General features: G+C 39.6%; 2 protein-coding genes across 4 annotated transcripts; one reads left to right on the top strand and one right to left on the bottom strand.

Annotated features, from left to right (window-relative positions):
- The first annotated feature begins 36,666 nt into the window (after positions 1-36,666).
- Positions 36,667-37,651, top strand: LOC145125053 (Small nuclear ribonucleoprotein family protein). 3 transcript variants are annotated; one of them, XM_079060546.1, is made up of 2 exons: positions 36,667-36,872; positions 37,175-37,651. In XM_079060546.1, exon 2 carries the CDS (start codon positions 37,176-37,178, stop codon positions 37,518-37,520), a length of 345 nt encoding a protein of 114 aa, XP_078916672.1. In that variant the 5' UTR covers positions 36,667-36,872; position 37,175; the 3' UTR covers positions 37,521-37,651. The 3 variants fall into 3 exon arrangements, with proteins under 3 accessions (XP_078916672.1, XP_078916671.1, XP_078916670.1); XM_079060545.1 differs by having other exon boundaries at positions 37,151-37,651; XM_079060544.1 differs by having other exon boundaries at positions 36,672-36,872; positions 37,164-37,651.
- Positions 37,652-37,696: 45 nt separating this feature from the next.
- LOC145125052 (protease Do-like 5, chloroplastic) lies at positions 37,697-39,692 on the bottom strand. The gene is made up of 8 exons (XM_079060543.1): positions 39,386-39,692; positions 38,839-38,985; positions 38,649-38,711; positions 38,467-38,556; positions 38,267-38,389; positions 38,090-38,177; positions 37,932-38,006; positions 37,697-37,841 (listed from the first exon to the last, which is right to left on the bottom strand). The coding sequence occupies exons 1-8, from the start codon at positions 39,644-39,646 to the stop codon at positions 37,735-37,737; spliced, it is 954 nt and encodes a 317-aa protein (XP_078916669.1). The 5' UTR covers positions 39,647-39,692; the 3' UTR covers positions 37,697-37,734.
- Between the last annotated feature and the right edge of the window lie 32,397 nt (positions 39,693-72,089).

Below are 72,089 nucleotides of genomic sequence, written 5' to 3'. Positions count from 1 at the left end.
ATATATATATATATATCAAGTGGGTCACTTTGTTCAATAATTTCATACTTTTGTACATCCTTACTATATATGTAGACATTTGCCTGAGTAGAATATATAACATTACATGTTTTTTGTTAATAAAGGTTCTGGGCAAACCACAAGGGTAATATCTATCTCTTTGATCAATGTGGTAAGTACTAAACAAATTCATTTGAGGTTATCTACTTTATAGATGTGTGTGCAATTATGGTTAATAATTAAATATCTCTATTTTTTTGTAGATGACTTTGTGCAGAAAAATTTGTTGGAAGCTGGAGATCAGCTAAATCTTTACCAAGATGAACTAAAAAATCTTGTAAGGTTTATTATTCTGCATGTGTTTACATGTTTATATTTTTTATTAAGATATATTCTAATTATAATTGCAAAAGTAGAAAAGGTTATATTCCATACGCATATGACCTATTTATTAACTCTATAGGAACACTATTTTAACATCATTTATTGTTAACAACTTTCTTGTTGGAGGTGATCAGCCTACTTATTAATTATGTTTTAACACTAATAGAACATAACTATTTTATGATCAAAACCTAGATTTAGTTACCGATAATTGTTTCGTAGTTGTATTAATTACAATTCTAATATATTTACTTTTTATGCGTCAATTCATAGTATTTTACCATTAAGAAGAAAGAAAAACACACACCAGGACCTTGTAACAGCTACATCTCAATGACATCAAAGACAACCGAAGAGGAAGACTCCTCTTTGCGGATACTTATGGAAGAACTCGAGCATAAAGAAGAGGAGGAACCTAACACACTCAATAGTTTATACAACACTAGTGGTTTTTTCCCTTAGAGAATTTACCTTTCTCATTGAATTTTTTTAATTGATTATTACAACATCAATAACACTTCTCATCTAGGAGGTGGGGGTGAAAAAATTACATGGATTATCTTAATATTTTTTATGCATTGTTACCTTTTGAATTTTGAGTGCTTATATGTTAGAACAAACTTCAAAAGATTGTAGATAAATGTTAAATATGAAGTGACGCAACATGGATATTTGTTCTCTAAGGCCATCGATCCATGGTGTTCCAGTTTATGGAGGAAGAAATTACCAATCCACAAAGTTTTTTTTTTGGAAGAAAACTACTTTTAGATATGCCTCAAACCATAACGGGTATCTTTGTAGTATTTTCACGCTTCTCCACTACATGTCACTTTTCATACATTTGGTTGTATGTTATCCATATCCATGTGATCATACTAGACATAATAAACTATTATTCAAATCCAAATCATGAATATTTTATTACATTTGCTCCGACATAATAAAGGGTATCTTTGATATGTTCCTATTTATATCACTACCACTTACAACAGTTGATATATTGCTTAACATGAATATAGTTTTTCCATTCGTTATATGTAATCATATCTTACTTACCATCCATATCTCCAATATTCCCATTCAGATTGTCATATCACCTCTTCATTCTATATAGTCTTCTTATACATCATCTAAATATATACCCTCAAATAATTCCGTACTTCTATCCTATAATCATTCAGTCTCTTCATATCCAACACTTTTAAATCCACCATTTTCTCCTCTTTAGCTATAAACATCCCTGACAACTCCATTACAACCATGCCATCATATGATTACCCACAAAAAGGATAATGCTCGACATTCCAAACAATTTTCTAATCATATTAATCTTCAAACATTTCAAGCTATTCCTGACACTAACCGTCCATAAATAATCAAGATAAAAAAACATGTCTGGTGTGATGTTTGTAGTATGAAGTTTCTGATAGGTTTTATACAAACAATCCTATGTGTGCATGCAACCCTAATTGGATCTATGTTTTCACTATAAGACATACAACTATATGAACACAAAATAAACCCTAGCATGTTTCTATAATTTTCGAAAATCATATAGAAGTGTAGTAGACATACCTTTGTTGTTATATTGTAATAACAACTAGTTTCCTTGATCTCTTGAACTCTTGAAAGCAAGCACCACAATTGTAGTGCCTCTAATGGCTCACAAACACCTTGAAGCAAGAAGGCAATTAAGAGAGAGAGGGAGGATACTAATTTTCGGCCCTAGGGTTTCTCTTGGAATCAAGTGGCCGAAAATTGAAGCATAGGGCATCTATTTATACTGTAGGGTGCTAGGGTTTCAGTCTAAACCCTAATGGATAGCTTAGCCACCAAGCAGCCCAAGGAACCTTCTGGAATGAGGCCCTTGGACGAAAATATGATGATCCCTCATCATAATTTCGTTCCTCCTTATCCCATTAGGTTTCCCAGCCCAAAACTCAACTATCACACATTTGACAGTTTATACCCTTTTATTTAATTAATCTCTTTTAGTCACCAAATTAATTCCTAATTAATTTATGACTAATACTAATTAAATAAATATGATTTCTCCTTTAATATATCATTCTTATAACATATTAATAAACCATAATATCTTCTCTCTCATATCAAATTACCTTGTCAAGTTGCTTTGGTGAAGGCAACCCAAAAGGACCATGCACACTCGGATCAAGTACATACCAAATATAGTTACGGACTTAGACACTAATCCAACAGTCTCCCACTTGGATAAGTCTAGTAACTATATCTCACATATGACTTCCGTATCCGATTAGCAATCGTAGCTTTCAATAGCCGCTGTCAACTCTGACCAATAATCTGTCCTTCAGATAAGGGATCGTATAATCCTCTGTTCTAGATATCATGCTAACAATACTTATTGTTCAGCATTTTGTTTCTCGATCTCTGATTTGTTCGACATAGAACTCAGTTGAACACATCAACTTCGTCCTGACCGGGCCCGGCACATAAGTCAAACCAAATCATCAAGTGGCCAAGATATCGCTTTTATTATCATAGAATAAAAGGAACAGAAAACGTCGACTTATATGCTTTTATCATTTACTAGCTAAGCCATACACAATAATGCGTTTTATAACATCAAGTTACTGATGCGTTTTCGCATTATCAATGTATAATCAACTAGCAAATAATAACCATATCTCTAGGTTTAAAGATTATATGATATTATCATCTTGCGATCACTTGTGATAACATTCATGAAGCGATGCCAGCAAGTGCGGGTCTATTCCAATGCTCAATACAAATTTCATAAGCACTCATAAACTTTGCAGCAAACCTTTGCTATGTCTAAAACTTTTCAGACAATCTACAAACAAATTTATGACAATCTTCCTTCATATCTACTTCCAATATATGAGCGATTGTGGACTGTTCGAATAATCTTATTATTCAGGAAGTCAAAACATGCAAAATTGAAACAATAGATAAATAATCAACACAAGATAGAAACTTTCTTATAAATAACACACCTTTATTTAATCATCAAATGTTGAATATAAGATCATCCATTACAAGTTTCCTACCTATCTAATCTAAACTAATATCGTCCTTTAGCCCCACGCTCCTAGCGTGCTGCAAATGCTTAACCCTACTAAGTCCCTTCGTAAGGGGATCTGCTGGGTTATCTTCCGACGATACCCTCTTCACAACAAGGAGTCCCTCTTCTACCCGATGTCTAATAAAATGGTATTTCCCGTCAATATGTCGAGATTTGCCATGATCCCTTGGTTCCTTGGTTAAGGCAACTGCTCCTTCATTATCACAGAAAATTTCCATGGGCTCCTTTATGGATGGCACAACTCCAAGGTCTCCAATGAAGTTCTTCAACCATATAGCCTCCTTTGACGCCTCGCTTGCCGCAATGTACTCTGATTCGCACGTTGAATCAGCTACGGTTTCTTGCTTGGAACTTTTCCAAGTCACTGCTCCTCCATTCAGGGTAAAGACCCAGCCCGACTGTGATCGGTAATTATCCCGATCTGTCTGGAAACTAGCGCCACTGTACCCTCGCACCCTTAAGTCATCACTCCCACCGAGGACTAGAAACCATTCCTTGGTCCTTCGTAGGTACTTAAGAATATTCTTGACAGCAATCCAATGTGCCCTACCAGGGTTCCCTTGATATCTGCTGACCATGCTCAAAGCGAAAGCCACATCAGGGCGAGTACAGGTCATAGCGTACATAATCGAGCCAACTGCGGAAGCGTAAGGTACTCGGCTCATATCAGCTATCTCTGCCTCTGTACTCGGGCTCTGAGTCTTACTCAGTTTGGTATTGCATTGGATTGGTAACTCCCATTTCTTGGAATTTTCCATACTAAAACGTTTTAGTACCTTTTCCAAGTATGTATCCTGACTGAGTCCTATCAGTCTCTTGCTTCTGTCTCTTACTATCCTTATTCCCAGAATATATGCAGCCTCTCCGAGGTCCTTCATAGCGAAACACTTCCCAAGCCAGGACTTGACCTCCTGCAATGTTGGGATGTCGTTTCCTATGAGTAGTATGTCATCGACATACAATACGAGGAAGCTCACTATACTCCCACTGGCCTTGACATATACACATGACTCATCTTCATTTCGTAGAAAACCAAACTCTTTGACCTTCTCGTCAAAACAAAGATTCCATCTGCGAGATGCTTGCTTTAATCCATAAATGGATTTCTCAAGCTTGCACACTCTATTTGGATGCTTCGCATTGACAAAACCCTCTGGCTGATTCATGTAAACATCCTCAGCCAGCTTCCCATTTAGGAAATCGGTTTTTACGTCCATCTGCCATATTTCATAATCATGAAACGCAGCTATTGCAAGCATTACCCTAATAGACTTTATTTTCGCAACTGGTGAGAAGGTCTCATCATAGTCAACTCCAGGAGTTTGAGTAAAGCCCTTCGCGACCAATCGCGCTTTATAAGTGTGCACTTTCCCATCCATGTCTGTCTTCTTCTTGAAGATCCATTTGCACCCGACTGTCTTACGACCTGGTACATTATCAACCAAATTCCAAACTTGGTTGTCATACATGGACTGAATCTCGCTATCCATTGCCTCTTTCCATTTAGCAGACTCTGGGCCTGCCATGGATTCCTTGTAGCTGTTAGGTTCGTCCAGATTTACTAGTGTACTATCACTAATAAACGTATCCCCGTCAGTAGTAATATGGAAACCATAAAACTGGGGTGGAACAATAACTCTACTTGAACGTCTAAGAGGTAAGGATTGGTCAATTGGTTCAACAGGAGTTTCCTCCTCATCTTGAACGCCAGTGTCAGAGGTTCCTTCTTCTCCTGACTCTTGAAGCTCTTCAAGGTCAATCTGACTCCCACTGTCTCCTTGGCTTATGAGTTCTCTTTCTCTGAAAACCCCTCTCCTAGCAACAAAGACAACATTGTCATTTGGTCTATAGAATAGATAACCAAAAGACTTCTGTGGATAGCCAATGAAGTAACACTTCTCACTACGAGGTTCTAGCTTGTCGTGAGTCTCTCGTCTTACGAAAGCTTCGCAACCCCAAACCTTGATATGTGCTAGCGAGGGAGCTTTCCCTGTCCACATCTCGTGAGGTGTTTTGGTAACCTTCTTTGTGGGAACTAAGTTAAGGATATGGGCGGCAGTCTCCAAGGCATACCCCCAGAATGAGATTGGTAACAAAGCACGACTCATCATAGAGCGAACCATGTCCAACAAGGTTCGATTACGTCTCTCAGCCACACCATTCAATTGTGGCGTTCTAGGAGGCGTCAATTGTGAAACTATTCCACACTCTTTCAGATAGTCGTGAAACTCAAGACTTAGGTACTCTCCCCCTCGATCAGATCGAAGCATCTTGATTTTCCTGCCCAACTGATTCTCCACTTCATTCTTGAACTCTTTGAACTTTTCAAAGGTTTCTGACTTCTGCTTGATTAAGTAGATATATCCATATCTGCTATAATCATCTGTAAAAGTCACGTAGAAGCGACAAGCGTCCCTTATGGTGGATCTAAAGGGTCCACATACATCTGTATGTATGAGATCCAATACACCCTCACCCCTTTCACATGTGCCAGTAAAGGGTGACTTGGTCATCTTCCCAAGCAAACAAGACTCACACACGTCATCGTCCCTAAGGTCGAATGACTCCAATACTCCATCCTTTTGGAGTTGGGCTATGCGTTTCTTGTTAACATGGCCAAGGCGACAATGCCACAAGCATGCTTTGTCCAAACTTGTGGACGAATCAATATTCAAAACATCATTTTCTAAATTGTTAATAGCTAACACAGATTCATAAATCCCATTACAAGGTAATGCATTGAAATAAAAGACACCATTCAAATAAGCATTAATAGAACCATTACTATTATCAAATGAATATCTGAAACCTTGTTTAAAAAAACCATGAAAAGAAATGATGTTCCTTGCCATATCTGGCGAATAGCAACAATTATTTAAATCTAGTCCTAACCCATTACTCAACACTAAGGAATAAACTCCGATCTTGGTTACTGGTGAAGACTTCCTGTTTCCCATGATCAAGCTTATCCTTCCATGCTCCACTTCCCTACTTCTTTTTAGGCCCTGCATATCAGAACAAATGTGGTAACCACACTCTGTATCAAGAACCCATGAAGTAGCAAAAGATGAGTTATTAGATTTAATTAAATACATACCTGCAAAGGTGGGCTTTATTTTCCCATCCTTAATATCTTGCAGATATTTAGGGCAGCTTCGTTTCCAGTGGCCCTTCTGGTGGCAATAGAAGCACTCTGCTTCCTTGGGGTCAGAAGAGGGCTTAATAGAACCTGCTTTGGTCCCACTAGAAGAGGAACCATCTTGGGTCTTACCCTTATGGTGGCTCTTGGAAGGAGCCTTCCTCTTCTTTCCCTTTCCTTGGCCAATTGCCAACACAGGAGCAGCTACAGTAGAGGATGATGCAATAGATTTGTCCTTGAGGTTGCTCTCAGCCGTCCTCAGGAGCCCTTGAAGCTTACTTAGGGTGACCTCTTCCTTATTCATGTGGTAGGTCATTCTGAACTGGTTGTAGCAGGAAGGCAAGGAGTGGAGGATGATGTCGATAGCCAAATCCTCATCAAACTTAACATTAAGTTTGAGAAGTCGATCAACATATCTTTGCATTCTTTGCAAATGAGCAGTTAGGGATTCTCCACTCCCCATCTTAGCGGTGATCATGTTGGTGATGATCTCATAGTGCTCTTGCCCCGCGCTCTGGTGGTACCTGTCCAGCAAATCTTGGTGCATCTCGTATGGATACATGTCCTCGTAGGACTTTTGGAGTTCGAGGTTCATGGTGGCCAACATAATGCAATGAACTTTTGTTGCATCACGCTCATGGGCCTCAAAGGCGGCCATCTCTTCAGGAGTAGCTTCTTCTGGGTTGATCTTTTCTAGCTTCTCGTCGAGGACATATTCTTTGTCCTCGTAACGAGTTATCATGCGAATGTATCTCATCCACTCGTTGAAGTTCGAGCCATCAAATGTCACTTTCTGACATAGGTTCATCAACGAGAATGACCCAGAAGTGTTGTTGTTCGCGTTTGCGTTTGACATCTGAAATAGAAAGGAACAAAGTTTGATTAGAACGAATCCCCAATTAAACACCCAAATGAGAAATTAGGGCTAGGATCCAACAACATTATTTACAACTTAGAAAAGGGATGCCGTAATCTAAAAGTAAATAATTTGAAGGTAAGTGAATGACGATTCACTAATTTTCACCATGAAAAACGAAAGAGGTTAAGTTTTAAATGTATTTGAAAATTCCTAGATTTCTTTTGAGATTCATTGAACATTTCAATGGCATGTTTAAATCTCGATATGCACTTCAAATTTGCGACTGGGATGCCGAGGATCGCAAACAAGTTTGTGAATAACCATGCGAATCATCGTGGTGCACTCAATGTTTTCATCACCTAATCAATGTGCTGGTTAGCCACGCACGCTCCATTGATCTATGATAAGACATCGAGCCACCCTTTGTCACCAATGTCAATCCCAAATTAGTGTGCTGGTTAACCACGCATGCTCCACTAACGTTTGACAGGGGTACAAAGTGTAATTCCATGGAATAGCATCATTTTCACATTTTACCCTAAAGTAACTAAGAGTGGGAATTTGTAAAACAATGTAGTTACTTTAATATTTCCATCATACTTATAATGAGGAGTTAAGTGCCCTATCCTATCCGTTCGGCTAACGACCCTCCACCAGTCAAGCAAGCGGTAGATGTGAGTGTACATCCATTAAGCGTCATTTTATAGGCAGCAACCTTATACCCACCTTATAGACTGGCTTCGTGAATGAGGCCTACTAGCGATAAGACTAGCTTATTCTTATACATATATATAATAATTAATCTTATAATATCATAATTGTATAAGGGTGTATTTTAAAACATTTCAAAATACTAGTGTCTTAATTGTATTTAAAATTTTCGAAAATTAGACCATTTAATTTAAAATTTTAAACACCAAAAATCTTTGATTTAATAATTATCAAAATTAAACAATTAATTTAAAATATTAAATCATGAAGGATTACCATGAAATTAAACTATTAATTTACCAAATCCTTTAAATCCCCTAGATTGTGAAATATATGGAAAGGATAATACAAGATCTTCAATTATCTAGTTTAAACAATTATATTGATAATCACAAAGATAGCAATATCCAAATCCCTAAAATCTTGGGATCTTGTCTTGGGGGGCAAGGGATTTTCGAAATCCCTAGGGTTTCATAACCCTAATTTCGAAAATAGGAGGCTAGGCAAAAGGGTTTTAAGAACCCTATCAAAATCGCCAACTAGGGTTTTGCAACCCTAATTTGCGAAAATCACCAAGCCTTAGGGTTTACTTGCCATAAACCCTAATTTGTCAAATTCATAATATGTATCAAATCCAATTGAAAACAAAAAAACCAAAGGCTCTGATACCACTGATAGGTTTTATACAAACAATCCTATGTGTGCATGCAACCCTAATTGGATCTATGTTTTCACTATAAGACATACAACTATATGAACACAAAATAAACCCTAGCATGTTTCTATAGTTTTCGAAAATCATATAGAAGTGTAGTAGACATACCTTTGTTGTTATATTGTAATAACAACTAGTTTCCTTGATCTCTTGAACTCTTGAAAGCAAGCACCACAATTGTAGTGCCTCTAATGGCTCACAAACACCTTGAAGCAAGAAGGCAATTAAGAGAGAGAGGGAGGATACTAATTTTCGGCCCTAGGGTTTCTCTTGGAATCAAGTGGCCAAAAATTGAAGCATAGGGCATCTATTTATACTGTAGGGTGCTAGGGTTTCAGTCTAAACCCTAATGGATAGCTTAGCCACCAAGCAGCCCAAGGAACCTTCTGGAATGAGGCCCTTGGACGAAAATATGATGATCCCTCATCATAATTTTGTTCCTCCTTATCCCATTAGGTTTCTCAGCCCAAAACTCAACTATCACACATTTGACAGTTTATACCCTTTTATTTAATTAATCTCTTTTAGTCACCAAATTAATTCCTAATTAACTTATGACTAATACTAATTAAATAAATATGATTTCTCCTTTAATATATCATTCTTATAACATATTAATAAACCATAATATCTTCTCTCTCATATCAAATTACCTTGTCAAGTTGGTTTGGTGAAGGCAACCCAAAAGGACCATGCACACTCGGATCAAGTACATACCAAATATAGTTACGGACTTAGACACTAATCCAACAGTTTCTGCATTTCATTCCAATCAAATTTGGATTTTATTTTTGACACCCTCACATACAAATATGTTGGTTGTAGGTGTGTTTGTAAAATCAAACGCAATACCAATGATAACATTATTCTAATACAAATAATGACTTTTTACCGAGACATTTGGCTTAGTTACTAAATATACCAGGATGATTTGGCTTATCATTTCATTTGCTTATTTGCTCAGGGATATCAGTCAATTTGTAGTGGATAATATCCTCTATATTTCATTTTATGTGATTCAATTTACATGCCTAAACCATAGGTGTGGTTCCAAGTTGATGCTAATAATATGTTATAAAAAAGATAAATATGATAAAGACTGTTAATAATGATAGTTAACAAGTAAAAACAAGTTTAAGACCTTTAATAAGGTTGTATATGGTACGAACAAAGCTTAGAATACACATGCATTAAATTTTGGAAAAAAAGTATAGACGCATATGTAAAAATAAAGAAATGAAGGATATATCGGTTACCCCATATGAATAGCTATGAACATCAGGATTAGGGACACTATATTCGATAGTTTATTATTCTAAAGTGTAGCTAAGATCACAAGGAAAACAGGGGAAAAAAGAATCAAGTTCTTTGGACATAAAATGAAGAAGTTATAAGTGTTTGAAGATGCATGGTTAACATGAAATTGAACAAGGTTTTCTTGTGATATTTGGGTATATATTTCAAGAATATGTTGCCCGAGTTCATTATATCGTCTTGGTATACACGTAAGAGCTTTTAGGGACCACATTATTACTCCTTGTAGGCAACATATATATATATATATATATATATACACACACACTTTGGGTGCCATTTCTCTTTAAACTAATGTGTGATATAAGGTGAATTTATTGATGCTCCAAGCTTAATTTTAATGCCAAAAATCAATTGGAAGAAAAAAAGCATGATTAATTTTTCATCTTGCATATAGATAATCATATTTGGTGCAAGGAAAACAATTTTGGTTATGAGCACATCAAGATGGAAGCTTTAATTTCTAATATTTTGTTGGAGGAAATCAAGAACCTTAATAAAAGTGTTCTACTCGTTTTATTATCAAATTAATTGACAAATAGTATCAAAAATATATGAAATTGAAAAACCTTAAGTAGGTGTTCTACTTGTTTAATTATCAGATTAGTTGACAAATAGTGTCATAAATATGCATTATGTGAAGTATTGTTTAACGACTTTGCAAGATAGCTTTAAGTGTTGAATGAAAATAATTATGAAAATGATATTTGAAAAATGGAACTTAAACTTAAATTATGACTTAGAATTAGAGTCATGTAAAGGCTCTAGAAAAAAAAGATCCTTCCGATAAGGATAAACTAAGATCTTTCTGATAATGATAAGTTAAAATCTTTCCAAAAAGGATAAGAAAAGAGACATCTAATAGAGAACATGATTATCTGGTGTTGAGTTCATGCATTGCACTGCATGTACATATTAACATAAAGAGTAAATTACGGTCTTGGTCCCTATGGTTTGCATAAAATAACAGTTGTAGTCCTAGTATTGGAAAAATAACACAAATGATCCCTATTAAGGGTTTTGATAACAAATATAGTCCACCATCTTAACCCATTTGTTTTCCACAGTTAAAGGCATGTTGAATGATTTTTTTTTGTGGTATCGAAAATCACCAGCATTGTCTCCAACCACCACCACCACCAACCACCATAACACCATTATCACTATTGCCAATCACCACCACACCACCTACCACTCCACTTTGATCTATATAACAACACAACAACTGATTCAAACATCCTTCAATCTAATATAATTATCATAAGAAATGTATCAATTCAGATTATGTATGAAACTAGATACTCATGGTATAAACACAAACCAATACACCATTATTCGATGGCGTAACCTCTCGTTTGAGATAACTCTCGTTGATGTAATTATGATAACTCCATTACACATCTATGACAACATGCATGGTTATCATGTTATCTTTCCCACCCAATATCCCAGACCTAACTCTTCTTAACTCATATATATTCCCACCAACTCCTAAAATCAATCCTAAATGAACACACATAGTTCCTAAATAGGTACTAGCCTCCTAATGAAGTAATTTAAGATATTATGTTTTAATTGTTTTGAGTTTTGATTCAGAGACAAGATATTGGACAAACTAATTCATATTGTATTGGTTTTTTCATTATATTCTTCAACCATGTGGATTAGTACAACCAAAAGGACCGATTTTTCACAAGCATTCTAAGAATGAAGGAACATAAATATGAAATCACATATATATTGGCTAAATTAACATTCTATGCAAAAGAGTTTTCCAAAAGCTTCATATATCCATCATCTGGGGTGCTTCAGTCAACACAAACATATTCCATCATTTATTCATAAGTGGTGATTGTATGCAACATGGTCTCCATAACTATCAACGGGGTTCTCATGAGTTCCACATCTAACCTATAAGAATCGATGGAGAGGATTTTTAAAATGGAAGGGGGGCTAGATGTGAGTTCCTTCATATCGAAGTCAGATTGGAGTTTTTATACAATTCCATTGTAGTGGCTTTTGTTTGACATTATTTGTCAATGAGGTTTTGTAGGACGGATTTGAGTTCCTTAGTATTCATGGTTTAGTTGTAGTGAGGATGATGGGTATTTAAAAGAGAAGGTTCAAATGTGTGTGTTATGTGGTTAGGGGGTTGGTTTATATACAGGTGGTGTGTGCATTAGGTAGACAAAAGGATGGTGAAGGGGAAAAGATCGGAAGTCAGGAAGGTGAAGAGATCGGAGACGGGTAGGTTTAAACAACATGTTTCAGTTTTGGTCCCTAATGTTATTAGGTTATACTAAATTTGTTCCAACAAAAAAATAAGAAAAGAACAAAAAGAACAAGGGAATTATCATCATTTGATATACACTTAATGGAAACTTGCTAAACATAACGGTCCTAGGTTCCATCGGTGATACCAAAAACCTCCACAGGGACCACACATAATTAAATGTCAATACTAGGACTATAACTGTTATTTTGTGCGAACCATAAGAACCAATACTGTAATTTACTCTAACATAAAAATATGATCTTGAACCTAAAGTTCTTTGAAAGTTTGATAAACGAATTAAAAGTTTTTAGAAAATGATAATAAAGATTTTATGTTTAGAACATATATCTCACAATACTTTATGTATTTCTCTTTTAAATGTCATGCACTCTAGTTCATGTCATTGGACTCTAATTTGGATGACATAAGACTTACTTTTAGGAGATACTTTATAAAAAACACTATACTAATATTTTGAATTTTAATTGTTGTAAGAACTTCAAATGCTTTCCTATACCAAAAAATTTTTGTTGGGACCAATATTTGTAAAAGACTAAGACATGATTTCACATAATGTCTCTTTTCATGATTAGGCGATGTATAAAAGAAGGGTGTTATCTTAGTAAACCCTAAAATGTTATGAGAGATACTTCTAGCATAATAACTGCTTTTTAAATTTATCTCGAGTATTTTGTGTTTATCGTTCTTTGTGTTCTTGTCTTCTTGAGTAATGACAATGATACATTAAAGTTAAGATTTTGATTTTAATGTTTTAATGATTTGATGTAGTTATTTTATATAATATTACTACTTATAAAAATCACATGCATGATTTTTGTAACAAATCATTAAAGATCGTTCATTAGGATGAATGCATTGTTCTTGTTAGTTTGGAATGTCATTAGATGTTGGAATCTCGCTAAATGTATGCATACGACTTTGAGGCTATGTTTGTAATAGGTAAGGTTTATTTCTCTTGTATTTTTTTTTATATTAAAATGCTAATACAAAGAAAATAGAATGACACAAACTCTAGAGAAATATGGTCTGAAAATCTATTTGGGAAGGAAACCCAAAGCCTTAGTTGTCTTGACAAAATAGCCTTGATAACCTTGACCTATGGCTACCATCAACCCACCTAAAATGAATGATCATAGTAGACCTTACCCTTTTTGACCTCTGATCACTAGGAAAGACCATGTGGAAGCAGTCTAACAAAGACTCTCTCAGTTTCGATACATCTTATTGTAGTGACATATATCTTTCTGTAACATAAACCAAAAGGGCAACGATGGCCTGGAGATTTTCTAATTAGATTTTTTCAGCAAAAACATTTCTCCAACTATCTTTTGGGTCAATTTTATTTGTTATGAGTTAAGAATTATTTTTTCCTAGATTTATTCATGATGACCTATAGATTACTTCCTAAGATTGATCTTATGTAACTTATTTATGTACTTATTTATGTTTTATTTATTAGTTGTGTGCTATGAACTTTTTCATTTTAAAATAATTTATTTAATTTATTAGTTTAGATATGTTATTGTTTGTAAAAATATCAGTTTAATGTTATGGTTTTAAATATAATATTAAAAGGAAAAATAAATCAAATATCAACTCAATATAAAACAAAATCCAATATTATTATTTAAATAGTTAAAAAAAATTAAATGTAAAACATGAACCGTAATGTCAAACTAACTTATAAGGTTATATAAACAAATATTTTTTTATATTTATGAGAAGTTTAAAAAAAATAGTTTTAAAAATAACCAACAGTAACAATATATAAAATTAACGTGAAATTAAAGTTATATTGTTACTAAAAAAATAGAAGGAAACGTTTGATATTTGAAATAATTATTATAAACGAAATTTGGAAGATGTTAAAAAAAAATTATTTTTAAATTAATTAACCGTAAGAATATTTGAAAATAATAATAAATCAAATATTATATTATATTTTATTTACATATAAACTCTGGACAAAGACATCTGAGATTATTTAATTTTAATATTAACCTAACTAAATTAATTAATTATATGAATAGTTAGAAATTACATTATATCCAAAAAGTTTCACATGGAACCCATATGTAGAATATTTAGAGGTGATTAACATTATATAGTTATTATATAGTCATATGTAGAGACGTGATTAACATTATATAGTTTCAATAGATATTTATTTTATTATATATTTCGAAAATAATTATAAAGTTTTATATCAACTAAATATATAAAAATATTTATTTAAAGATAATTGATATTATTTTTTTCAAACCGCGGCCAAATATATTAAACACAAAACAAATCAAAACTAGCAATAAGCTAACAACAAGCACAAATTGAGGTAGGATTGAGTTTTCTAATATTTCCTTTTTAGGTATAGAAGGGGAGAAAATTTTACTATTCTGATAGGTCCATAACACCCAAATGTTGACAAAAAAAATAGAGTCAATGATCACTCGTTCCATTCTCGCAACCGACCTAGCATCCACCCATTCCATCATCTCCCAAACCGACGAAAAGGAAGGAATATCCAAGTCAACCCATAAAACAATGTGTCCCCATAACTGTTTGGCAACCATACAATGAAGAAAAACATGATTGACATCCTCTTAATCATTAAGACAAATATGAGACATGAAGAATTCCAAATCAACTCCCCTTTCCACCAACCTAAACTTAACTGAAATACGGTCAAGCAGAAAATGCCAAAAAAAGATATTAATTTTTATTGGAAGAAAACGTTTCCATCTGGTAGGACATAAACCCGAGGGCAGTCTCACGTCATCAATTCTTCTTATAGTCGACCTCACTGAAAACAAACCCGAGAAATCTAGGTCCCACTCCAATTTATCGGGGATCGAGTGGAGATGAAGATTTGAGAGTAAAGCCAACAAGTCATTTAACTGTTGAGACTCAACACCACTTCTAATAGAACGTCTCTACGAGAATCTCCAACCATACGAAGAGTACAAATATGTTAAAAATACTTTTATAAAGTTAATGGTTATGATTATATTTAATAACATATATCTATTAAGATTTTAAATGCACAATTGTATTTTGCACAACATACAAACATTCATTTACTATGTTTGTACTCAAAGCCCCTCCCTCTCAAGTCTCAACAATATTGTTCAAACTTTTGGGGAGCTAGTGATCAAAATATATAGTAGTTCTCGAACCTCCCAATGATAACATGCAAAAATATTAATGAACTTCATGTAATGGCGTCATTAAAAGGCTCCCGAACTCATTAAATCTTTTTGAAACCAATATACATATCGGTGCCAAGAAAATCAACTCACGATAAAAAAAGATATTGTGTTTTTTCTTGATGATTCTCATTGTACCAATACACAATTTGGTGCCAAAATAGATATAACACTCATGAAAACTCTTCTAGATAAAAAGCCACAGATTCGGGATAAGGTTTGAACATCTAGGAAAGCCTTCCATGTTACTCCATCACATACTATTTGATGAATTATAAAAGGTTGACAGACTAATCTAATGAAGTGTAAAAAGCTAACATAGTTTAGGTAGCTTTTTGAATTTGAGAATTATGAGTCTTTTTAATGTAAAGCGTTCATCAATATCTTTTGAATATGAGAAGTTTTTTACAGTGGATTATGTTTATACCTTTTAAAGCGGATGAAGTTTTTTTACAAGCATATTGCCAATTAAAAAAAAAATTATAATTGTTCTACAATCATTGATATTTTGATAAGATATTTTTGTAAACAAAATTTGATTCTATAAGGTATTGTAAGCGCTTCTAGCCCAACAGTATTAGGTGTTGTCTTCTTCATTGAGGTTGATGGTTTAAGTTCCGGCTGTGACATGTTGTAAATCATAACCAATAGGCACAGAAGGAACGCGACAACTAATATTGAAATTATATGTCGATTAGTTGCAAATAATAAATCCAATTATTATTAATATGATTACCAAGTTTCGTCCAGAAACCAGATCAATCCTTCTCAATTAGATCTGATTATAAGAAAGGTAGAAGATAAGTGTCTTGGACGAAAGTAACGCGAGACAATAAGGTAAAGCCGACCTGTTAATGACTGATCTTTAACGTGGAATAATTGCAGGGATCAGACTCATGTCCTTAAAAGTTTTTACTTCGCTTCTATCAGCTGTAAGCAACAAAGTAAAAACCCTAGGATTTAATGCAGATTTACCGAGTTTCCAACAGCAATGGAAAACGATAGACGCAAAATGAATACTGAGAAACCGAGAAGAAATCGCCAAGAATATTGAGCAACAGAGCCTTGAATTTTCGTGTGTGGAATACGGCTCCTAAGGAGTTGTATTTATAGGTATCGAAACCCTAGGAGGCAAAAAAGGCCTTCATAGGTCGGGCCCTAGAAACCCTAGGGCAACGCCTTGCTCTCCAAGCAAGCTGTTTCTGAGCCTTCCAAAAGATTCCTTTACCCTATTCACGAAGTCAACTGTTTGACCAGATCGGTCAAACCGACTTAACCCGAACTTCGCCAAAAATAAAGCTCTTCATATCCCAGCGACCGATGCGTCGTGCGAAGTGGCAAGTACGTCTAAATCGCGCCATTTCATGCACTCGTGGCGTCAGCTAGTACTAGGCTAGGATAGGCGCGCGTGTGTGGGCTTGGTCCATTCCTTTGATCCACTAAATCCTTTGAAGGCCTATCAAGGGAAATGGGTTATAAGCTCACAAAAGGTTTCTTCCCCCACCAATATGGGATAGAGGAAACTTTCCAACTTGCAATATTTCCTCTATAATTTCCAACAATCCCCCACCAAGTTAGAAAGTTTCCTTTCACTCAGAAATATGATGTAGCTTGGGTGTCACGAAGATTAAACCCTAGTTTAATGAGAACAAACAAGAAGAGACCAATTCAGTGGTATCCTTATAGGTTTAAACCATGAACCTTGTGATCTCTCCGGTTTACCCCCACACATCATATGCCGTCTTTGCGTTTTCCGTGAGTGCTAATATGGCCATGCGCTATAAATCCTTTTCATGACCCTTTAGAAGATAAACCACTTATCTTCACTTGAGGAGGCACTACCTCTAGATCATATAGGCAAAGCTTTACAACATATTCGTTGCTTAGATGTCTCCAAAACTTTGTTAAGAGTCGTAACTCAACCTTGTTCTCGGCAATGACGTACTATCATACCTCACATGGATTTATCATCAATGATAGTACCTTCTATCGTTAGTGACTTTGTTGTTACCCTTTAAACTTGAGAATTAGGAGCACTAATGTCAAGTTGGGTTTCCATCACTAAGCGATCCTATTGTGGTTTTAGACCCATGACTCTCGTGGTAGATGTAACCAAATCTCTCATCGGATGTTTGGTAAATGGATCTGCCAAGTTCCTAATTGTCTTGACATATACAACCTTGATGGTACCACTTTCAATTAGTTGTCTCACGAAATTGTGTCTTAGACATACATGTCTCGAATTCCTATTATATAAAGCATTATATACTTTAGACAGTGTGGCTTCACTGCCACAATACATGGGTATTGAAGGCATTGGAATATCCCACAGACAGATATCCATAAGTAGATCTTGAATCCACTCAGCCTCTTTGGCCGCTGGTGCTAAGATAATTAGCTTTGATTCCAACGTTGAAAGAGCTATGCATGTTTGTTTCTTGCTCGCCCAATAAATAGCACCGCCAGCTAGAGTATAAATCCAACCACTTGTGGATTTTGAGTCATTGGTGTGATGTATCCAGCTAGCATCAGAATAACCTTCTAGTATTCCATTTGATGACGAATACGTCAACTCAAAAGTACTTGTCCTTTTCAGGTATCCTAGTACTCTACCTACTACCTTCCAGTGCATTGTCCCTAGATTTACAATATACTGACTTAGTTTGCTTAGAGCGAATGCGATGTCAGGTCGAGTACAATGTGTAGTATACATCATGCTCCCAATTACACTTACGTATTCTAGGTGAGCCACTGCTCGACCATAATTCACATTTAGTTTCACACTTGACCCAAAGGGAGTGTTGAACTCCTTAATGTTCAAATGTTGAAACTTTGTTAGAATTTTCTCTATGTAATGAGATTGACTCAAAGAAATCTGACTGCCTGTCCTTTTCACCTTGATACCAAGAATTGTATCAACTTTTCCAAGATATTTCCTCTTAAATTTCGAGGATAGGTATTTCTTCGTCTTAAGAATACCTTCTAGGTGAGTGACAATGATCAACAAAAAGACATATAACAACTATGTACTCAGATGTGTATTTGGAATAAATACACCTGTCAACACTATTGTGCTGAAATCCGAAAGAAGTCACAGTGGTGTCAAATCTCTCATGCTACTGTTTGGGAGCTTGCTTCAACCCGTACAAGGATTTAATAAGTCTACACACTTTTTCTTGTCCAAGTATCACAAAACCTTCAGATTGCTCCAAGTCAATCTCCTCCTTGAGATAACCATTAAGAAAGGTTGTCTTAACATCCATTTGATGAATGTACAATCATTTCAAAGCTGATATTGCTATGAGAGTTCTAATAGAACTAATCCTAGCAACCAGGGCATAGGTATCAAAATAATCTATCCTTTCTCGATGCGTGTAGCCTTTAGCAACTAATCTTTCTTTATAGGGAGATATGGATCCATCTGGATGATATTTTCTCTTGAATATCCATTTGGACCCTATGGGTTTCCTCCCCTTAGGTAGATCAGCTAACTCTCAAGTTCCATTACCCATAATTGAATCCATTTCATCATTGATGTCTTCCTTCCACAAAGGAGCATCTCTAGAAGTCATGGATTCAATAAAGGTCTTAGGATCATCATCCAAGTTAATGGAAAATATAACCTCTATTGTCACTTTCTTTTATGTTCATTCGACCAAATAAGAATAGAAGTCGTCTCCAAAGCTTTTCTCTATTCTAGCCTTAGTACTTCTCCTTGGCTCCTCCACAATGGGAGGATGTGAGAGTATTTCTCTAGAAGTACTTATTTGTGTTGTGCTATTGGAGTTTTCATCATCTCTAGAAAGCTTGTCTTCATTGAATTCCACATCTCTAGATTCTACGACAACACCAGGTTCATCATCCAGTAATCGGTAAGCCTTGTTGTTCTAAGCATATCCAATTAATACACTTTGCATAGCTCGAGCTCCAAATTTGGATCTCTTAGGATCAGGTGTTCAATAATACGCCACACACCTCCACACTTTCAAATAATCTAGATTAGGCTTTCTACATTTCGAAAACTCATAAGGGATTGTAGGAATCACACGACTTGTGATCCTATTATGGACATAGAAAGCAGTCAAAAGTGCTTCCCCCTACAGATTGTTTGGTAGATAAGATTGGCTCAACATGCAGTTTACCATCACACAAAGGGTTCAGTTCTTTCTTTCAGCCAAACCATTATGTTGGGGAGTATATGGTGAAGTTCTCTCATGTTTGATTCCATTCTCTTTGCAAAATGTGTCAAACTCTTGGTTCAAATATTCTTCGCCTCTGTCCGAGAAAAGAACTTTGATGTGTCTTTCAAGTTAATTTTCGACTTCAGCCTTATACAGTTTAAATGCGTCAAAAGCTTCATCTTTTGATCTGAGAAAATAAACATGTAGATATCGACTAGAGTCATCACAAAATGTGATGAAATACCTTTTTCCTTCTCAAGTAAGTATTCCATTTAATTCACATATATCAGAATGAATTAACTCGTAATGATGTATTTCTCTTATCTGATGGAAATGGTTTCTTTGTAAACATAGATTTCACACAAGTTTTACATTTTCAAAATCTTTTGTGTAATATTTTTAACATTCCTTTAGTTTGCATTTTTTTCAATGTTTTTAACATTAGTGTGTGCTAAATGTTTATGCCATAAAGAAATTGAACAAACAAAATAAACAGAAAAGTTCACTTCATGCACATTAGCAACCAATCCACCAATTACATCATTACCAGCAACACTAGATACACTTGCAACACTTGCACTAACACTATTACTCTCAACACTTGGCCCACTCGCACTACCCTCATCACTAATGCACAAACAATACATATCCTAAACAATTTTTTACCCTCCTAACAAATCTTCTGCCCTTAGTGATTGCAATTTTGCCTTTCTCAAGCACCATCTTGAACCCACCCTTGTCAAACTTGTCCGCAAAAATCAACCCTTTCGAGATACTAGGAATATGAAGAACATCTCGAAGGGTAAACCATTCACCACGTGTGAACTTCAAACGGACATCACCTCTTCCTTAAACTTCAACTCTGTGACCATCAGCACAGACAACAACCATTCCTGGTGGCATTGGATGGTAAGTGCGGAAGCTCTCTCGTTGCCCACAAACATGCACAGTGGCTCTAGTGTCTACGAACCATCCTCAAGCACAGATTGCTCAGGTAAGGGAAGATATCATGAAAATCTCTCCAATGTTCACACTTGCCACCATATCAGTGACCTGCTCGACTGCATGTGCTATTAGTCCTGATTTGTGATCTATGCATTCTCTCGCATAATGCCCAATCTCTCCGCAGACGTGGCAAGGTCCGAACCTCTTTAGCTTTGAGTTAGGATTCTGATGACTCGGTTTATTAAAGTTTTGTTTCTTGGGTCCGAAGTTCTTCTTGTTCTATCTCCTAGATTTGGCCTTGTGACCAGAACCACCAGCTGACACGTGATGCACACTCGATCCGACTTTACCACACTTGTACCTGATGCGAGTTTCGTCCTCAATAGGAGGTGTTTCATCAGATCATCCAAGGAGTAGTCCTCGGATTTGTGCATCATTTTCTTAGAGAAGTCTTTCCATGAGGGGGTGGTTTTGCTATGATCGAACTAACCTGAAAGAGTTTTGGTATAGAGATGGAGAGTATGTTTAGTTTGTTGACCATGACTTGGAGTTTATGCACTTACTCCATGATAGATTTGTCATCAGTCATTTGAAACTCTAGGTACTTAGACACAAGGTACTTGTTAGTACCTTCCTCATGTGCCTTGTACTTTAGTTCCAAAGCACCTTATAACTCTCTTGGATCTTTGACCGGAGCGTAAAGATCATAGAGCCAATCAAACAATGAGTTTTTGATGTGACCCACACATAGTTATTTAGACTCTCTACGCAGAACCCTTTGCTTTTCCAGTTTTGTGATGACCATTGGGTCCACAGTTTTTCCCGACTCGGGAATTGGATTAGCAGGAATTGGGGTCAGGTTAGGATCCAACACAAAGTCTAGCTTCAGCACATGAAGCATGAACTTGACCTTTTCGGCCCAACGGGTGTAGTTCTGACCATCGAATTGCTCAAGCTTGGCAAACTATTCGTTCATTAAGTGGAGGCTAGTAGTAGGGATTTGGTTTTCCATTAGACTGTTAATTTATCACAAACAAGATAAAAACCTTTAAGAATGTTGTAAATCAGAACCAATAGACACGCAAGGAAACCAACAAATAATATTGAGAATTATATGTCGATTAGTTGCAAATAATAAATCCAATTATTATTAATATGGTTGCCAAGTTTTGTCCAGAAACCAGATCAATCCTTCTCGATTAGACCAGATTATAAGAAAGGTAGAAGAAGAGTGTCCTGTAATTGGACGAAAGTAAACGCAAGATGATGTGACCTGGATTTCAGGTGGATTAACACTGATGGATCAGATTACTCGTTATCCCTGCAAGATCACAAGAAAGAGAAGCCGCCAGCCGCTTCCCGGGAGGGTGCTCCCGGAAGAACGCTCCGACGGTCAAGTTAGGAGATATCTAAGGTTTTTGGTGTCTTCTTTTGGAGAGAAGAGCTTACCTCGTGAGTTTGAGGGTGCATCCTTTTATACCTAGCGCTCCTGCCCAGTCCGTACTAGACAGGATCGCTTTTTGGGGAGACAAGATTAGAGCCGCTGATTGGAGGATCGTGCGCCTTCAACCGTCAGGGCGCTCTTATTGGCTCTGGCGGTAATGGTCTGATCCACTGTTTTTCCCCTGATTTTCTCTTTTGTCTTGGAGCTGGGAGCGTTCTCTAGCGGGCGCAAGCCCTTCGCCTGGGCATCCTGTCCCCAGAGGCGCTGGCGGGCGCTGAGCCTGCTGGGCTTAGCCCGGCTGGAACGCTTAGCATTTTGGCTAGGCGCGATTCTGTCGTGCCGTCTTAGGCACGTCATCAAGTCCCCCAGTCCGGTAGCCGTAGCGTTGCAGCGCTAGTTACGGTGTTCCGGGCTTAACTAGCTTACATGTGTTGGTTTTTCTTTACCCGCCGTTCCGTTCTTAATGGCGACGTGACTGCGCATGATGGCTGGCAGTTACGTCATCGTGTCAGACATTTTAAATGCCCCGCCCTTTCTGTTCCTTTATAAAAACACTTATAGGGTTTCCTTTTCGCCTTCACCCTTCCTTTATCCTTCTTCGTCTTCCTTTCTCTGAGTTTTCTTTTTTTCTTCTTTATGGCGAGTCTTCCTGGTACCGTTCCCTCCGCCGCTGAATACCGCCAGCTTGAAATTTTGTATGGCTTGTCATCTGTGGAGGGTGTGGAATTTCCTTCTTCGGGTTCTAGCATCTCATCCCCCCCTCCTGGCAAATTTGGGGTTTATTTGAAAACCCTAGACGCCGGCATCCACTTCCCGTTGACGGACTTTCAGGAAGAGGTTCTGCAGAAAGATGGCTGTAGTTTGCAGATGCTGACCCCGAATGCCGTTAACAAAGTGGTACCATTCGAGATGATCTGCAGGGCCAATGGTTATCTTCCCGATTACTTTGTGTTTAAGTATTTCTTCAGATTCTGCGTCACCGGAGATAAATGCACATTTTCAGTCCGACGGGGGGGGGGGGGATGCTTTAGTTCCCGACGGACGAACCCCCAAGAACTGGCAGGATAAGTGGCTATGGGTGAATCAAGAACTGGTTGGGAGTGGTCGGTATCGTGCGAATACTTTTGCTGATACCATCCCTAAGCTTTTCCCCCCACAACCAGGGCGTTGCTGATTACCTTAAGAGCGTCCAAGTATCTCCTGAGGACTACTCTGAGGCCCTCCTTTCTGGTGTAGGGATGAGTCCCTCTTGGAGGCGGCGTGGCAAAATGGCGGCGTTCTTCTGCATTGTTGACGGTAAGTGCTTTGCTTGGCTTTCTCCTTTCCTCTTTTTGTTCCCCCTCTTCTCTTTTTTTTTTCTGATACTTCGTGTTCTGTCCTTCCCAGGTGCTGAGTCTTCTTTGTCTATGGATGAGGTTCTCCGGAAACGCTACCGGGGCAAGTTGGAGTACCACGAGGTGGATCTGGTTGACCGGCTCCCTCCACCTCACCGGTTGGTCCAGTTTGCTTTGACTGCTGCTCCTTCTACTTCCCCTACAGGCGAGTCGGCGTCGGAGACGAATCCCTTCCATGCTCGCCCTATTTTGGTTGTCATGCCTCTGGGTAGTACCCTCTCCTCTTCCATGGAGAGTAGCGAGGATAGCAAAGAGGGTATCATTGCTGATGTTCGGCGTATGCAGGCGAAAAGAAAATCCGTCTTGGCCATGGGTGAGCCGATCTCCGGCGCACCTACTGTTGCCAAAAGAATTCAGACCAGGCGTAGCTTTTCCTGCCTGTTGATTTCTATGGCTTCCATGCCAACCGGCGTGGTTGTGATCCCCGATGAAGACGCGCAACAGTCCGAGGGGATCCATGGGGCGCGTGATCAGCCCGTTGTTTTGTCTATCTCTCCTTTACCTGTTCCGAGTGTTCCGTTTCTCCCTCCGAAGCTTTCTCCTGTCAAGGACTCTAGTGATCCCGGCCAGGCGTCACTCCCTCTGGGTGGTGTTATTGGGGAGAGTTCTGCCAGGCCCCCTGTCTTTGCCCCTTCGTGGAGTCTCCACAATCACTACCGATTATCTGTTCGTGCCAAAGCTCTGGAGTTCTCTCGCCATGCTTTTCCTCCTGCTGCAGTTAGTAACATGGAGGCTATGGGTAATCCTGCTCTTGCCCACAATATGGCTTACGCCGCCGCGCAAGCTATGTTTTACCTTGTTGTCGGCTCCCGACGCATCCACTCCCTTAGCGAGATGGAGGCCACCCATTCCATATGCGAGTCGCACGTGGTAGGGATGGAGCGTCGCGTTGGCGAGCTTGGTGAAGACCTCCAACTAGCTGAACAAAAGTGTCAGCTCCTTGTATCTGAGAAGGCTATCCTTGGCGAAGCTAGGGCCGCTTTGGAGGCCAAGGTCGACTCCCTTAATCAAGTGAATGAAGGTTTAATGATTCAAGTGGAAAGTCTTGAGCGCGATTCTGTTGATCGTGACAAGTTAATCTCTTCTTTGCAAGCAGATGCGGGTGCTTCTCGCCGAGATTTGGATTGGTTTGTGCGTGTGGGTGTTGTTCGTATTGTGGATAAGTTGATTGAGCATCCGAATTTCACGAATGCTATAAGTCTCATTCGACATGCTGCTTTTGTGGCTGGGATTGAATTCGTTCAAAAGGTAACCGCTGGAGCTGGGTCTGATGATGCTGGTGCTCGTCTTCCTTCTACTGGTCCGATGGTTAGCGTGAATGATGCTCTGTTGTCGTTTGCGAGTATGGATCATGCATCTTTGTTGGGTTTGGGAGATTTGGATATTGGGGGCCTCCGGGAGTTGTGTTCTTTCTCTGGTTCAGAAGGTACCCCTGAGGGTATGGTGGTTCGAGGCGATGAAAATATGCAGGTGATCGAAGGTGATGCTGGTCAGGGTGGACAGGGTATTGAGGATGACGGTGACCGTGACATTAGGGTGGGTGATGAGAATGTGGTGGTGGAGATGGTTGTTGGCGATGGACACAATGGTGATGAAAACAAAGATGCTCTGGCATCGTGTGCTACCCCTCCTGGGGCGTGAAAATATTCTCTATGGTTGTTTTAGTTTCCTTTGCATGCTCTACTGTGAAAACAAAGATGCTCTTTCTTGTTTTGATCTGGACACGTGATGTATGGGTTTTGCTAGAAATTTACTCTTTTGATTGTATGTAAAAACGTTTTGGTGTACCGGGTGTCCCGTTGCATGCTCTAAGCATTGCTTTCTTCTAATGGTATTTTGATGCGCTAAGCATTTTATTTTGCCCACATTAGTATTGACACGCTAAGTGTCACGGCTGGGTTCTCTAAGCACCCAACAATAAAAATCAATGTTTTAGGTATTCAGTCGCTTCAAGATTTAATACACTGAGTATTAAAATTTAGCATATCAATCATTCGATTACATTAACTATGGGCTCCAATACACTAAGTATGAGAATCATGTCTCTGAGCATGAAATCAAGTACACTAAGTACTTAAAAATGTGATATGCTAAGTACGACGGTGGACAGCTAGGGCTATTTGCCATTTTGCCCTTAAAAGAAAATTTTCTTCAAGTTTCTGGCGTTCCATGTTCTTGGTATCCGCCTCCCTTCCGCTGTTTCCAATATATACGCGCCGTTCCTATTCGCTTCTATAATCTTGTACGGGCCCTCCCATACTGGGCCCAGCTTGCCTTGGGGTTGGGCTCGACTTGCCTCATTTTTTCTCAGCACATACTCGCCTACTCTGAATGCCTTCTCCTTCACCCTCTGATTGTAATATCTTTCTGTTACACGTTTGTACGCAGCTTGGCGTATCTCCGACTTCTCGCGTCTCTCTTCGAGGACGTCCAGATTCAATCTTAGGTCTTGGGCATTGCTTTCTTCATCCGCATTGACCGCTCTCAACGTGCCAACATCTATTTCTAATGGAAGTACAGCCTCCGTCCCGTATGTTAGGCCGAATGGGGTCTCCCGTGTGCTTGTTCGTGGAGTGGTTCTGTACGACCAGAGTACTGCCGGTAACTCCTCTGCCCAATTCCCCTTTGCCTTACCCAACCGTTTCTTGATGCCGTTCACAATGGTTCGATTGGACACTTCTGTTTGTCCATTAGCCTGTGGGTGCGCCACTGATGTGAACCACTGACTTATCCCTTTACCGGCGCACCATTCTCTGAAAGGATTTTCAGCAAATTGTAGGTCATTGTCACTGACGAGCACCTTAGGTGTTCCAAACCTTGTCATGATATTTTTCCATACAAACTTTATCATGTGTCTTCCTAATATACACGCTAGCGGTTCTGCTTCAATCCACTTTGTGAAGTAGTCCACCGCCACCACCATGTACTTCAGCTTTCCAGGTGCCTCTGGGAATGGGCCTACAATGTCTATGCCCCATTGGTAGAATGGCCATGGGCTGGATATGTTCTGCAGTGGTACTGGCGGGTTTGCTTGAACTGGAGCGTAAGACTGGCATTCCCCACACTTCCTAGTCACTCCCAGCGCCTCTTGGTGTACAGTGGGCCAATATATCCCCATCCGGAGCACTTTACCCGTTAAAGCCCTGGCTCCGTCGTGCGTGCCCGCCTGACCTACGTGCACCTCCTGTAGCGCCTCCATCCCTCTAGCCTGATCTACGCATTTCAACCATGGTGCCGTGAACCCTTTTCGATACAGCTCCCCGTTTATCAATGCATATGAGGGCGCCTTTATTCGTATCTTCCTGGCTTCACTGTGGTCGTCTGGTAACACTCCCCTTTGCAAATATTCCATAAATGGTGTCATCCATGTGGGCCCGGTAGTTGTCAAGGTATTCACCTGCTACTCATCTGTACTCCTTTCCCTGAGTACTTCTACCAAAACCTTCTTCGATAGATGATCGAAACATGTGGATGCCAACTTGCTTAAAGCGTCTGCCCTTTTATTCTCGCTCCGAGGTATTTGCTTGATCGTGAACTTTCTGAAGGACTGGATCAGTTTTCTCACCATTCTCACATATCTCTCCATTCTCTTATCTCTTGCCTCAAAACTTCCGTTAATTTGGTTCGCGGCTAACCTCGAATCTGTCAGGGCTGTCACAGCCTTCGCCCCCATTTGCTTGGCTAAGCGCAACCCTGCGAGCAAGGCTTCGTACTCCGCCTCGTTATTCGAGGTGTGGAAGTCGAACCGAAGAGCGTAGGTCACTTCCTCTCCCTCTGGGCTAGTCAAGATTAAGCCTGCACCCGAGCCTTCCCTGCTGGACGCCCCATCGGTGTATAGCGTCCACGAGTGGTCGTTGGCTGGGACTTCCTCTACCGCCCAGATTCCTTCCTTGGCTAAGTTTCCTTCATCTGGAATTTCGAGCAAGAAATCAGCCAGTGCTTGTCCCTTAATGCTTGTCCTTGGACGATAGCTTATATCATGCTCCCCCAGCTTGATCGCCCATTTTGCTAGCCGGCCCGATGTTTCTGGCTTGAGCAATATCTGTTTGATGGGGCAATTTGTTAGCACCTCTATTTGGTACGCCTGGAAGTAGCGCCTCAAACGTCGCGCCGCGTAAATGAGTGTCAGGACCAGTTTTTCCAGGGTGGGATAATTGAGTTCAGGACCCTGTAATGCCCTACTCACAAAATATACCGGCTTCTGCTCTCCTTCCCTTTCTACGGTCAACACCGAGGATATCGCCTCGTTTGAGGTCGAGAGGTACATTTGCAGTGTTTCCCCCGGGACGGGGCTGGCCAGTGTAGGTAGCTTGTGTAGTGCTTCCTTAATCTTCTGGAGCGCTTCTTCCGCTGCGGCTGTCCATTGAAAGTTGTTCTTTTCAATACAACCCTTCAGTGTATGAAATAGTGGCATGGCCTTGTCAGCGGATTTCGAGATGAATCTACTCAGAGCCGTGAGCTTCCCATTCAAACCCTGTGCGTCCCTGAGAGTGCCTGGGGGTGGTGTCTCCATAAACTCGTCCACTTTAACTGGGCTAGGCTGGATGCAATGTTTGGTAACATAGTATCCCAAGAACTGTCCTTCTTCTACCCTGAATGTGCATTTAGCCAGATTCAATTTCATTTTGACCCTTTCTAGTGTACGAAAAGTCTCCTCGATCTCCTGCAACATTTTGCTTTCATGGGAGCTCTTAATCACCATATCGTCGACATACACTTCGATATTCCTCCCAATTTGCTCAGCGAAGATCGAGTCGACCAGGCGCTGGTACGTGGCACCCGCGTTCTTCAAACCAAAAGGCATCTTGGTGTAACAAAAGGTGCCATGATCCGTGTAGAAAGCCGTTTTCTCTTCATCCTGCTCGCTCATCAGAATCTGATGATACCCCTTATATGCATCTAGGAAACACTTCAGCTTGAACCCTTGCAGCGATTCCACTTTCTGGTCGATCTCCGGGAGGGGGTAGCAGTCCTTGGGACACGCTTTGTTCGAGTCTGAGAAGTCAATACACATACGCCATGACCCGTCCTACTTGCGCACCATAACCGGATTAGCGATCCAAGTTGGGAAAACCGCTTCCCTTACTATTCCGGCCTCCGCCAGCTTAGCCACCTCTACATTAATTGCCCTGTTGCGGTCCCCTCCTTGGACCCTTCTCTTCTGCTTCACTTCCTTTGTCCCTGGCTTGATTGCCAGTTTATGCTCAATGACCTTCCTATCTACCCCCACCATGTCTGTGGGAGTCCATGCAAATATGTATTTGTACCGTTTGATTAGGTCGGCTACTGCCTCCCTCACGTGACCTGGGAGGTTATGACCAATGCTGATCGGCTGATCAGGGTATTCCTCGTTGATTAATTCCTTTCCTTTCGCCGGATCTCGTCGTGGCTTCTTTGTTTCTTTAGTCATCTCTGCTGGCTTCATTACCGTAAAGCACTGCAATTCTCTGGGAGGGGTGGCGAGTACTGTGGCTGGACCTGCCGGAGTATCGAATTTCAAGATTCCATGCATAGTCGACGAGACCGCTCCTAGCTTTAGGAGGGTCGTTCTACCCAAGATGATGTTGTGCTCTGCCGAATGTCGGATGACCACGAAGTCGATCAGGACCGTCTTCTTTCGTTGCTTATCGTGGCTGGTGATTGTTAGGGGGGGTGAATCGTGCCCAGCGGCCACAGGCTGTGGCCGGTGAATCCGACCAGCCGCCCCGCCGTGGGTCTCAGGTTGTCCTTCCATCGATCTGGGAGAAGTCAAAAACAGTGCTCATAGATTATGTCTGCTGAACTCCCTGTGTCGACATACACTCTGTGTATGGTCACATCTTTGATGGAGGCCTGGATTACCAATGGGTTATCACCTCTTCATCCCTCAGGACGAGGGTCTTGCGCAAAAAACGTGAGCGTCCGCGCCGGGGGCCCGGGGATCCAATAGTTCGGCGGCTGTGTTTCCCTACTTCTTTTGTTACGTAACATGAATATTTCCTTGGGTTGAACTCCTTCTCGAGGCACGTTCTTGGCGTTCTCGGCGTCAAACTTGGCGCGCAAGCTTCGTGCTATTTCCACCAAGTCTCCTTTGAGCTGCTTTTCCTCCATTTCTTTCTTGAGTACCGAACAATTAGTCGTATCGTGTGTCTTGCTTTTGTGGTACTCGCAATACCGGCTCTTGGGTGACTTGGTTGGCTGTTGTTTCTCTGATACCGCATACACCTCTGGTCGACGACTCCGTCTGTCGTCTCTATCGAATGGGCGAAACCTCGCCTAAGGCCTCCTTGCCTGGCCAAAGTGCCTACTTGCTCCTCGAAAGTCCGTGTGACTTGGGTTATGACATTTGGTCGTCATGGCATTTAGGTATGCCTGTTTTGCTGCCTCGCCTTCTTCCTGCCTGAGATATCGTTCTACCCTCTCCTTTAACTCGACCCTTGTTTGGGGTTTCTTACCCATAAGCTTTTGTGACAAGGGACCTGGTAAAAGGCCCCATGTGAAAGCGCCAGCTATAAGCCCTTTGTCGTGTCCCGGCACATCTAACGTGGCGTTTATGAACCGGGTGAAATATTCTCGCACGGTTTCACCCTCCTTTTGCTTACAACCTATTATAGAATGAGAATCTCCTTTGTACTTCGTAGCTGCATGAAGTTGGTGAGGAATAAGTATTTAAGTTGAGCTTGGAGATGCTGCTTGGACGTAACGTCTTGAACCATGTGCCTGCATTGCCATCGAGAGTCGTCGGGAAATATGTGCACCAGAACCTCTCATCAAGCTTCAGAGACGTCATTGTCCACTCATACGTGTCGATGTGGCTGTCCGGGTCGGTAGTGCCATTATAGGTTTTGAGCGTTGGCAGTTTGGCTGTGTTCGATATTTCGTAGTCTAGCAACTCTTTGACAAACGGGAATGTAACGCTGCGAGAAAGGCAGTCTTGGGTTGGGACGACTGGTGTGCCTTGTGACTGGTGTTGGAGGCTTAAATCGCATGACGACGATGCATGAAAGCCCGGAGTTGGTCCGTAAAAGGAGTGCTGTTGAAATGGAAACTGGAGAGGATATCCGGAGGGGAAAGAGTGTATTGGTGTTAAGGGGTTGATTGTCGAGGCCTGCTGGAGGTTATGGTTGGAGGCAATGGTCGGTCCGGCCCACGTGCCTGCCATCGAGTAGATAGGTGGCGTATGAGCCACCATAGTCTGCGCCAGTGGGGGTAGAGAAAGCACTGGGCCTAAACCACCCGTCACTTGGTTGAACGGTATCACTATAAACGGCGGTTGGCTGTTGAAAACTTGGCTTGGTGGTAGCATCGCTGGGTGGACCGATGGTGATTGCTGCGTTGGTGGTACAAAGAATAGCGACATCTGAAGGGATGTGGTTAAGAGTGGCCCCGCCGGAGTTGTTCTCAGTTGGTGAGTTGCCGGTTGCGAGGCGGTGTTGGTGATTATCGTAGAGCTTCCCTCACCTAGGGGTGCTCTGTTGTCCGTCGTGGGCGGCGGTGTTTCGTCCAACGTTGCCATGGAGCGTATGGGACTAGCCTGAGAGCCGTCGCGTCCATCGCTGCCGTCGGACGCCATTGATTCTTCAATCTTTTGCTTTTAGTTTGTGTTCTTCGTCTCACAAACGGATGGCGCCAAATGATGTGACCTGGCTTTCAGGTGGATTAACACTGGTGGATCAGATTACTCGTTATCCCTGCAAGATCACAAGAAAGAGAAGCCGTCAGCCGCTTCCCGGGAGGGTGCTCCCGGAAGAACGCTCCGACGGTCAAGTTAGGAGATATCTAGGGTTTTTGGTGTCTTCTTTTGGAGAGAAGAGCTTACCTCGTGAGTCCGAGGGTGCATCCTTTTATACCTAGCGCTCCTGCCCAGTCCGTACTAGACAGGATCGCTTTTTGGGGAGACAAGATCAGAGGCGCTGATTGGAGGATCGTGCGCCTTCAACCGTCAGGGCGCTCTTATTGGCTCTGGCGGTAATGGTCTGATCCACTGTTTGTCCTCTGATTGTCTCTTTTGTCTTGGAGCTGGGAGCGTTCTTCAGCGGGCGCGAGCCCTTCGCCTGGGCATCTTGTCCCCAGAGGCGCTGGCGGGTGCTGAGCCTGCTGGGCTTAGCCCGGCTGGAACGCTTAGCGTTTTGGCTAGGCGCGATTCTGTCGTGCCGTCTTAGGCACGTCATCACGAGACAATAAGGTAAAACCGACCTGTTAACGACTGATCTTGAATATAGAATAACTGCACGGATCGTACACCTATCCTTACAGTTTTTTACTTCGCTTCTATCGGCTATAAGCAATAGAGTAAAACCCTAGGATTTAATTTAGATTTATCGAGTTTCCAATAGCAATGGAAAAACAATAAACGCGAAGTGAATATTGAGAAACCAGAAAGAAATCGCCAAGAATACTAAGAGAGCCTTGAATTTTCGTGTGTAGAATACGACTCCTTAGGAGTTGTATTTATAGGTATCGAAACCCTAGGAGGCAACAAAGTGCCAAACCGACTTAACCCGAACTTTGCCAAAAATAAAAGCTCCTCAGCTTCCAGCGACCGATGGATCCTGCCAAGTGCCAAGTGCGCCTAAATCGTGCCATTTCGCGCACTCGTGGTGTCGGCTAGTGCTAAGCTAGGCTAGGCACGCATGTGTGGGCTTGGTCAATTCCTTTGATCCACTAAAGCATTTAAAGGTCTATCAAGGGAAACGGTTTATAAGCTCACAAAAGGTTTTTCCCCCCACCAATGTGGGATAGAGGAAACTTGCAACTTGTAATATTTCATCTATAATTTCCAACAGGACATTGGTGTAATTATGAGTAGTTTAGGAGTAGATTAAATTTGTTATTTAAAAAAAAATTTGCAGTCCTTTTCGAATTTCGAATGATGATTCAAAGGATCTCATTTGGAAAATAATCCAAATCCTACACTCATTTATTTAAAATCTCATTTGGAAAATAATCCAATAAAATTCAAAGTACTCGGGTTTCTGACAATAGACTTGATCAAAAGTGCTTTTGATATATATCTCAACCACCACATATTTTTATCATTTCAAATTATCATATAACATGCCCGACCCAAAAGGAATGTAGGGTGTGCATATATTCTTATCAATTACTTTGCTATACTTTGGTTTGAGTTTGTTGTGTGCATATATTTTTTATATTTTTGTCTATAATATACAAAGTCTATTAAAAAGTTTTCTCAAGGAACCCAAATATCTTTCTTTTATTTGGTAAGAAGAGAAAATTACAAAAATGTCCTTGTGGTATGGTATAACAAACATATATAGTCCAACTTTAAAAAATAGACAAATTCGGTCCTTGTATTTGTTGATATTACATGGATCGTCCGTACGTTGTTAAAGTTAACACTAAAGGCAATTAAGTGACTATAAAATGATTTTTTTTACCCTTTTTTATTTTCATTTTTTTAATATTTATTTTCCAAAACCTTAGGGGCCATTTATGTAAGTACTCTAGAAACTCTACATCAAAATTGAGATAATTTATTAATAAAAAAAAAAAAACTATATTGTTTTAACGGTAAACATTGGTTAAAGGCTTAAAGCGGTATCCTTTTTGGAAATTTAACAGGCAGGCCGCCTTTGGGGAATCGTTTGTTGACCATATGCACACACAAAACCATCGTCAACAATGGCCAAGCAATCCATGCACTACCCATTCTCTTTGTAGCTTAGCTAGAAAAACTGAAACCAAGCATTTAGGTGGTGCTCTAGCGATTGGAGAAAAACGGTTGTCGAAATCGAAGAAAAAGTTAAGAGTCCAATCCCTAATCGATTATTTAGGTCTCCAGAATGCCGCCAAAACTGTCATCGAAGATGAAGGGCACCAGGGAGTTTCAGGTGATTAGCAATTTAACATCATCATGTTTCTATCGGAATCGACATCATTCATGATCTGATTATTCTACTCCTATATGAGTCATCGCCGGAGACACAAGTAAGACGAAGTGGTTAAGCCATCAATGATAATATTGACACTTGATTTAATCTCCATTCAACCTCCTAGATGGCAGCTACGACGACGCTCTGGAATTGCATCGCAAACTAGTCTTGACATCTCGAAAGTCTCTAAAACGGAAGTTCCTGATCAAAAGTTTTGTGATATCACTATTCTAGGTTTGAATATGTGTGGCTTTTTCACTCCACCAATAGCTGGTGTTGACTTCCTTGCCACCTTGGTGGCCAATTGTTTCCTCATAGCCTTTCCTCTAGTGGACTTTGTTTTCGACTGCTTTGTACAAGCCATTAGATTAAAATAAGAATTAATGATGCTCTAGAAAGGCTTTCTGTGTTTTAGAAAGCAAGTATTTAGGCCTCAATTTGGACACTGGTAAACAACATGCCATTTTGTTAGGTTGAAGTTGAATTTGAGTTTCCATTTTCGGCGACCATATGTGAAGATGAAAGGAATTATACTAGACAATAGATAAACATTAAGGTAAGGTGGCTAAACCTTAGGAAATGAAACAAATGGAACCTACAACTACCCAAATTCGGCTGATTCATCTTCATCTTCAATTCAAAGGGTAAAACGCATATAATATGTTAGGTTGGGTTTATAATTTTGTTTGCTATTACAAATTTGGTCCTTATAGTATATTATATTTATTGGTTTGGTCGAAGGGTAACTTTGTCTTTTAAAAAAAAGTTAGCCTTAACGGCTCAGGGACGATCCATGTAATATCGACAAAACACAATGACCGAATTTGTCCATTTTCTTGAAGTTGGACTATATATGCCTATTACACTATACCACATATACCATTTTTATAATTTTCTTTGGTTAGAAACAACGAAGTTTTACCCGATGTACCATTACTTGAATTTGGGTGGATTAATTAGTTTTAGACAAAATTGTATAAATGGTCCCTATGGTATGCATTTTTTCGAGGTTTGGTCCAAACCTCGATTTTTTTGGATTGGTAGTCATTTTGAGCTACTTTGGTTGTGGTTTTGGTCCCTCACTAAACTGAAATAGATAATATGCCATCTTGATATATATATATATATATATATATATATATATATATATATATATATATATATATATATATATATATATATATATATCTTTTGTCTATTTAATTTAATGCTTTATTAAATTAAAATATAAGGCCACACCTCTCTCTCTCTCTCTCTCTCTCTCTCTCCCCGTTGCTTTTCATCAGAACACCCACCCCCATTTTGTTATTCAAAATCCTTCACCAACAACTTCTTCATCATCACCAACACGATATCATCACCACACCACAAGCATCAGTTGTTTTCCCATTCTAGCCATAAAACCTCATCGTTATTGAGCTTTTTACAGGCGGGGTTGTTGAAACCACAATAAATCGGGTTATTGGATCTAGACAATCGAAGCAAAAGATTCGGAAGCCATAACAGCAACAGTAACAATACTAGCAATAGTATAAACATCACCATTGAACAAAATTAGAATCAAACTCAAAACCAGATACACTAGAAGAACACAAAGAAGAAACAAAGATTGTTTTTTAGTGGGTGTAAATGCTCTGCAGATTCAATCTAAAGTACAGTACTGAAGAAGATTATGACAAAAGAAGAAAAGATTATCCAGTTACAGAATTCGAAAGTATTAGAAGTGTTGGAAGAAAGAAAGATCACCGGAGAACGAAAACGAGGGGCGTCACGTCATCGAACATTTGAATGGTTAAAGCAGCTTTCGATTGTTGCTCCAACTGCAGGTTGAATAATTAAGATGATGGATTATACGGTTAGGTATTTTTCTGCATTTTAATGGTAGATTATACTTTTTACATTTCAATATGAGGAATAAGATAATGAACATTTGGGGCATGGCGTCATTACGAGAGAGAGAGAGAGAGAGAGAGAGAGAGAGAGAGAGAGAGAGGTCCCTTTTTATTTATTTTACAATTAATATTTAAACTAGAAAAGATTCTCCGGCGTTGCCGGGGTCGGAATGTATTGCTTTGTAAAGTAAAGTAGCATGTTGGTTGCTTTTTGTCCGTTAATGTGAGGGTAATTTGGTCTTTTCAGGTAGTAGGGACTGAATTTGTCACCATGGGTAAACTATATGGACCATTTATGTAATTTTGGCGGTGGTGGTGGTGGTGGTGATGGCAGATGGTGGGTGGGTTTATGGTCTTGGGTGTGTATTTTCTAATAAATAAAACATTAATTTAAAACCAAAAAGAGAATGTTAAATCTGGTAAACCACAGGGACTAATCGTGTAATTTTGTCTAACAATAATAATAATAATGACGAGGGACCATTTCTGCCAAAAGACTAAATACTAATAATATGTAATAAAAGGCGAGGGTTATGAAAATTCAAATGTGAGGGTAATTTGGTCTTTTCAGGTAGTAGAGACTGAATTTGTCACCATGGGTAAACCATATGGACCATTTATGTAATTTTGGCGGTGGTGGTGATGGCAGATGGTGGGTGGATTTATGGTATTGGGTGAATATTTTCTAATAAATAAAACATTAATTTAAAACCAAAAAGAGAATGTTAAATTTGATAAACCACAGGGACTAATCATGTAATTTTGTCTAACAATAATAATAATAATGATGAGGGACCATTTCTGCCAAAAGACTAAATACTAATAATATGTAATAAAAGACGAGGGTTATGAAAAATTCAAACCAAAGTGAAAGGGTTGTTTGTGAACAAAAGCATAAAGATGAAGGGTCAATGTTGTAAGTTGGAGGACCAAAATTGACAAAAAAAAATGCCACTGTTAAAACTTTTCATAACTTTAATATATATATAATAATAAGAGATTTTTTTTAAAAAATAGAAAAAACAAATTAAAAGGGCATATTATTATTTTTAAGTTTAACAGAGAGACCAATTCCACATAAAAATATAATCAAAATGACCACCAATCAAAAAAAAAAAAAAAAAAAAAAAAAAAAAACATGAAAGTTTAGACCAAAACTCACAAAACTATTTTTATAGTTTTGTCTTTGTTTTATAGTTGTTAGGGGAGTTGAAATGAAGTTTGACGAATAGGAAGGATCATTTTTGTAAGTTTGAAACCTAGAAGACGATCCTGATCGACTTCCCCAAATTGCCTATTCGCTGCCCACATAAGCAATTTCAGTGTTTCGATTAAGCGAATTAAATGTGAAATCAGCAAAGTTCGTCAGAGTATTGGTGGAATTGAGGAAACGTAATTTCGTTCTTCTACCCTGATTCAATTAATTTGGCTTAAGGTGATACGCTCTTCTCTATTCACATCCTCATGTCTTTGTAATCTATTTCTTCGTGCTATTACTAGTTATCCGAATGAAAACTTCGTTTCGATTTGCATACGAATCTCTAATAAATGATTATGTTCACTTCCCGAAAGTGATTCCATAAATTATCACATCCTTTGATATGGAATTTGCAGATGCACAATAGGTGTTCGACGATATGCCTTAGTGAATAAAAAATGGATTTTTGTTGTATGGTTTCTTTTCTTGTTCATTACTTGTTTGAATTCATTCAGCGAGTGGTTTCAGTCACTTTTCAGAATGGAGAATACAAACGAAGCAGTAGAAGGAGAAGGAGAAGGAGACGCATGTTTTGAGGGCAAATCGGACATTTCACAAGTGAAGAAACTGTTGTTTAGGCGAATGTTGGTAGGGGTAAGTGATGGGAGATTCTTCATGGGAGCATTTTACTGTATGGATAAACAAGGAAACATAATTCTTCAAGATGCTGTGGAATATCGAAGCACCAGAAGATCATCTCCTTCTCCCATGGAACAAAGAGGTCTAGGGTTGATATTAATCCCTTCATCTTGCAGAATCTCATGTCATGTTGATTGCTCCATTGATGAACACCTCTCACTCCTCTCCCTTCAAGCTCAAAAGTAAAATCTTCATTCATACTTTGTGGAATGTTATTTTCAATGAATCAAATCTCTCACATGTTTGGTTCATGGTATTAAATGAATTGAGATTCAGTTTCTGTAGTTGATTTTTATATATGATGAAGTATTTCAATATTTTTTGTGTTATAACAATGGAATTATGAATTTGAAGAAATACAATGGAATCAAAATACATTGCTATTATAAATATAAAAATATCAAAATCTGTCTCGATAGGCAGTTCCATAAACAATCAAGTAAGGTACAGTCTTAACCACAGTATCGATTGGTATTGCAAAGTTGACACCAGATGACATTCCTGACCCTACAATAATTTATACAAATAATAATAATAACAATTATTTAAATGAAATAAATAAAATTACAAACCTTTTTTTTAACTTATACTTTATACCTTTTCTAGTAAAAGTTGCAGTATTGACACCGATAACATGGCCATGAGAATCAAGCAATGGCCCACCTGAATTTCCTGCATCATAAAATTAAACAAAAAGTTTCACATAATATTGAAATTTTGTATTAAAATTATTGATCTAAATTTGAGTTTATTACCTGAATTAATAGCTGCATCTGTTTGAATTGCTCCTCTAATGGCACCTCCATTTGGTGAAGGTATCTCTCTTCCCAGCCCACTTACTACCTGATATACACTTTTATAAAATTAATCGATTTTTTTAAGAATATATAATATTAATGTATTATATATTAAAATATAAGAAAACGTTTTACTCCAGTGGTTAATGTATTCTCATATCCATAAGGATTCCCAATAGCATAACAACTTTGTCCCACATTTAGTTTTTGAGCACTTCCAATATCAACTGGTTTTACTTCAATCCCTTCAATATCAACCTGAAAATATAAATATGAAAAAAATATATATATATCAACAAATGAGTAAAAAAAAGTAACAAAAAAATTGTTAACACCTTTAGAACAGCTAAATCACAAGATGGATCAACACCAACAATCTTGCCATCTCTAGATAAGCTGTTGCCATTTTTGTCAACTAAGAATATCTGTATTAATGAAACATGTGGAAAGTAAAATAAATTAAAGAATTAAAAGAAAGTGTGATTCATTTAATAATTGTTGGGAATGGCATGAGAACCTTACAACGTTGTCTACCATTTTGATCTGTAGCTAACTTTTCAACAACATGATAATTTGTCACCTGACATACATTTAAATGTTACATGAAAGAAATAGCAATGTGTTTTCTTTGATTATTATTATTATTATTTTGTAAAAATATGATTGAAATGATATATAACAGTAGAAAGTAGAAACAAATATCCTACAATGTGACCAAATGTATCCCAAATGAAGCCTGAACCTGTCCCTTCAACTTTTGCTTTCTCATCATCCACCATTACTACTTCATCGGTGTTATTTGGATTATTGATGATTTCAAGGTCTTTGATGAAAACCACAGATGGTGATGTTTCCTACAATCATCACATGAATGTATGTAATTGTAATGTAATACGTATCAAAAGCAAATTATCGGATTAATTTGATCTTTGGAAAGAATTACTGATTACTCCCTCAGATTGTTTAGAGAAAAGTCATTAAGCTCCTGCAATAATTTTGATTTTGAGATGTGGCATAGAAATTACTAATTCACCATTGTTTGAATGATTGAATCAATAAATTAAGCTAACAATCGAACATTCAAATCTGCAATTCTAGACGGAGTTGGTACAATTGAAAATTTTTGGAGCTAAAATTTTGCAAATACCCAAATCACTGAAAAGATGCATTGCAAGTTACTCGAGAACAAAAATGAGAAGAAACAGAATCAAAATTGAAAGCAACGAAACATTAATTAATAGAGTGAAAAAAAACCTCAAAGAGACGAACTACACGATCTTCTTCCTGCTGAGTTTCATCCAGTTGTTGAGCAATTGCAGATTGAGATGGCGATTTTGGACATAGTTGAAGATAAGACGCCACTACTATTGATGCAGTAAAGAGTATTGACCTACGTTTTGTAATTGGGTGAAGGGGAAAAGAAGAAGAAGAAGAAGAAGATGATGATGGTGATGATGGGGGATGGTTAGAAGAAATGGGGCTGAGGATGGAGAGACAGCAACCCACCACCTTCATCGCCCCCGCAACTTTTATTCAAGAATTAACGACTAAAATGAACAAAAATGTATATCTTGATATTAGAAATTGAGATATTTCAAGAGTTTTATTTTTTTTTCTTTAATTACCAAATTCATGGTGTACTTATAAATTTTGTTACCAAAATGTAGTTAATTTTTTTAATGAGCTTAAATAATATTTTTTAAACTTTTACTCTAGACAATTTTATTTATCAAAAATTGCATTCCTTTTTTTTTTTAAAACAACAGCATCAAATTATAAACAAAACCTCTAGCAAGGAGCTAGAAAAAAGAACAAATTAAGGCCATATTGGATTTTGTAACCACATCATCCCGTTAATCCGAGCCTTAGAATTCCAAAACGAAAACCAACGAAAAGAAAGATCCACAACAGAATCAAAAAGCCTATCTTTTCTAGGTTTATTGTTACTAAAAAGTAAAGAATTACGAAACGTCCAAAACACCCATATGACCACCATGAACACCGACTCAACAATCGGGTGTTCCATATGAACCATTGGTCTAGAATCCACCCAATCCATCACATCACGAATAGATGAAAAGACAGGAAGGTCCAAATGAAGCCAATGCCAAACCTGACTCCAAACCTGATCAGCAACCGAACACTGCAGCAACAAATGGTTCACACTTTCTTGAGAATTATGACACACAAGACACAATAAGGAATCTATCACCACCCCCCTTTCCACCAGTTTAGCTCTAACCGGAATGCGATCCAAAAGCACACGCCATAAAAAAATGTTAATTTTAATAGGGACAAAATGGTTCCATCTAGTAGACATACTACCCACAGGAAGCGACATATCATCAACCCAATTCTGTGCTGATTTAACAGTAAAAATACCCGATGGTTCAAGCTCTCAAGACCACTTATCTGGCATCTCCCCTATGCGAATAGGATTTAAAGTCTCCACAAGATCATCATATTGGGTCGATTCAGCCCTTCCTCTAATCCCCCGACGCCAATGAAAATTCCATCCCCCGAATCCCAATAATCACTTACCCGAGCATCTTGATTAAAGGCCAAAGCAAAGAGCGTCCCGAACCGCTCCCTAAGAGGAATATCCAAGCACCAAACATCCTTCCAGAACCTCGTTTGAGTCCCATCCCCCACCACTCTATACATGGAATTAGAAGGAATACAACCATTCTCATGGAGATGATTAATGGATCCTACAATCTTTTGTCAAACACCCCCTCCAGTTCCTATTCTCGAATCATCCAAAAAACCACCACCTTCCCCATGACAAAATTTGCATTCCTTGTATAGTACTATTTGCAAACCTCTTGTCCGTCTCACCTGTCATCATTATTTTTTGCTAAAATTCTTAAAATGTTTATTTAAAGTGATTAATAAACAAGCTAAATTGCAAAACAATGATGACTTGTTTTGTATAAATGTGTACTTCAAAGATTTTGTTATTTTATAGAAAAAGCACTTAGTTGTATAGTTTTTATAATGTTTAAATATAGAAATAATAACATAAACATGAAAAAAACTAACATTAAGATTAACAATGAAACAAAAATTCATAGGTCTTACATTATCGGACATTCTCAATATAATCTGAGTAAATTTAACAAAAAAAAAATACAAATAACTGAACTATGTAAATATAAAGTGAGTAAATGATAAATTAAGTACTCAAACTTGAACAAATTCAACTCGGTCTAACATGTTTTTCTACTCATTGGTCCCGACTCCTTAAAATACCACTTATTGTCTTCATGTTGCTTAAACTTGACTCATGCATTCCCAAATTTAAATTTCAAGCATACCCATATTCCATCGATATAATTAATTACTCTATCATTAAACCATTTCTTATTGGAAAACTTATACAAGCTGTCAATAAGGTGCACATCGCGAACACATCTTAGCCCTTAGGACCATCCACTAAAAATCCGATACCACCAAAAGGTCTATTTCTTCCAAGGAAATATTTGTACGTTTATGTTTTTTATTTTTCTCCTCATCACCAACCACCATCGAGGCAGAAGATTTAATTCTATTTATCACCCATAACACCGATTGTTTACCTTGTGGTTATGCATGTTGTTTTGTTTGATCTGCATGACCTCTTTTTGCAGCATCCTCCATATCGAATCTTGCAGTTGAAGGAAAAAAAGACGGAAGTTTCCTATCTAAAAAGTTCTTAGGGTAGAGGGAGTCTATCGCTCCCACCCCTACAACCCACATCCCACATAGTGCTACATCAATCTTTCTTTCACATCTCACTTCTAACCCTCATACATACCGGGGTGTCCGACCTACCCCTTCCAGTTTATCTCAACCGGTTCCGGGGACTATTTCACCCCTACCACCACCACATAATAACATAACATAACATACTGCTAGACATGACTACCCCTTCGGTATCTTTCAACCGATATCCGGGGACTATTTCACCCCTACTACTACTAGCACATATAACCAAACATCCTAGCATATAAACATATTAGATAGTGGCAATCCAGACAATTATCACAAAGACAATCAATCATCTAACACACATCTCCTACTAGTGGGCCGACATTGTTGCCTTAGACCCACTTCTACTGGAAGGTAACTCACCTCGTAAAGCTGAGTGTCGAATCTCCCGGAAAGTAATCTCTAACAGCCGCTCCGATTACTCCCGACTATCATAATCATAACAACACTCAATCAAAATCTATAATATTACTTAGGGTAAAATGACCATTTTACCCCCTTGGCCTAATTTGAACCATTCCTAAGGCCCAGTTCTAACTTATTATACCCAGTCCCTCTATGGCCCATCAAAGGCTCCCTAATGGCCCACTAATGGCCTAATTTTCTGAATTGGGCCGTATTCCTCAAATGGGCTCAATTTAATTCCAAAAGTCCTTAGCCAAAATAATAATTTCAAAAGGCCTAACATGGCCTAATACGCCCAATACTCTAATTCCAAATTCCCAGGCCCAAAACTATACTCTACAGGGGGCCCAATAGTCCAGGCCCAACCCTCTAAGGCCCAAAAAGCCCAAGGCAGCCACTCTTCATGCGTACGCGCGACGTACCTGGCACGTACGCCCAGCGTACGCTGGCCTTGACCGAAAACGGGAAGTTGACCCAGTATGCGCAGCGTACTGGCCAACTTTCTTGGGACTTCATTTGTGACTTAATCCATTAAGTCTTCACGTCCAAAATGTAGATATGGGTCCTTTAAGACCTCCTAATCCATAAAGTCACAAACTTTATGTGCTTGCACGCATGGTTGGGGGTCAAAGCATGATTTTGGTCCTTTAACAAGCTTTAAGACCATCAAACACTTGCATGGTTGTGGCTTAAGCATCAAGGTCCAATTTTTGTGACTCTTAGTGCTTCTAAGAGCTCAAAAGGACAACTCTTATGGTCTGAAATCATCAAGATGTAAGAAGCCTCAACAATGGAGTCCAAAAGTGGCATAAAACACCCCAACATCAAATCTAAACATGAAATGATCAAGTTTGAAGCTTGATACCTCAAATAGGTCATAAATGGTGCTACTCTCATGGATCTACAAGCTCCTTTTGAATCCTTGCTCCTTCTTCAAGCTCCTTTCTCTTCCAAAACACCAAGGCTACACCAAGATGCACTCAAATGGCTTCCAAATCACAAGAACACACAAATATGGGTTAGGGTTTTCGTGGTGGCTGCCTAGAGGTGAGAGGGAGGCTGTACTAAAGGCATAAGGTCCTTTATATAGGGATCAAACCCTAAAAGTTAGGGTTTTAGAATCTGCGTGCGTACGCTGTGCGTACCCTTTGGTACGCTGGGCGTACGTGCATGGCCTCCCCGCCCAATTCCCTTGAGTATGCTAAGTGTACCTGGCATGGTACGCCCCGCGTAATACCCTTCTCATCCCAGTTCTTGAAGCCCAACTATCCTGGCCCAATCCAAAACAACCTATTATTCAATAAGATAATTAATATTAATACTTGGTAAATCCCGGATGTTACACTTCTGTTCTCCACACGCAAGAATCTGACTCATACAAACTTCTTTCCAAATGTCGATAATTTTTAGCGATGTATACGTAAGCCATAACTCTATGTTGTTCACATTGCTTCTATAGGTCATTTACTTCCATGTCATTAGGGATGTTGTAACAAACACAATGAATGATAGTTTTTCCACCTTTTAAAAATTAGGGTTTGTTTTACCATTTTTATTTGCACCTCTTTTTATTGCTGATCTTCTTGCTGATATGCCTTGTTACCTATCATTATTCCATATGAATTTCATCTTGATTGCTACCTAAGAACACCCCTCCCCCCCTCATGCTGAAAATTCAACGGAGTGAAACTTCAACGCCACCTGATATTTGCAAAGAACACTGCAGGAGGGGATGATTCATAATTCTTGTTTGCTTTGTTGATGAAAAACGGAAAAGGGATGCCACATTCGTTTGTGTCGATAATGAACATAGATTGATCGATAGAAAATTTTAATGATTTTACAAGAGAAGACGATCGAGCACATATGACATTATGTCATGTTTATATTATTATTTTCATTTATAAACAATATAACCAGTGTTGTAAAAATCGGTCTAGGCGGCCATCTAGGCGCTAAACGACCACTTACTGTATACGATTAATGCTAGTCGGTCGAGTTAGGAGGAGTCGGTCCTGGACGGCCCTAGGCGGTCTAAACGGGCTAAGCCGGTAAAAAAGTAAGACTGTCAAAATTTTCAAAAAAAAAAAAAAATTCCCGATTAGTCAAATTTATAATATTGGATGACTAATTTATGATGATTGATGACTAAAACTGTTAAAAAGATCTCAAATTAATATAAAAATTATTATATAGGATGATTTAAATATTTAGATAACTGAATATGTCAGTTTTATGGTTATTTACTTATTTTGTTAGTATATAAGTAATATTTAATTTTTAAAAATTAAATTATATTACAATTAAGGGTTTCCGCCTAGGCACCGATTAATTTCCCGCCTAGACCGATTAGTCCTTTAAACCTAGTCAACCGCCCGACCATTGCTTGACGACTTTTACAACCTTGATACAAACTATACGTTAAAACCTATTCTTTTTGTAAAATAATAAAATTTGGAAAGCGCACATTAAATAAGTTACCACCCTTTGCAATTTGATTTGTTTAATCGCTTAAAAAAAAGAAGTTTAGCAAAAAAAAAAAAATTTAATTAAATAATGGTCAAGTATAGCAAATAAAAATGGTCAAGTATCAACACAATTTAGGAGTGGACGGACAAGAGGTTGCAAAAAATAATATACCTTGAAATCTTTTAACAGAGCGAGAAGAAAATTTGAGATGGTTATCTAGAAAGGAACAAAAAAATGCAAGTAGTTGATTTAGAGGAAAAGAAACATATACATGTGGTATAAAAATATTGTCGAATGTCGATCTCATCATGTCTTGAGTGCATGCACCTATCTTTAAATAATTGTCAATATATTACTCAATTGTTAAGTATTATGTTGGCATATGTGTGGGCTTCCACATTCATAGTTAAAACATCCCGAAAGAAGATTGGCATGAGTCATATGTTCATGTAATCACTTTACGTTGATGATGATTAATTACTTTTGGTTTTAGTTTCCTAGCCTATGGATTAATTTTCAAATGATAAATCGTTTTTTATATTTATTGTTTTTCTTCTTCTCCCTAGGTGTAATTGGGCTATGCTGGATTCTTTTCTAAATGCATTATTTGCCCACTCCTCAAATATAATGCATATTTAGTTGTACACTTGTACAGTATGATTCAAAGCATTGTTTTTTAAAAAACTTGTATCCAATACAAATTATATAATATGATACATGAGGCCTACTTCTTTAATATAATGTAACTTTTGTTTTGTAATAAAAAAGATTATCTTAAGGAGTTGTAATACAATATTTTATAGATAAATAACAAAGTCATTTGTTAGTTTTTTATATTATTTTTGTAGAAATGATAATGGGTCAATAGTCACGTTGGTATTTAACCAATTAATCTAAAATATTAGAACCCATAAAAAAATATCTACTATAGTTTGGTAAGCACGTTTAAGATAAGTAGATCACTATGTATTGGTAAATAATTTTTAGGACCATGGGTTAGCACAAAACTCATTTGTATTACACAAAATTACACAAATGGTTCTTGTGCAGGTAGACAAAAAATATACTATTGCAAGTCTTTTTGAGAAAACTTTTAATATGTTTTACGATGATCCTTGTAGTTGGCAGAAAAGGACCCATGATATAGGTTTTAAACCTCAAAATAACAAACCATATTAAAAATTTCTTAAAAAAACTTACAGTGGTATTTCCTACTAAAACAACCATTTGTGTAATTTATCTTTATATTATATTTATATAGCATGATAGGAAAGGCAACTTATTACGCCACAAAAAGCATCTGATCTAGTATTCACCTCTTGGTAACTTTTGTAGGAAATACCAAAGAAATGACTTAAAATGTGACAAAATCAGAGAAACCATATCTTCATAGATATCCACATGACTGATTCATAATGCAGACACTTGTCAACGTTTATCTGGTCAGGCTATTTGCCATTTATAATTCCGAAAAGGTCATATTTTTTTATTTAATTTAATGTGAAAAGCAAGAGCAGCACAAAAGGTTAAATTTCAATTATGGCCAATTGGCCATTCAAGATCAGGACAAGTGATACAGTCACAGCCACATCCAATTCCCTTCAACATATCTCATCCTATTTCATACCATAAACCTCCCTCAACTTTGAGGCAACTCTAATTCGACCACACATCTATTGTAACACCTCAAGCACCATAACATATATAAGAGACTTTTAGAAACTTAAATCCGGAGATAAATGGAAAATCAAAGGTTTTAGATGGACTTACAAATTACAATAAACATTAGGGGGTACCATGAAAGTACACAAACTCTAAGCTCCCTATAAATTTCAAAGACATTAGTCTACTTTTGTCATACTTTTATCCACCATTCCACCCTTTAGTAGAACACAATACTTAAATCGTCTCTTCAGACACCATTAGATGGCAAGCTCAAGGATGGCACGGTTTGTCAGTGAGGTCGCACCACCACAATTTGTGAGTTTAATGAGGCGGAGGACAACAAAAATGTTGGACACAATCAGTGAAGACGAGAGAGAAGTTTGTATGCATGAAAGGGAAGCGAAAATAGCTTCTGTTCACTCATCATTTTCTTCTAGTTCATCTCATCAAGCACAAGCAGCTAGTGGTAACTCCATGCACTTCTTTAAACCAACCCAAATGAAATTTCGGGTACTGGGAAATTGATGTATTTGTGTAATGCATGGAGCTATGTTTTGTTGGATTTTGTGTACATTAGTTTTGTTTCAAGACCCTTTGCACTCTCTTTTGACCTCATTTTGTCTTTTGAGGAGTGGGGTTGATTTTAGAATTTGTGAAGGCGGATGTACTTTTATCAGTTTATGTAAGCTATAAATTATGCCTATCAAGGTACTACAATTTATACTACTTGTTCTTCTGTTTTGAGTTATGCTTCTTATATCATCACAATCTTTTCTACAGGAACTTGACGCATTCCTGTTTACCAAAAATAATATGTTTTCAAGTTTCATAGAGTCAGCCAAAAACTTCTAAGAGATTAAAATTATAATCAAACTAAGAGATTAGCGATTTTCCCCCATTCAAATCGAAAAGGCATGTTTGTTTTCACTACTAAAAACCTGAACGTTTTCCGACCGACAATTGCGACGGATTCCGACAAAATGGATTCCGTCAATAAAAACGTTGGTGATTATTTTTGACGGATTTAGCGCCGGAAATTGAAAAAGTAAGGAATTACCTTAGTTATATAAGAATGTTCCGCTTTTGCTTTCCCGGTTAAATCTAAGTTAAACTTTTTGAATTGAAACGAACAGATGACACAACAACGTTCCCAACCACGTCATAGAAGGGCCCTGGACAGGCCAGGCCAAATAAGATAGGAAGTTGCAGATCGAAGAACCAAGGTTCTAATATTTAGCAACAAAAATAGTTGTTGTACTATTTTGTTAACTTTTTATTCTTTCTACAAAATTCCAATGTAAAATGTTTTCTGACGGAATTCCTAAGAAATAATTTTCCGACTTTTTTGTTGACTTTTCAGACAAATCTTCCATGGAATCAGTCGGTGATGTAATCCTGAAGGTAATTCCGACGGCAAACCATTAGTGACAAATTTCCAACTGGATTGCTACTTAATTTAGTGGCAAATTTTGTCACTAATTCGTCGATAAAAATTACTAAAAAGAACAGTGAAAGTGAAAGACATAAAATCGAGATGATTTGTATAAATATGCAAAAAAAATCTGTTACAAATAAATACAAAATCTATTTTTACGCATTCAAAATTATCTAAGACAATATTCGACAAACCATAATACACATAAAAACTTAACAAATTGTCTGATACCATAAACATAATAAATATAACTCTTTTAAAAGTGTTTAAACCAACAAACATAAAACTAGAATGAATTAGGCGTGGTATCGGATGAGTTACCAAATCGTCTCATAAGTTCTTCCAAGAAATAATTTTTCGACTTTTTTTGTTGACTTTTTTGACAAATCTTCCATGGAATCAGTCGATGATGTAATCCCGAAGGTAATTCTGACGGACAACCATTAGTGACAAATTTCCAACTGGATTGCTACTTAAATTAGTGGCAAATTTTGTCACTAATATGTCGATAAAAACTACTAAAAAGAACAGTGAAAGTGAAAGACATAAAATCAAGATGATTTGTATAAATGTAACGTCCCAAAAATAAAACCCAAAAGTTTTATTTTCAATTTATAAAAACAGTAATCCAAGACATTGTCATACAACCCAAAAGACCAAAGTATGTCACTACATCATATCATATCAGGGTAAATCTCAAAATGCGGAAAAAGGTGGTGTGTGCACTGCAATCATTCCGGGCTCTTCCCTTTTGATCCTGAAGTACCTGAAACATAAACTCAAAACCGTAAGCCCAAAGCTTAGTGAGTTCCCCAAAATACCACATACTATACATAAATAAACACATATTAGGCCCCCGCCCCACATCGGGCCTCGTCCGGCATCGAATCTCACTCGGCCTCGGGCCCCGCCCAACTTCGAGCCCTGCTCGGGTTACAGATCTGTTAATCATCAGGCTCGACCTGACTTTGGGCCCCGCCCGATACATATATAAGCATATGAACATAATCCTACACATGCAACAATCACAAAGATAATAGCATATAATACAGCCATCGGGCATCGCATGACATCAAGCCCCACTCGGTATTCATAGCAATGCATACACATGTAAGAGTCACGTAGACATCTAGCACCCTAACATAATAAACCATGGGCCGACATTGGTACCTTCGACCCGCTAAACACAATGAGGAAACTCACTTCACACTGCTGAATCTCACAGATAAATCCCTGGCTGCTGGCCCGCTAAAATCCCCGCACTATCAATCACAAAATAACATCCAAATAATAATTGGATCCCGACTCACACTAAGAGTCCAAACTAGGATAAAATCCCTTTTTACCCTTTACCCGAATTGGCCCAAGGCCACAGCTCATTCCAATTGTCCAAAAGCCCAAATTCCAAAATAATTACCCAAAGCCCAAATATGGCCCAATTTTCCAAATTTGGCCCAAATCCCTTTCATGGGCCTCCAACCAAAGAGTCCAATAAAATAGCATCAACCCAAAATAATATTCTGATGGCCCAACAAAGCCCTAGACTCCAAAGGTCCAACATGGACCCAATACCGAAAAGCCTAAAGTTCTGAAGCCCATCTGCTGAGTACGCAGGGCGTACTCAGCTTTTACGCTTAGCGTACACGATTTGGGGCTTGTACGCGCAACGTACTCCCTAGTTGGCCAACTTTCTTCATTCAGCCCTTAAGGTTAAGACTTCAATCCATCTTTCAAATCTGACTTCCTAAAGGTGGTTTATCACGTAAAGTTGGCAACTTTACGTGCATGCATGGCTTAATGGGGTTCTATAGCTCAAAAAAAACTTAATAAACGGTCTTATCACATGTAAAAGTCCATAAACAACTCAAAGCTTGCATTTTTATGGAGAAAAGGACCAAAAGGACCCTGGATCTACAATCAATCACTTTTGGAGTGAATAGATGGGTCAACAATCATTCCAAGGACTCAAAAAGCACAAAATGGCAACACAACTAGATCTAGCATCATAAAATGGCAAGATAAAAGCTTTTTACCTCACAAGGATAGTAAATGAAGAACAAATCTCAGATCTTCAAGCTCCAAGCACAACTCCAAATGGTTCACTTCTTCTTCTCCTTCACAAAGCACCAACCAACACACTTTAAGGCTCAAACTCTCAAGATCTCACTAGGGTTTTTATTTTCTGGACAAGAGGGGATCGACGCCGTTTAAACATATCCAAATGAGGCGATCATAAGGCTTAAATAGGGTACAATACCCTAAAAATTAGGGTTTCACTAATCACACGTACATCATGCGTACACAACGTATGCCCCGCATACGTGGTCTGAAGGCGCGATCCAAATCGGGCTAGTACGCTAAGCGTACCACCCTGTACGCCCCACATACTAGCTTAAGGACCATTCTTGCAAACTTTTTAGATTAGGGATTAAATATGAAACTTACAAATTTTCAAGTGTTACAATTCTCCCCCACTTGAATCAGACTTCGTCCTCGAAGTCCGCTGCACCGAATAACTCCAGATAGTGCTCCCTCATCTCATCTTCCAGCTTCCACATTCAGAACCCTTGTGATGCTGCCACTGAACTTTCACCAACTCAAAAACCTTGTTCCTCAAGGTTTTCGTCTTTCGGTCAAGAATCGCCACCTGTCTCTCAATATAATTTTGGCGGTCATCCACCTGAATATCCCCTAATGGGACCACTGCGGAATCATACACTAAGCACTTCCATAGCTCAGAGACATGGAACATGCTATGAATCTGGCTGAGCTCATCGGGAAGATCCAAGCGATATGTAACCCGGCCCACCCGGGCCAAAACCCTGAAAGGACCATTATACCTGGGATGCAGCTTGCCCCTCTTCCTGAATCGGATGACACCTTTCTAAGGTGACACCTTCAGGAGAACCATGTCCCTCACCTGGAACTCTAGATCTGATCAGCGTCTGCCGGTTGTAACATCTCGAAATGAGGTACAATTATCATTCTTGAATCTTTCCGTATTATGTCAAAAGTAGTCCCTAAATGTGAAAGGTTGGCAAGTCAGTACGCGGGGCGTATGCATGAGTACGCGCAACGTACTTATGCACCATGCAGAATCGCGGAGGGCACCTAGTATGTTGGGCGTACTAGGCTCAGATGCAAACCCTAATATTCATTTGTCCCCTTTAAATAGAACATGATGGTCTTATTTATAGCCACCCTTATCAGCCTCCAACCCTCTCTAAAACCCTAATCTTGTGTGTGTGCCGTGTGAGTGTGATTTTGCAAGTTTTGAGTGATTCTTGGCTCTTGTAGTTGAAGAAGAAGGTTAGAGAAGAAGAAGAAGAAGAAGGTGCCATCAAGCTTAAAGATCCAAAAACCTCCCACCTTTATACAACATTTTTAGGTTTAAAGCTTATACCTTGGCTAGTGTTCTTCAAGATCTCTTTAGTATAAGATTTATGAGCTTAAGTCCCCAAAGTTTGGACCTTTTTGAGTTTGAGACTCTCCAGAGAGTTTAAGCTGTCCATTCATGCATCTTTGGGCTTCTAGGTTGATAAAAATGTTTGCTTGATCTTTCCTTTGACCCTATGCATGAGTTAAGTACTTTGGAATGGATGAAATGATGTTTTAGCCTCTTATAGCCATGCAAAGGCTTAAACCCACAACTTTATGGATTAAGAGGTCTTAAATTAGTCAGATCTATGGATGGAGTGGTTGTCTTAATGGATTAAGACCAAAAAAGTAAGGAAATGGAAATTCGTGGACATAAAGGTGGTAGCTTTATTCTCACCAAGGTCTAGAGATAAGAAGAGCTTATTGGATTTGAACTTGTACAACACCTTCTTGCACCAAAGAACACATTTACCGCCTTTAAGCTTTACCAAGAAGGATGAAATCAACTCAAAAACACAATAGGAGGCTAGGGTTTGCAAAGAGGGATGTTTCTAAGAGTGGAGGTTGCCCAAATGAGGCAACCATTGGTATTAGAGCCTTTAAATAGGACCCAAAGGCCAATAATTAGCGTTTATTGATTCACTAAGGTCGCATCGTGTCATCAAAGTGTCATGTCGTGACCTTCATTTAAAAAGCCGCGCAATGACCAGTCCTACTGCCGCGTCGCGAGTCTGTCAAATTCTCAAATCAAATAACAAAAGAATTTCATAACGGGAATCGAGAAGCGGGCGTTACTCATATTTCTATTTTTTTTATATCCATAATAGGAACATATATATGTTTTTCACAACAATAATGCGCTTTACTTTTTTTCATAATAGCAACATATTTTATTTTTTATGCATAATAGTATCATATTTTATGTTTTATGTATAATAGATGCACATTATACTCTTTTTTACCAATATACGCAATATACTTACATTTTTTTATATATAGAGCAACAAACACACAGACACACACACACACACACACATATATATATATATATATATATATATATATATATATATATATATATATATATATATAGGGCTAGGTTCAAATGTGGATTGTCATCTATTGTGTGGACAGTGCTAGTCTATGAGAATGACTAAGAGAATAGGTTGTTTGGTAATGTGAATACGTTCGACTTCACATAATTATTGTCATTATCTCATATTCTCACTAATTAAATCGTCTAAATGGTATTATACACTTTTTTATGATTCTCATTCTGTCAGAATGTGTTCTTCATAATCCTATTTTGTAAGAATGAAAAACGATGCGTGAGAATAAAAATTAAAAAGAATTAGTGAGAATGCATAATAATGATGATAGTTATGTGAGGTTGAACGTATTCACATTACCAACCAACCTATTCTCTTAGTCATTCTCATATAATAGCACTATCCACACATGTCCATACAATAGATGTCATCAATATTTTAACCTAGCTCTCTCTCTCTCTCTCTCTCTCTCTCTATATATATATATATATATATATATATATATATATATATATATATATATATAATCCTTTTTACCAATATATGCAACACACTTTAATATTTATCCATAATAATAACATACTTTATTCTTTCTTTTATAAAAATCCAGTGAATTAAAATAATATACATTTTGAGATTGTGCACACTCATGGGAGGACGGGCCACACTTGGATCCACAAGTTGCCTTCCTTATCACCACAAACTAAAATCTAAGGATCATATCCCGAAGTCCCCGCCTTTTTAGGTCACTCTAAGTGTGATCCACATATCAACATCTCCCAAATAATCCTTGAGCATTATGGTTCAAGGCTAAGTATTATACTAAACACCTATTTCACTTAAATTATTCTTGGATAACAACTTGAAACACCCTTCATATGGATTAAACATTTCAACCAATTTAAAGCTATCATTTCATAGTAAAAAACCATTATATATTGAAAATAGGTCACAACATCATAAATACCAAGGTTTAAATCTAAACGTTAGGAAATACGAGGGTGCACCAATCTAAACATCAAAACATAAAACTTAAGCAAACCACTACATCAAATGTGGCTTTCTAAATGTCAAAACCCCATCTTTTGTCCTCATTCTCTAATCCTCATAGATATATGTCAAAATAAGTAGTTTAGGATTGGGAAGCCTAAAAAGCAATATCAGGGTTCAAAATCTTTGAAGTTCATGGGACTTGCACTTCCCCAGAATAGATAAGCACCTTCAAAATATTTTGAAAAAAAATATCATAAAGATACTATAATCATAAATATGGGAAAAGAAGCATTAAAGAAGAAGTAGCATTGGAAACCATCATATGTATCATTGATGGTTCGCCATACTCCATCGTTTGTCCTAAAAGGATAATCTTCATTCTTCATAAAAGAATAATCGATGTTCGTCATTTGTAACACGTTATAAAATTAATTAAACACCATTAGCATAATAATGTATAACAAGTCCAATGCATGTTATTTTAAATACTAACCCACATCATCTCAAAGTCCAAATGTCATGAAACGGGGAACATCATTAACCCACAAAGGAAATGTCATTAACTCGAGAAACGAATATCTTTAACCCACAAAGCGAATATCATAACCACGCAAATGGAATATCATTAACCCGTGAAATGAATATCATTAAATCCTAAATTGGGTACTCCGGTCACATGGTCACTCAAATCCTAATCCACCTTAACACACAAGTTTTTGGATTGAAATCATATACAAAAGAAATCATAGTTTTCCCTTTTCATCATAAAGCATTTTTAAAGAAATACAGTTTTTTGTATAGAATATGTATAGTATTACACATAGCACATGAAGAAATGCAACATCGTTTAACAGGTTAAGCATCATCAAAACATCATAAGGAAACAGGGACACGTTTTAGAGTATGTACTTACCATGAATACAATATTTTAGAAATAATCACTACAATGTCCGATTACTCCTTAAGAATTGACAAGATTCCTACAAATCAAATCACAAGTCTACATTATGATAGATTCCATAAATTCAGTAACTCCAGGTCATTATAAGAGTACTAAATATCGATATAAAAGTCCTCATGCCTTGGAAAATGACACATTCTACAAGTCCACCCGAACATCGCTAACATATAAGGTGTCCCTAACCCAATCCATGATCACTGTGTTACAACTCTCCCCCAATTAAACTAGATTTCGTCATCGAAATCTGTCTTGGCTAAAACTGTAGAAAACCAAACCAAAGCAAACCCTACGGCTTAACTAACCACTTGAAATCAATGATCATTTGAGTGAACAAGAGATATCCAAAGATATCTAAGGACAAGGACTGAGAACTCAAACCTTGAGATCAACACAACAATGTGAATATTCGATATTGTGATCATTTTGGGGTTGATGGTCCGAGGTTAGCATCCGATGCCAAGTTCAGAGGTTTGCTTGTCCTTGAGATAATCAATAATTACAAGAACATCATTGGGGTTGACGGTCCAAAGGTTAGCATCTGATATTGTGATCGTTTTCAGAGAGTTTTGAATGATGTAGTAGTTAAAGAGAATGCAATCTTGTCCGAATTTTCTTAGCACCTGCATTCCACATCCAATAATCTGCGTAATTCTTCGTTTTGACCAGGCTTCATTTACAGGAAGAGGATTAGTGGAGTAGAAAGTGTGTAGGTGTTCTCCTTCAGTCCAAATAAGAATTTCTTATTCATCGGATGGATGCAGAGGCGTAAACTTCGCATAAAATCTGTCATGAGGAGAAATGGGCATATCGAGCTATTCTGAGTAAGCGTTAGGAAGATCATAGCTCACAAACGGAACCATGTGAATATCATATAATCTTCCCTCCAGATAGTATAGTGAGATTCCAATCGTCGGCTTCATAGAATCCTTCAGGGGCTTGGATCCGAAGACTTTCTTCAATAGCTTCATTTATTGGATACTGCGACCAACCCTCATACTTTTTCAGTGGCTTCATTGGACTGATTTATTCAAAAGTAGTTCCTTTCCTTTTATCTTTTATCGGAGATCCAGGGGTGACTTGTATGATTTGTTGAGCAGTTGGAGTCACAATCACTTCCAAAATTGGTAAAACCATTTATGGGGAGGAATATCATCATCCTTCATGATAGGGGATCCTTTATCAATTTGAGCAATCTTGGGAGAGGATATTGGAGGAGGCATTGGTTGAGTTGCTAAGAAAGCCTCAACATTTATCTTTGTGTTAATTTTGGCCATCTCACTGTTGTGGTTGAACGAATCGGCCAAATTTGATGGCCAAGAGTATGGAGACTATTTCCATTTCCCTTCCCTGGAAAGGACTTTCCGAAAGAAGGTGGCTCATTCACAGATTGAATTGCAAGGATGAATTCTTTATTAACCATCATCTTATCATCATCTTCATCAGTAGTTGTTTCATCTCGGAGTTAAGTTCCGAGCTTGGCTTCCATCCAGTCACAACAATTTATCCCCTTCTTGCATCAGAAGGCCTAACTTTTGGTGTAAGCAAATGTGTTGTCCTTTAGATCAATGAGCTTATAGAAAACTTTCTGAAAGATCAGATTCACCATTTCAGAGAGTTTATCATAGGCATCGGTGGTGGGAGCTTGAGCTTTCAAGGTCTCCAGGGTATCTTCAAAGATTTGAAGGACTTCATCAAATTTGTAATTTGGAATGTCCATGAAATGTTGGGTAGACCGAATTACTTTGATGAGGACTTGCTGCATTATAAGGTTGATGGAGTCCTTTGAGTGGATATCCCTTTCCAAGCTTTGAATCTGATTTTCGTGTTGGATGTGTGTTAGCTTGAGGAGCTCATTTGTTGCCTAGACAAGATCATCATGAACTGAGAGCATTTTATGAATAATGTCATCATGATCCTCGATTAGGTTGGAGTAGTGATGTTCGGACTCTTCTATTGAATGCTTGTGTTAGAGAGAGATTAGATGATCTAGATGTTGATCTCGATCTTGAATGGATGGCACATTAGACTTGACATTGGAAATCGATTTAATAATCAAATCCAGTTTCGAGTCCATGGCTCCAACCTAAGCGTTGACATTATCAACTTTAGCACCAACACGCTTAATCTAGTCTCGCATCTTAAGAAATGCAAAGGGATCGGAAATATTTTTGTCTGATGATCCAATGTCGGAACTGGATCCTTTGCCTGATGTGCTCGGTTCATCTCCATTATCGACCGGATTACCACCACTAGAACCACCAACTGTATGTAATTTAGTTTGATCATCTTCTCAACCATCACACAGGTCCATGTCGTCGGAAGACGATTGGAAGTCAAATTGTAGTTGGAGTTTTGAGGAAGAAGCTTGAAGAAACTGAAACTTTGAACTTGAAGGAAGAGCGTTAGAGATCTCAATGTTTGCATCATCAAACATGATCTGACATCGAACTTCATCTTCTATATCATCATGAGTAGGATCATCCGAAACCAGGTTGGAGTCGGGAACATTTCCTTTCACTTCTTCATTAATCTGAGGACACTCATCCGAAATAGGCTTTAAATCGGGCTCATCTGTACTTGGAATCTTCTCTGCAACCGTGGTCGATGGATCATCCATGTGAGTGGGAACATCATTAGGAGTTCTAAAAGTAAACTTGTTGAACTCATCACCATCATTGGAGAGAAAGGAATCAACATTAACATCCAACGGGAACTTGTGATGATGAGGGAAGGTTCCTGCAGCTCAGTGATGCATTCCAATAATAGTGTATACAATTTGAGCATGAGTGAGATTGGGATGGAGGAGCTGATCCCGGTCAAGTAAAGCATTCCAATCTAGATTAGTAGCACCCGAACTTCCTTTACTCGTGATGTGTATTGGTTCTATTGTGGCTTCCGAACTTGTAGAGTCTGCTCCTTGTTTGGAAGCTTAGGATCTATGGCAGAAGCCATAAATTGTGTGTGTATAGAAGGAAAAGGCTCTAGAGTGACTCATGAGTGTGTTCTAGGGGGCTCCAAGTAACTGTGTTTAATACCATCCCCACCCTTTTGAGAAGGTGGGGGGGGGGGGTGGGGGGTGGGGGGATTGTGTGTAGAGTCCCTGTGTGTATGTGGTTGTGACTTTGAGACTCCCAAGGGTACTTCGGAAGAATAGGCGGGGGCAGGGGGAGGCAGAGGTTGCAGGTCTATTCTGTGAATGAGACTCCAAAGGGTACTTCGAGAACCGATCTGTGAATCCTATTGAGAGAATCCATCGGTTTTGGTTCTCTTTTTGGCTTTGTATTTGGAAGAGGATCTATTTCTCTTCTTTGCTGACTTCTTGATCCTTGAACCAGAGGTTGCAGGTCTATTCTCTTTTGAGGAGATAGCTTCCAAGACTGGGGTAGGATTTAGTGGGTCAACTAAAACCAAAATCTCAAGATGGTGTTTCTTGAAAGGGGAGTCAGAAGGAAGAGAGTCCAACATATGTTGTGGAAGGCGTTGTATAGGTCCAAAGGAGGTCTAATTTGGAAGTCTATAAGATTTAATAACTTTAAAGGAACAATATACCTCAGGCGGATCCATCATCAAGGGAACAGGCTTACGTCTGTCTGAGTAGATTTTATGTAGAGTCAGCGCCCAAAATCTCCGACTTGGAATCTCGTTTGATTTCTAACGTACAACGAACTTCTGAAAGTCTTGCCGCAAGACTTCAGGTAGATCGAAAACGTTGGATCGTCCGATGAAGATGTTTTAAACCACATAGAGCCATTCTTTTATGATGGAGTATGATCCTCCATACTTTCCGGAAAGGCCTTTCATGACAATATGCATCAGGATCATCCACATGCCAGGAACAGACGATTTCTTGAACTCCTTAGACTTGTACCCCCTTTTGAATCCAGTTTGATTTAAGAACCCTTAAAAGTCTTCAGCAGTGGTGTAGCACCCGGTTTCTGGTACATATTTTCATTCAAGTAATTATAACATTTTGGCATGGGACTCGGCGAGTTGAAGGTCCAACTCGTCGAGTAGAATCGACTTTGGACACGGGAGTTTAGTGAACTACTCGACGAGTCGGCGAACCGACTCGACGAGTAGGCGTTGTTTGGACAAAACCCTAAATATGAGGGATTGCACCCTATTTAAACGTCCTAATGCAGCCTCCATCGTCCCTTATGCTCCCAGAACACCTCATATTGAAACCCTAATCGTTTTGTGAGATCTAAGGCTCTTTTTGGTGATTTTGGTGGTTTGTGATCACAAGAAAGAAGGAAAAACTTGAGGAGCCAAGAGGAAACCAGAAGACTTCGAGTTTGTGCAGCATCTACAGTTCCTTAGAGGTATAAAGCTTATACCTTGTTCATTCATGTTCTAGATCCCTTTTTGGAGTGAATTAGGGCTTTTAGGAACCATTTTTGGTGACCAATCATGAGTGCAAGCATGGTTGGGGGTTAAGACTCTAGATCCAGGGTCCTTAGGGGACTACATGGCCTAAAGTGGCCAACTTTGTAGCCATAGAGAGCCACATGCACCTTTAGACCTCATTTTTGGTCCATTAAGCTTATACTCCCATGCATGCACATAAAGTTCATAACTTTACGTGCTAGATCGATCTTAGAAGCCCATATCTATCTTTTGGATGAGTGTTGTACATCAGAAATCGAGATATAAGACTTGGACAACACCGACTCGTCGAGTTGTTCTTGGAACTCGGCGAGTCCAGGGCTTGAGTCCCCAGTCTGTTGAGGTTCAAAGGAACCCAGTTGAGTGTTAGAAGGGTCCAGGGGAGTGACTCAACATATTAGACTTAGCCATGGACCTGGGAATCATAGGACTCGGCGAGTGTATGAGCAGACTCGGCGAGTCCAAGGCAATCTCCCAACCCTTTGAAGATGGACTCGACGAGTTGTTCATACAACTCGGCGAGTCGCAGACTGGACATGTTCATAGGATGAAGGTGAACTCGACGAGTTGTTCATACAACTCGGCGAGTCAGATGAAGGTTCATTCGATGATATTATAGAAGGAGAACTCGTCGAGTCTTTGCTAAACTCGACGAGTAGAGTCGGGAGGGGGTCAGATGGAAGAATAGGGACTCGGCGAGTTGGTGGCCCAACTCGGCGAGTCAGGTCAATTGGAAGTTGACTTTGACCAGGATATTGACTTTGGCCAAGGGTAAAATAGTCATTTTACCCTAAGAGTAGTTATCAGCTTCTGACTAAGTGTCTTTATGGGAATTATAGCCGGAGAATCTCCGGAGCAGCAGACAGAGACTTCTCACTCGGATTGACAACATTCATTCATACGAGGTGAGTTACCTTCCAGTGTCGGTGGGTCTACGACCACAATGCCGGCCCACCAGTAGGAGTTGTATGATAGATGATTGTCTTTGTGATATTCATCTAGGGTTGCTACTACCTGTTATGTTTTATGTGATAGCATGATACGATGTTACGTGATGATGGTAGTAGTAGGGGGAGATAGTCCCCAAGTTCGGTTCTTAGGACCGAAGGGTAGTTCGGACACCCCAGATATGTCTGATAGTATGTTTATGTTATGTTATATGTGATAGTAGAAGTAGGGGGTGGAATAGTCCCCGAGGTTCGGTTGGTAGGACCGATGGGTAGGTCAGCACCCCAGAACGGCTTGATACAGGTAGGTCAGCACCCCAAAATGGCTTGACACGGGTAGGTCGACACCCCAAAATGGCCGTACCGGGTAGGTCGGGCACCCCAGAATTGGCCAGTAGTATGTAGGCTGTGTGATTGTATGGTATGTGGTACGATGGGGGAACTCACTAAGCTTCGTGCTTATAGTTTTTAGTTTTGTTTCAGGTACCTCTTCAGCGAAGAGGAAGGAGCCGGCGCGGTAGCTGCACATCATACACATGCATTGGATTTCCGCACTATGAGATTTCTTGGGATTGTACTCTGACATTGTTACTAATTTTATGATACAATTTTAGACATGAGATTATGGTTTTACGAAATGATATGACTTGATGATGTTTTCTTATAAATGTTTTCTAAATCGTTATATCAAAATTGAAATTTTTGGACTCGAAATTTGGGATGTTACAAGTTGGTATCAAAGCCTTAGTTTGAGGGATTCGGGTACACTCTCGGGTGTGTCTGAACTCAAACTGAGGACTTGGTAAGAAAATTTTCAAAAAGAAAAGCACTTATGAAAAGAAGTTTGAAAGGAGAAAAAGGAACTTTGAAAAAGAACAAGGTGTGTGATGTGCGTGACCGTCCGAGCTCAAGTAAGTTTTCCCCAAGATACCCATACATGTTATGTTACAATATGATATGATTATGAGAATTGCATGCTAGATTAGGGCTAAGGATCTAGGAAGATGCTTGATATGCCTGCTATATGTACTTTTGAGCTGCGAGATGTTACTGATTAGTCTGTTATATGATAGCTTGGATAGAGTACGATTGGATTGGGTACTCAATGCCCGAATTCTGTTGCTTTGTGCTTTGGGAGCCCTAGTTATCTTTAGCTAATTAGTAAATGAATATGTTAAGTTACATATTGCGAGGACGAAATAATTCAAGAAGGCTGGGTCTAGCCCTACTGCGCAGCTCTTGTTTGAGTCCAACCGTTGTGGGGTAGGACCTTTCATTCGAAGAATTATCTCGTCTTAGTAATATGTAATGGTATTCGCGAGTTAGTTAGGTAAAGGTAGCAGGGGTTCCTTATGCAGCTGATGGCGGAGAGTAGGTCGGAGGGTTACCCTAGGGTAATCCTAGGACGAGATTGGAAGAGAATGCAACAGTAATAGGAGGTACTTGGTGAAGTCGAAGCAATCCTCGCGGAAAGTACAGATAGATGTGGAAGGTAGTATGGGCCCGTACTACTGAAAGCAGAGGATCCGTACTCGAATAGAGGAGGGTCGAGATGGAGCCAGGAAGCTTGTAGAGTGTATGAAACCTCTCAAGGTTTATGTATGATTCCGACAGTTATGTGTTATGTTTCAGAATGGTGATGATCACACGTCATGAAGGAGGAGGTTCAGGATCAGGTTCGGGAGCAGGTAATGAGCCTGTTGATGAGGGACTACGTGAGTTCATTGCTTCTGAGATCACGAGAGGTATCCTTGAGTCGACCCCGGTGATTTTTGGGTCGATCAAGGAAGGGATAGTAGAGCTGATGGAGGATCGCCTCAGGGCGTTCAGGAGTGACATGGCGACCAGCCAGTCAGGATCACGCACACTGTCCTTTAAGGACTTCAGGGGCAGTGGTGCGCCGGATTTCCATGGGGCGAAGGACCCCATTGTTTCCAGACGATGGATTGTAGACATTGAGTCTGCACAGTTGACTAGCTTCTGCCCCGAGGGGTCGAAGGTTTGATATGCGGCGGGATGCTTGAGGGACAGGGCCAGGGATTGGTGGGAGTCGGTTGGTGACTCTCTGGGAGCCTCGGCTGTTGAGGCTATGACATGACCGGATTTCGTGACCCGGTTCAGGGCTGAGTTCGCACCCGCTGTGGAGCTCCAGCAATTGGCCCGGGAGTTCCTCGATATGAGGCAAACGACTAAGACAGTGGCGGATATCACCGCCAAGTTCCGAGAGAGGGCTTTATTGGTGCCCCCAGTATGCGGGAGACGAGGATATGAGGAGGACCCGCTATCACGACATGTTGCGAGCCAATATTCGGGAGCATGTCAGCTTTTTAGCTTGTCCTACCCTGGATTCCATGATCGCCAGGGCAAGAGAGAGAGATTGATTTGGAGCATACCCGTAAGAGGAAGGCAGAGGAGGGACAGATGACTGGGGCTTCGGGGAAGAAGCCCAAGGGATCAGACACTAGGCCGAAAGGTCAGTCGGGACAGGGCCGCTGCAGGAAATGCGGCAGGCCACATGAGGGAGCTTGTAGGTTGGGATCGTCGGGCTGCTACAAGTGCGGAAAGACGGGGCACTTCAGCAGGGATTGTACCGCCCCTACACCCACTATTCAGACATCCGAGTTGTTGTGTTTCCACTGCAACCATAGGGGCCATAAAAAGGCCAGTTGCCCACAGTTGACAGCAGCAACGCCAGTGAAGGCGCCAGCTCCAGCAACCCTGCAGATTACGGATGGCCAGCAGGGCAAGACGGAGGCTCCAGTGGTGAGGAGCCGGGCCTTCCAGTTGACTACCGAGGATGCATGCGCCGTACCCGATGTGGTGACGGGTATGATTCCTTCTCCCTAGTTTTTTTTATTTGATGCTTATGATATTGATGTCTTATGGGTATACATGTTTAGGATCGTTCCATGTGAACGGTATCCCAGTACAGGTGTTGTTCGATTCAGGTGCCACTCGATCATTTGTTTCTCTTGCGCTTAGCAAGAGGTTCCCTAAGTCTTCGGGTATGTTGGATTGCCCTCTAGAGGTTGAGATTCCCGATGATCGATCGGTGCGAGCATCAACAGTTTTCAGAGATTGCGTACTGAGGCTATTCGAGGAGCGCTACCTGGTAGACTTGGTTCTCATTCCGTTGCGTGGGAACAAGGTGATTATAGGCATGGATTGGTTGAGCCCTAATGGGGCGGTGATAGACTGCGCACATCAGTTAGTACGAGTCAGGACCCCAAGTGGGGGAGAGTTGGTGATCCACGGCGAGAGGCCACAGCGTGGACCCACATTGTGTTCAGCAGCGAGGGCTAGGCGCTACCTACAGCAGGGCTGCGCTGGGTATGTCGCCTATGTTATGGATACCCGGGAGGTGGGTAAGGCGACGGTGAGCGATGTTCCGATGGTGCGGGACTACGCAGATGTGTTCCCAGAGGAGCTTCCTGGGATACCTCCGGAGCGACAGGTGGAGTTCAGGATCGACCTAGTCCCTGGTGCGGCTCCGATACCTCCGAAGCGACGGGTCGCATCGCATGTGCATATATTACCGGGAGCTGAACAAGGTAACGGTGAAGAACCGTTACCCACTTCCGAGGATAGACGATTTGTTCGACCAACTTCAGGGAGCATCTTGGTTTTCCAAGATAGACTTGCGGTCAGGCTACCATCAGATGAGGGTCAGAGATGAGGATATACAGAAGACCACTTTTCGGCCTCGCTATGGCCACTACGAGTTCGTGGTGATGCCCTTCGGGCTCACCAATGCTCCTGCCGCGTTCATGGACCTCATGAACCGCGTATGTAGACCGATGCAGGATCGGTCCGTGATAGTTTTCATTGATGATATCTTGGTCTACTCCAAGACGCAGGAGTAGCATGAGGAGCATCTGCGAGAAGTTTTGGATATTCTGTGGAGGAAGAGCTTGTACGCCAAGTTCTCCAAGTGTGAGTTTTGGTTGCGCGAGGTGCAGTTTCTTGGGCACCTTGTCAACCAGAACGGTATTCTGGTCGACCCGGCCAAGGTGGAGGCCGTGATGAGATGGGAGGTTCTGAAGTCTCCATCTGAGGTTTGTAGTTTCCTGGGATTAGCCGGCTACTATCGGAGATTCATCCAGGATTTCTCCAAGATAGTCGTACCCTTGACTCGGCTAACGAAGAAGGCCGTAGTCTTTTGTTGGGGGCCTGAGCAGCAGGCAGCATTCGAGACGCTAAGACAGAGATTGTGCGAGGTGCCGATCTTAGCCCTGCCAGACGGCGTGGAGGATTTTGTAGTATACTGCGACGCGTCTATTTCGGGCTTGGGCGCAGTACTGATGCAGACAGGGCATGTCATTGCCTACGCCTCGAGGCAGTTGAAGCCCCACAAGGCGAACAACCCAACGCATGATTTGGAGTTGGGGGCGGTCGTTTTCGCCCTCAAGATTTGGCGACACTATCTCTATGGGGTTCGATGTACCATTTACACGGACCATAAGAGTCTGAGATACCTCATGGATCAGCCGAATCTGAACATGAGGCAGCGTCGGTGGCTAGATGTGGTGAATGATTATGATTGTGAGATCCTTTACCACCCGGGGAAGGCCAATGTGGTGGCCGATGTGCTTAGCCGTAAGGCAGCGCCGATTAGAGACATTTGCATGCGGATGACAGTAGTGACTCCGCTGTTGGAGCAGATCCGAGAGGCCCAGCAGGAGGCTATGAAGGAGGAACATCGGAAGAGCGAGCGTATAGTGGGTCAGGTTTCCTCCTTCGAATATGATAGTCGAGGATTATTGACTCTTCACCGTAGGGTGTGGGTCCCCTATTGTGACATCCCCTAATTTCTCGGCCAGAAAAGACCGATTTAATTTATGCTTTTAAAACAAAGTCAGAGGAATCTTTTTAAAAGATGTTGTGGAATTGGTCCCCAATACAAGAAATATGATAAAAGTTTGTCAAAACCTTTCTTTAAGAAATATATAATTTCATTTCATATCAAAACCTCGGGATGTCATGTTCCGATACAGATCAAAAGCATAAACAAGACATTATAAGCCTTTTAACAGTTATTTAGAACTACTGGCCTATAATCCAAAATCTCTCATCGTCCTCCGACTATGCTCGGGGTCCACTACCTGTAACATAAAAAGTTGAGTGGGTCAGGCTTGGGAGCCTGGTGAGCATATAGGGTTTTCAACCCACAATAATAATAAACTTATTAAGTTCACCAATCAACAATAACCCTGATTACCCGTTCCCGTTATCCTCACTTTACGTCCCTAAACACTTATCACAAGGGACCTAGCCTAAAGAATATCAACGGGATGGACACTACTGCTAAGGGGACTCCTCAGCCATAAATGTCCTAAAGGAAACCATGAGGGGGATGGAGTACAGCGAATAAACGCCCAAGTTCATTAACACCTACAGGTTGCGGGCCTGCCAGCGTTCCCACTGGACTGTCTAGAAAAGTCTGTGGTCGTCATCCAAACTCCGCTAGATGACTGGATCACAATCACATCGAGGCCTCTCATCATTTTATCTCATCACACATCAACTATCTACCCATGTTTTACCCAACATATTTGTAGATAAAAATACATATACAGTTTAAAACTTGTATAAAACATCAATTCAACAGTCACCTCAATTAAACAATTAATATAATTACACGTAGCACGTATTTTATAGAAAATACTTCATATCTAGGTGTAAGATGAAGGTGACTATACACTCACTTGATTTGATGAAAATCGGGCAGCAATTCGTTTCCTAAAACATTCGTTTCTAATAAAACCGGGAGTTTTATTCAGAAACCGGGCTCTGCGAGGGTCGAGCTTCGAAACCGAAAAGATAAATTTTTCGGGCTTCTCGGGCTCTTCGTGGCGTATTCCGGGGGTTATAATCGATACCGGGGCTTTGGGGGATGTTAAAATGAAGGAAATATGAAGAAAGGGGCTAAAAGTGACAAAATTCTAAAAGTATCCGAGAAGGCTCGCAAGCCTTTTATTTATAGGAGTCCGAAATCGGCTAGGGAAGAGAGGAGTCAGCAGGCGAGGACACGCGGCAGCAGCTGGGGAAGGGTGCGCAGGTGGCTCGCACGTGGTCTGCGCATGCGAGGGGTTCGGTGTCCCCTCCTGATTGGACTGCGGTCTAGTCCGAGGCTTTGGACGTGGCACCTCCTGCGAGACTCGGATGCATCATAGAAGACACGCGTCGGATCCTTAGTGGACCACTTCGGATGACTCTCCGGTTCGGATGACTCAGCAGAATTTTGGACAAGCGTCGGATAAGAGGCGAGGACGCGTGGCCGAAGTCCACGTATACGAAAATTCCCGGTTTTGACATTATTTCTCGATTTTCGCGCGAAAACTTTTAAAATCCATAACTTTCGAATACGAGCTCCGTTTTTGACGTTATTTATATGCACGCGTAGGTAATATTTCGCTCTACAACTTTCATTTAGACTTCGTCGGCTAATTTTGAATTTAATTTTTATATTATTATTTTTAATAGACCGGGACAGGAAATCCGTTAAAAATTCATAACTTCTTCATCTGACGCCCGTTTTCGTCTGTCTTTTTACCGTTGTGCTACTATTGATGAGACCTTCGATTCTCGTTTAGGTCGTGTAGGCTAAAAATCACTCGATCTAAAATTCGAGTTTTTAGCTGTGTACTGCTAAGCTGAAACTTCGAAAAAATCATAACTTCCTCATACGAAGTCAGATTTGGGCGTTCTTTTTATACCTACTCTCGGTTTCACGAACACTACGAGTTTCGTTTAGATTACTAAGGCTAAAAAATAGTTTATCAAAAACTCACTTTTTACGACATTCGGCACCGTGCCGGTTGTGTCGCGAAACTTCGACATGTCCTAACTTTTTCGTTATAACTCGGATTTCGGTATTCTTTATATATCCGTAATCCTTGTCATGCCCACTACAAGTTTCTAAATAGATATCGGCTTTATCTAATATTTATTTTTGACACTTATTTTTTCTTCTTAATTAATTAAACCCTAATAATTAAGCATAAAACACATAATTCACATAATATTCACATAAGTCCTTTTCATTTCTTCAAAATGAGTTACAAAGGTTAACCTAGACTATAATGTCAATATTAATGCCTAGCCTAGAAACACGGGCATTACAATTCTCTCCCCCTTAGGATGATTCCGTCCCCGGAATCACACATCAGCAAACAAATGCGGGTAGCGACTCATCATGTCACTCTCCGTTTCCCAGGTGAGATTTGGCCCATTCGTATGTTTCCATCGCACAAGCACTAAATCGACCATCTTGCGTCGCAACTTCTTAGTCTTACGGTCAACGATTGCCTCAGGTTCTTCAATCAACCTCTTGTTTTCATCCAACCTTAATTCAGAAATGGGAATTATGTCGGGAACATCTCCCGTGAACTTTCTCAAATAACACACATGAAAGGTGTTATGAATACCCTCCAGTTCTTCCGATAATTCTAGCTTGTAAGCTTGATTCCCGATCCTCTGAAGAACTTTAAATGGTCCAATAAACCTTGGACTCAACTTTTCTCTTTTACCAAATCTTATAAGTCCCTTCCACGGCGAGACTTTAAGTAAAACCGAATCTCCAACTTCGAAGGATATCGGTTGTCTTTTCTTGTCAGCATAACTCTTTTGCCGATCTTGAGCTGGTAACATCCTTTCCCTAATCACTTTCAACTTTTCAGCAGTCTGATGGACTATTTCAGGTCCCATAAACTGCTTTTCCCCAGCTTCCAGCCAACATGATGGCGTTCGACAATTTTCTCCATACAAAGCGTGATAAGGTGCCATCTTGATGCTCGAGTGGAAACTATTATTATAGGAAAAATCTACTAGAGGTAAGTGTTCATCCCAGTTACCTTGGAATTCCAGGGTACATGCTCTCAGCATATCCTCCAATGTTTGAATTGTTCGTTCGCTTTGACCATCAGTTTGCGGATGGTAAGCTGTACTCAAACACAACTTGGTACCCAATTCCTCTTGTAGACTTCTCCAAAACCTTGAGGTAAAACGGCTGTCAAGATCGGATACAATCGTTAACGGAACACCGTGAAGCCTCACAATTTCCTTCACGTAAGAATTCGCAAGTTTATCCATAGACCATTTCTCGTTAGTGGCTATGAAATGTGCACTCTTAGTGAAGCGATCAACGACCACCCAAATCATGTCGTGACCGTTCCTTGTTCTGGGCAGTTTAGTCACAAAATCCATGGTAATGTCCTCCCATTTACCCATGGGTACAGGTAAAGGTTCTAAACTCCCTTACGGATTCTGATGTTGTGCCTTAACCCTAGCACATGTTACATACTCGGCCACATACTTAGCAACATCGAGCTTCATCGTCGGCCACCAGTAATAGGGTTTTAGATCCCTATACATTTTCGTACTGCCGGGATGAATCAAGTACATGGTTTTGTGAGTTTCTTCCATCAAAAGACCTCTTACTCCTCCCGTCCTACGTACCCAAATCCTATCTTTGAATACCTTCAATCCTTGACCGTTTGTATCAAACACCAACGTTTTTCCCAAACGTTCCTCCTTTCGGTCATTTTTCTCTAAAGCTTCCTCTTGAGCTTTCTTTATACTTTCCACAGTTGTCGAGACGACTTCAATTCTCAACGCTCTTGGCCTTTTCTTTTCAAGATTTACCTTCCGAATGAGAGCATCAGCAACAACATTTGCTTTACCAGGGTGGTAAAGTATCTCACAGTCGTAGTCCTTGAGTAGTTCTAGCCAACACCGTTGTCTCATGTTCAATTCCTTCTGATTTAAGAGATATTGAAGACTCTTATGATCAGTGAAAAGTTTGCATTTGGTACCATAAAGATAGTGCCTCCATATCTTTAAGGCGAATACTGCCGCTGCCAACTCCAGATCATGAGTGGGGTAGTTCTTTTCATGCTCTTTCAATTGCCTCGATGCATACGCTATCACTTTATCCCTTTGGGTCAGAACACATCCTAATCCAACTCCAGAGAAATCACTATAGACTGCGAAGTCATCAACTCCTTCAGGTAACGAAAGAATCGGTGCTTCACACAATCTCTTCTTTAACTTCTCAAAGGCTTCCTTATGCTTCTCATTCCAAGCATAAGTAGCTCCTTTGTGGGTCAAAGCTGTTAATGGAGTAGCAATCGAAGAAAAGCCTTGGATAAATCAGCGATAATATCCGGCTAATCCTAAAAAGCTTCGAATCTTCGTAGGACTTTTTGGTTGTTACCACTTCATTACAACTTCAATCTTTGCTGGGTCAACCATTATTCCTTCTTGGTTAACCACGTGACCTAAAAATTGGACTTCTTGAATCCAAAATTCACATTTGGAGAACTTTGTATACAACTTCTCCTTTTTCAGAACTTCTAGCACTTCACGCAGATGCTTTTCATGCTCCTGCTTGCTTTTCGAATAAATCAAGATATCGTCTATGAATACTATCACAGATTTATCAAGGTATGGTTTACAAACCCTGTTCATTAAATCCATGAAAGCTGTTGGGGCATTGGTTATTCCGAACGACATAACCAAAAATTCTTAGTGTCTATATCTTGTTCTGAACGCAGTCTTTTCGATATCCTGCTCTCTCAGCTTTAGTTGATGGTATCCTGACCTAAGATCGATCTTCGAGAAATAGCTCGAACCTTGCAACTGGTTGAACAGGTCATCGATCCTCGGCAACGAATACTTGTTCTTTATTGTCGCTTTATTCAGCTCTCTGTAATCGATGCACATTCTCATGCTCCCGTCTTTCTTCTTTACAAATAACACAGGGGCTCCCCAGGGCGATGAACTAGGTCGAATGAAACCTTTGTCCAATAACTCCTGAAGTTGTGTCATAAGTTCTTTCATCTCGGTTGGTGCTAATCGATACGGTGCTTTTGCTATCGGCGTCGTTCCTGGTAACAAGTCGATACGGAATTCTACTTGTCGATCAGGGGGCAATCTGGGAAGATCTTCGGGAAAGAATTCCGGATAATCACACACCACCGGAATATTCTGCACCTCCTTCTTTTCCTTCTTAGCATCGATCACGAATGCTAAATATGATGTACACCCCTTGGCCAAACACTTTCTGGCTTTCATTGGGGAAATGATTCCATAATTTACTCTGCGTTTGTCTCCATACACCATAAACGACTCTTTCCCTGGCGGGTTTACTTTTACTATCTTCTGCCTACACAATATTTCGGCATCATTGGCGCTAAGCCAATCCATTCCTAAAACTATGTAGAAACCATTTAACTCGATAGGCAATAATTCCTCGTGGAACTTATCCCCATCCAAGTCAATGAGGATGTTTTTCATACGATGGCTAACAGGTACAAACTTGCCACTAGCAATTTCGACTATTATAGCATTAACTAGTCTATCTACAGGCATAGTTAGTTTTCTACCAAATTCATGCGAAATAAAGGAGTAATTGACTCCAGAATCAAACAAAATTTGGGCAGGCAATTCGTTTACGAGAAAGGTACCTGAAGCGACATCGACTTCTTCCTTTGCAGCTTCAAGTGTCATATGAAGGGCTCTCGCCTTCGGCTTTGGTGGAAGATTGGGCTTTGCTGCATCCTTCCTCTTTGGACTGTCTTTAAAAACATGCCCTTCTTCATGGCACTCAAAACATACCCTCTTGTCGGACGGACACACGTTGGCATAATGCCCAGTCTTTCCACATTTGTAGCAAGTCACCCCCTCACTACATTTCCCAGAGTGCTTTTTCTTGCACTTCTCACACCATTTCACTTCGGCTCCTCCTCCGAATTTTCTCGAACTAGTCTTCGAGAACTTGTGATTTTTATTGGAACCTGAAGATCCTTCAAACTTTCTCTTTTCGCCAACTTCTGCCCTCTCCAGACCCTTCTCTCTGATCTGAATCTCAATATTCTTAGCAGCCCAGATGGCGGCTTTCAAAGTGGTTGTTTGCTTAACCATCGGACCGAAGTCCGCTGGTAATCCGAGGGCAAACTTGTTGACCTTGGAAAGTTCAGTTGGAACTAGATGATGAACGAGCTTCATCTTCTCTGTAAAACTAGCAGCGTATTCAGTAACGCTCATCTTTCCCTTCTGTAAATTCTGGAACTCATTATTAATTTCCAGAAGATCCTGCTCAGAGCAGTATTGCAATTTCAGTTGTACCACAAAGTCTTCCCAAGACATCTTACTAGCTTCTCCCTTGGGCATCGAGTCAGCTAATAACTTCCACCAGCTCAATACACCAGATTTTAACAGAGGAATTGCAAGTGCGGTCTTTTGTTTGTTGCTGCACTCACAACTTTCAAACATCGTCTCCATTTTGGAGATCCAATTCATGACTTCCACCGGTGTCGGACTTCCAGATAGACGGTGGTTTAGATGCCATGAAATCTTTGTATTTGCATCCGCGTCCATCAACTCCTCCATCCTGGTTGTTTTGTCTAACTATCGGTAGGTTGGCTTGACCAAGAGTCCCACTGTAGTTTCCTCCTACTGATTGCCCTTCATTCAATTCGGGCTGTTCAACAGGTATCGTAGTTTCTTCCCTATTATGTTGTAGTAATCGCCTGGTCTCCTCCATTTGGCGATCTAACATCATCTGCATCATTGCTTGTACCCCAGCCATCGTCATTGGCTCAGGTGCAGCTCCTACAACAGGTACTTGCTCAACTACTTCAGGTTGAGGCTGTTGATCCCTGTTTCCGTTTGCAGTTGCAACTCCACTGCGAGTTCTTGCCATTAAAATCTATATACCGAATAAGGCGAATTTAGGTCTTTATCCTCGATAGGTATTTAAATTCCCTTATCACTCCGAAACGTTTACATGTTAGTTCTAATCTCGTAATCATACGCTTAGAATCCTACACACATAAGGTTTCCAGATCCGGTCGGCAACAGTCCATAGATCCGAACAAATAATGGCATATATGGCAAACATATAACATTTAGCACATAAAAGCATTTTAGGCATCTTTCCTAAAATAAACTAGTGCTCGTGTCTAAAATATGGTAGACACTCATCTCACAATCATCACTTAGCATTCTAAGTTTAAGTCTAGAAATCGTAGGATATTTCTTAGTTCGCTTAAACTAATGCTCTGATACCAGCTGTGACATCCCCTAATTTCTCGGCCAGAAAAGACCGATTTAATTTATGCTTTTAAAACAAAGTCAGAGAAATCTTTTTAAAAGATGTTGCGGAATTGGTCCCCAAAACAAAACATGATAAAAGTTTATCAAAACCTTTCTTTAAGAAAGTATATATTTTCCATATATATCAAAACCTCGGGATGTCATGTTCCGATATAGATCAAAAGCATAAACAAGACATTATAAGCCTTTCAACAGTTATATACAACTACTGGCCTATAATCCAAAAATCTCTCGTCGTCCTCCGACTATGCTCGGGGTCCACTACCTGTAACATAAAAAGTTGAGTGGGTCAGGCTTGGGAGCCTGGTGAGCATATAGGGTTTTCAACCCACAATAATAATAAACTAATTAAGTTCATCAATCAACAATAACCCTGATTACCCGTTCCCGTTATCCTCACTTT

This window comes from Lactuca virosa, chromosome 7, assembly GCF_052849685.1.
Source record: "Lactuca virosa cultivar CGN04683 chromosome 7, Lactuca_virosa_CGN04683_v6, whole genome shotgun sequence".
In the NCBI taxonomy this organism is placed as follows: domain Eukaryota; kingdom Viridiplantae; phylum Streptophyta; class Magnoliopsida; order Asterales; family Asteraceae; genus Lactuca; species Lactuca virosa.
The sequence above is the reverse complement of the archived record's forward strand: the minus strand, read 5'-3'. Positions and strand labels throughout refer to the sequence as shown.

Coding starts and splice junctions, on each gene's coding strand:
- LOC145125052 (XM_079060543.1), bottom strand. CDS start 39,646: ATGAAGGTGGTGGGTTGCTGTCTCTCCATCCTCAGCCCCATTTCTTCT. Junction 38,986..39,385: donor GTGTAGTTCGTCTCTTTGAG/GTTTTTTTTCAC, acceptor TGATGATTGTAG/GAAACATCACCATCTGTGGT. Junction 38,712..38,838: donor GGGATACATTTGGTCACATT/GTAGGATATTTG, acceptor AATGTATGTCAG/GTGACAAATTATCATGTTGT.
- LOC145125053 (XM_079060546.1), top strand. CDS start 37,176: ATGGAGAATACAAACGAAGCAGTAGAAGGAGAAGGAGAAGGAGACGCA.